General features: G+C 35.7%; 1 protein-coding gene and 1 non-coding gene across 5 annotated transcripts; one reads left to right on the forward strand and one right to left on the reverse strand.

The window, feature by feature from the left end:
- Window positions 1-15,924: 15,924 nt before the first annotated feature.
- On the reverse strand, window positions 15,925-15,998 carry TRNAI-GAU (transfer RNA isoleucine (anticodon GAU)). The gene has a single exon. It is a non-coding gene; the product is annotated as a tRNA-Ile (tRNA).
- A 2,836-nt stretch (window positions 15,999-18,834) lies between these two features.
- YTHDC1 (YTH N6-methyladenosine RNA binding protein C1) lies at window positions 18,835-55,439 on the forward strand. Of its 4 annotated transcripts, none has more exons than XM_063108172.1 (17): window positions 18,835-19,209; window positions 29,021-29,122; window positions 30,781-31,109; window positions 31,227-31,656; window positions 34,759-34,848; window positions 35,309-35,362; window positions 35,929-36,023; window positions 37,824-37,932; window positions 38,015-38,132; window positions 45,175-45,259; window positions 46,276-46,442; window positions 48,993-49,075; window positions 50,345-50,381; window positions 50,454-50,517; window positions 50,623-50,685; window positions 52,201-52,335; window positions 54,445-55,439. In XM_063108172.1, the coding sequence occupies exons 1-17, from the start codon at window positions 19,182-19,184 to the stop codon at window positions 54,667-54,669; spliced, it is 2,214 nt and encodes a 737-aa protein (XP_062964242.1). In that variant the 5' UTR covers window positions 18,835-19,181; the 3' UTR covers window positions 54,670-55,439. The 4 variants fall into 4 exon arrangements, with proteins under 4 accessions (XP_062964242.1, XP_062964244.1, XP_062964245.1 ...); XM_063108174.1 differs by having other exon boundaries at window positions 50,478-50,517; XM_063108175.1 differs by lacking the exon at window positions 35,309-35,362.
- Window positions 55,440-72,089: the final 16,650 nt, after the last annotated feature.

A 72,089-nucleotide genomic window follows, 5' to 3' on the forward strand; every position in this document is an offset into this window, starting at 1 on the left:
ATTGTATACATGTATCTAAATATCACTCTGTATGCCATAAATACATATGATTATTACATGTCAATTAAAAACATATATATGTTTTTTAATACTGGATTCAAGTTTGAGTTCTTCCACATACTTTGTTTATCTAAATAAGTTAGGGCTGGCCAGTTGGTTCAGTTGGTTAGAGCGTGATGCTGATGATGCCAAGGTCCAGGGTTTGATCCCTGTACCAGCCAGCTGCCAAAAATAAGTTAACCTAAGTTTCATTTTTAAAGATGAAAACATCTTTAAAAATGGGATTATAATAGTACCTTCCTTATAGGGTTATTATGAAGATTCAATGAGATAATACATACATTTAAATTTTAGCATGTAAAAGTATGAATTACCCTAGGTGCATGGAGGTGATGAAGAAATTTACCCAAACAACTCCTTATCTTTACAGTCCTAATTTTTCTTCTCTATTCCTTATCTCTATTAACGACATCTTTTACTTGCTTGTCAAAGGTAGATGTTATTTCCTTCTCTGGCCTAGATATAATTTTGGTTCTTTTAAAATAGTTATAAGAAGAAATTGTTAGAACAGCAATAATAGTAGTACCTACTACTCAGAGATTTAATAAGTTAATACATAGAAAGTGTAAAAAAAGATTATTATTACTAATATAATAATTTCTGCCTCAAAGGGGCCTATATAAGCAGTCAGAATATGTCTTCCTTTTGAAGCTATCATCTAGTCATATTCCTAGAGCCTGACCACTTCCTGTGGCCAAAATTTTATCTCCTATCTCTCTTCCCTCTAAAGAATGGGGACATGGTAAACCTACTACCAGTATTAGTAATCATAGTAATAACAACAGTAATAACTGTTATTATTATAACTACCATTTTTTGATCACTTACTGTTATGTGCCAGATAACACATGCTTTACTTGCTAAATCTGAACAGTAAATCTTTTTAAAAATTTTTAAATATTTTTTATTTTTGAAACATAATTGATTGTACATATCTGTAGGGTACAGTGTTGAATATCAACACCTGTGTGCTCACATCGGGATAATTAGTAGATTGAATATTATACAATGTAATGATTTTTTGTGGCCCTTTACCAATTTCTCACTAACCCTCCTTGCCCGTCTCCCTTAGCCACCTCTGGTGGCTTCAATTCTGTTCTGTCCTTTTGAAAGTTCAAGATATTATTGTGATTGTTGTATTTTTCTTTTTTTATTTATTTGTGGTTTTTTTTTAGCTCCCACTTATGAATGAGGACAATGTGGTATTTATCTTTCTGTGCCTGGCTTATTTCATTTAACATAATTTTCTCTAAGTTCATCTGTGTTGCTGTGAATGGCAGAATTTCCTTCTTTTTTACAGCAGAGTAGTATTCCATTGTGTATCTCATACCACATTTTCCTTATCCAGTTGTCTGTTGATGGACATCCTTGAATTATTCTTGTTCTTAAGGGAAAAGCGGAAAGCATTCAGGATGATATTGGTGGTGGGTTTGCCACATATGGGTTTTACTGTGTTGAGATATTTTCCTTCTATGCCTAATTGCTGAGAGTCTTTATCATGTTGGGATGTTGAATTCTGTCAAGTGCTTTTTCTATGTCTGTTGAGATATTTATATGGTTTTTGTCCTTGACTTTGTTGATGTGGTGTATCACATTTATTGACTTGCATATGTTGAACCATCCGTGCATCCCTGGGATGAATCTCACTGGATTGTGGTATTTAATTTTTTGGATGTGTTGCTTTATTATATTTACTGATATTTTATTGAGGATTTTTGCATCAATGTTCATCAAAGACGTTGGCCTGTAGTTTTCTCTTTTTTTTTTTTGTCTCTTTGTCTGGTTTTAGTATCAGGGTGATGATGGCCTGATAGAATGAGTTTGGGAGAATGGCCTCTGTTTCAATTTTATGGAATAGTTTGAGGAGAATTGGTATTAATTTCTCTTTAAAGTTTCGGTAGAATTCAGCAGTAAAGCCATTTGGTCCTAGGCTTTTCTTTGTTGGGACACTGTTGACTACTGCTTTGATCTCATTGATTGTTACCAGTCTGTTCAGGTTTTGTATTTCTTTTTGGTTCATTCTTAGTAGTTTGAATGTGTCCAGACATTTATCTATTTCCTCCAGGTTTTTATATTTGTTGGTGTATAGTTGTTTATAATATTCCCTAATGATTCTTCATATTTCTGCACAGTAACTGTCAAAGTAGATATTCTGATTTCCATATACCCTCACAGATGAAGACACAGACAGAGTACAAAGAAGTATTTGACCAGTACAATCAACTGAATATCTCCTAAGTGGCAGAGTCTGGATTTGAACTGAGAGCCTGATTTCAGAGTTCTTTTGGGGCAGCTGGCTTGTACAGGGATCTGAACACTTGATCTGGGTGTTATCAGCACCAAGTTCTAACCTAGTGAGCTAACTGGCCTGCCCTGATTTCAGAGTTCTTAAAGAGAGACAGATATTTTGCAGTTGGGCTTCCCATGAATCCAATCACTAGGTAGTCTATTAATTTCATAGAGGTTGATTGAGTCATCATTTAAAAATGCAGATCCAATTATGTTATTTTCTTTAAGCACTTGAGATGCTTGCTTGCTAAATGGCAGATCCCTGGGACTACAGCCTCCAAATCTGATCTCCAGGGTTAAGACCAGGGATCTGCATTTTCATCAAATTTTCCTTGTAAATCTTGTGCACAGTGTAGTTTGAAAATTTCTGATCAAGAGAATCAAGTTCAAACTCCTTATTTTGGCAAAAAAACAATTTCTTGGGCAGTACCTGCAGTGTAATAGGTGTTCAACAAATACTTAAGGGAAAAAAAACCAGTGAGGCAGGGAGGGAAGGAAATGTAGATGGTCAGTCAGGACACTTATGTTTTGGATAAAATTAAGTCTGGAAATGGAGGAAAGGAAGATAGACTTGTTCCTCTGCGGAATCCCTGCATTAATTAATTAAAATCCTAATTAATTAAATCACTTTAAATTTCAGTCAGCTTTCTGCCTTGTTTTTCTTTCTCCAAAACAAATGCAATAATTAAGTGTAAATTTAACTACTCAGCTTTTAAATGCCTTTCACTCTTTCCCTCTTTTTATTACACCCTTCTCCACTTGCACTGGCATGTGAACTGGTTGTGCTGGTCAAATGAGTCAATTTAGATGACAGCATTAATTTATAGGAACATACTTGTGGTGAAATCTTTCAGAGGCAGGCACAGTCACACATGCATGAAAGTAGTGGCTGCACATAGTAGTGGCTTCCAGTTAGCTAAAACAATTTCTAAAATATTCCTGCAAATTTGTCCTGGAAGCTGGCACAATTTAAGATTAAATTTATCCCAATGAGAAGTCTCCTACTGATTTTTCAAACACTTCTCACCCCTTATCTCACCATCACTTAAAAAGAGGAAAAAAAAAAAACCCAAACAAACAGTGATGAATAGTTCTACCACATACCATAGATTAGAATGAAAGAAAATTAGAGCTAGGAAGGACCTTAAAATACTTAAAATACTTTAAATTTTTATAGCATTTTATACATATAATGTACTTTCACATACGTAGCTCGTTTGATCTTCACAATACCTGTATGTGGTTGATATTGTCTTCATTTTGTAGATGAGGAAACTGACGCTATGTAACTTGCCTAAGATCAGAGAAGTTTGAGTCCAATTTCATATTGGACAAATGAGAAAATGAAGGCACAGAATAATTTCTAGAATTGGTTGAATGCTGGTCACTGGCAGAATCCAGATTTCCTCTTTCCCTCTATTTATTCCTTTTTTCTTTTCTTCACTGAATACTTATTTGGTACCTCTTATGCACTAAACATTTTGCAGGGTCTCCACAGTAGGTTATAATTTATCTATAATTATAATTGTTTTAATGGAGACATGCATTAATGCAGTAGGATCACAAAAGGGACACCTAATTCTGTTAGGGAAATGTTGTCAAGGAAGAATCCCTAGGTGAGATGCAGAATGAAATGAAACCTGTAATTTAAAATGGTGTCTTTCAGGCACTAAGTACCAAGAGAAAATTCTGGAAAGAAGGAGCACTTGAATAATTTCATGCAATTATTGCCTTATTGGGTGTCAGTGTAGTACTATATGTTATTTCTGTTGTAACACCTGCCACCCAGAGGTATACCTTAGCTACTGTCTGTATCTTAGCTCCCTTTCCCCTTCATCCCCATTCCCCCACCCTACTGCAAGTGCTGGAGGTGGTGGATGAGGGAGAAGGATGATTGCCAGACCCCTAGCTTGACTAAATTGGTGTGCAAGGGGGCAAAGGGGTGGTAATAGATCAAGGGAGTACTGTTGAGCTTTTTAAGATTGAGCTACCCAGGCCAGCCCGTGGCTCACTCGGTAGAGTGCGGTGCTGATAACACCAAGGCCACGGGTTCGGATCCTATATAGGGATGGCTGGTTTGCTCACTGGCTGAGCGTGGTGCTGACAACACCAAGCCAAGGGTTGAGATCCCCTTACCGGTCATCTTTTAAAAAAAAAAAAAAAAAAAAAAAAAAAAAAAAAAAAAAGATTGAGCTACCCATAAAATATCCACAAAAGATGTCAAGAAGACAGTAAACATCAGGTGAGAAGTGTGGCTGAAGTACAATTATTGCTATATAGATGGTATAGATGGTAAGCCATGTAGCCATGGAACTTGCCAAAAGAGAGCTATTTAATTTTCAGCTACCTCATAACAATCTTGTTTAAGGTGGGAAGCAGTTAAATCTGAACACACATTACAGAAGGTAATAAGGAGAAAGGTAGCTCTGTTTAGATTGTGGTTTTATCAGAGCTCAAACATTTATCCTAATGTTTGTTATCTACTAAGAGAGGGCAAAGTTCTATATTTTAGTCTGTAAGCTAAGGAGCAATTGAACATTTCTTACCTTGTACTGTGCTATTATTATGATGCTAATTTTGGTATTTCATTTTTCCTCTTTGTGCTTGCAAATAACAAACAATTCAAGTTATTTTAAAGGAAAGGGAAAATTATTATGAGAAGGTTAAGTTAATTTGCACATGTCTAAGGGTGGAATGCAGTCAGGCCTCAGGAAGAACTGCAATTGAAAACTAGAATGCTTTAAGATAACCAAAATGCGTGTTTCCTCATTTCTGCTTTCCCTTTGCATCTCTTTACTGGAAGATCAATCTTATCTGCTACTTACTTCACATGATGGTCAAAAATTGACTGCCTGTAGTTTCAAATATTCATGAGTTATTGTTTTAGCATACAGAGAGAATGATTCCTGGTCTGATTCCATTTCCAAATTCTGTGTGAAGTGATTTGGGACCTGTTCCTATCCCTACTTACTCTCATCAGCTATGGCCAGGATATACTATAACATCATACAAATATGCCTATTGGGAGATGTGTATCTGAGGGGCAGTTAAAGGCAGTGTTGTGCTGGAATCTGCTTATAACAGCTTAAAAGAACCGGTCGTTAAATTTTCAGAAATTTTGCAGACTGGTTATTAAATACAGGGATTATTAAAAATTACTGTACTGGTCAGCCACCAAAAAACAAACAAAACAAGACCAAAACACAGAAAAAAATTAAATTATGTAAAGTTATAGTTAAGAAAATTATATAAAATACCAAAGTAGTAAATATTCAAAACTCACTACTTCCTGATTCTTTCAACTAAAATTTAATATTATCTGTTCTTGAAATTATTCACATTTACATCTATTGCATCTGTATGGACGAAATACTGTGAAATGGTGTGTTACTGCACGATTCTTTCCAACTTTGTGTTCAATGATGTGATGTCATGTTGGTATTTCGAAATTGGCCGTGGAAGGAGTATTTACACCATAGAAATTGCCGAACACTATAAATAAAGTTTTTTCCTTAGAGAGCTGATTGTTAAATATTTACCAGCTCACCACTAGTAAAGGAGTCATTCTCAGAAAATAGCCTTTACCCTACTCTCTACTACTTCTAGTGTACTTTCTAGATAACTCCCTTCAAACTAGCAATAACAATTGATTCCAATACAATTGTTTCTTCTACAATTTTTGACATTCTAATTAAGTTATAAGAAATCTGAGTATGTACCTTTATTACCATGATTAGAATTTAATTGTGTATAAAACTTCAAAGACACCAGCTGTGGTCTGAATTTTTAGGTTCCCCCTCCCGCCCCCCCAAATCCATAGGATGAAATCCAAGACTCCAAGGTGATGGTATCAAGAGGTGAGGCTCTTGGGATGTGATTATATCATGAGGGCAGAGCACTCATGTGACGACGCAGATTGAAGGCACAGGCTATGATATTTTGTTAACAGCAGCCCAAACAGACTAAGACACACCCACGTACAAATGTATTCCTTCTGGTAGAATTTGTTCTTCAAATGACTCATATTACATTTTCCTAATCTTGCTGTCAGTGGCAGTAAAGGATAGAAGTTAAGTGCCTAGACTCCAGAATCAGAAAAGCTAGGTTCAAACTCCAGTTCTATAATATTCTAGCTGTGAAATTCTATCTAGCCATCTGTAAAATAAGGTTAAATGAGAATATATATAAAGCACTTTTCACAGTGCTTGGCACTTAAAAACTTGGTAAATATTGACTAGTTACCTTAGAACCTAATTGCCCGTGTATCTGTTTTCTTCACCTCTCCTTTCTCTAATTCTCCCAACACACATATACATATATAAAACCCTTACCCATATATTACCTATAGTCCTAATGTAATAGGCCAGTACTCTCTCTACATATATTTTATATATATATATATACACACACACACTTTTATATATATATATATATATATATAGTGGTTGGTCAGTACAGGGATCAAATTCTGGGCCTTGGTGTTATCAGAACCATGCTTTAACCAACTGAGCTAACTGGCCAGCCCACAATTTAGATTTTGAAGTTAGAATCTCAAGCATTTATGTACCAAAAAAATTCATTTTTGATTTAGTTTTTATGTTTGCATTCTACAAATATTTGTTGAGTAGCTATCACCTTGCTTAGAGATAAAACCATACATAGTATAAGGATCATGCATTTCTTTTTCTTTTTTTTTTTTTTTTTTAAAGGTGACCAGTAAGGGGATCCTAACCCTTGACTTGGTGGTGTCAGCACCACGCTCAGCCAGTGAGTGAACCGGCCATCCCCATATGGGATCCAAACCCACGGCCTTGGTGTTATCAGCACCGCACTTTCCCGAGTGAGCCACGGGCCAGTCCCGGATCATGCATTTCTAATATTGCAAAGGACTTTAACATTTTTTTACCATTTCTTCTGATAAACACTTTATAGGGAATTATATCTTTTTGGCACTCAAATTATAGATTGAATTTTGGTTCAAAAAGTAGAATGGCAGTTTAAAGTGTTAGTTATTGTCTACCAGAAGATGACCGTGAGTTTTGTGTGATAGATACCAGTTTGAATAGCCATATATACAAGTAGCCACAGGAAAATGATCTCTTGAGAAGAGGAGACAGAAAATGTCATAGGACTGCAGAGTGGGCAATGGCCACTTGTAGGAGCCTGGGTGATATCTTCAAAGAAAGAAATATAAAAATAAAAACGTAGTTTTCTTTTATTCGAGGTTTATATACTTATTATAGAAAATTGATTAAAATTAAAGTCAATTAAAGAAAAGTAAAAGAAAATATCAGAGTTACAAAGCATGGTGGGCTCTTTTATGAGGAACAGTGAGGTACTTGATTCACAGCCTTTTAGTCAACTGCCACAGAAAAATAAACAACAGGAAGATAATTTAGGATGTAAAAAAGTAGCTCTGATTACTTCACAAAAGTTTTGCTGACTTAATATCAACCCTAGCAAATATCTCTTAGAAGAGGGCATCTCTTATTTCATTCTTCTGGAATCAACCCATCATTGTCGTGAATTACCTTTGAATATTACTTTGTCTACCCTTTATGCTACTAATACCACTTTGGTTTTCTGCTCTTCACCCTATGACTTCTTTTTATTCATGGCCTCTGTTTTCTCTTTCTGTTTCTCTTTATTTCAAAGTGTTTTTTAACTCACCCACAAGAGAAGGCATCTAATGTGGTTGGTCAATAACCATCTAATACAGGTATTTCTGCTGAACAGAACTTTCATTGTAAGCCAAGTCGTAGACTTCTGAGACAGGAGTCTGACCTTAATCCAGTCAGCTATGGGCAGGATAGCCATGTCATATGATAAGAGACCTGGAAACATGCATATGGTACAATGGGAACTTTGAGCACATTATGTGGACTACTCAGTAGAGATGACAGGTGATAGAAACAGGAGAAATGAGATGTAGGCAGAAGTAACATGAGCAAATCTGTAAATCTGGAAAATAGAAATACGGTGTATTTCACAGAGAGCAGGAAGACATGTTTAATTCAACCAGATCATTTGAGTATAAGTGAGAGAAGAATAAAAAGTTAGATGGTGCCAAAATATGGCAAGTTTGTTTAAGGCTTAATAATTTATCCGGAAAACTAAGGAGCTATGTTATACATATTGAACAGAGAAGTAACATGATTACAATATTTTAGGAAGATTATTCTGGTGGTTTTAGGCATGATAACATGAATCAAGTAGGAAGTAGAGCAGCCAGTTGGGAGGCAATCAATTTGAGGAAATAGGAAAGGACGAATGAAGGACAAGGAACTAATAACTGGTTCTATTTCAGAGAAGGTAAACATGTCTTATCAGAAGTTGTGATAAGTACCAGGTAATTCTGGTTTGGAGGGTCTTTTAGAACCTGTCAGTGTTAGGGTGACTTCCATCTCTGGGCTTTGATTCTTCAATTGAAGGAGACTAAAGTTTCACAGTAGTCAGAGACCTGTCCACAGATTTTTACTATCTTTCATTACCTATAAAAAGCAGTAAGCATTATCAGTATTTCCTCCACTAACTCTAGCCCCTTGCACAAAGTGGAGTTTTTGAGTTCAAGCACTCCAGGACCTGTACCTGGCATGACCTGTAGTTTCCAGGTCAGACACAGAACACTATGATTGTAAATCTGCCTATTCTGTGGACATGACCAGCTGGCTTCTTTAAGGGTGTGGAAAGGCATTCTATCCCCTATCGTAGGGAAGAAACTACAATCCTGAGTGATAGCCTATGTTTATTCTCTGACTTCGTTGGAATAGTAGAGGGCCCAGTTTGTCTCTATTCTCTGCATCTATTTGCATAAAGCAAAAAAGAAGAATCTTTTTTGAACAAAAAAGGACTTTTTGACAGGAAATGTGCAGGCATTTTATGTTGCAATCTTTGTTGAAACGTCGTTTATCTTGATAGGCAAAGAAATCGTTGAAAGGAGGCAAAGCATGTAACTTGCTTAAGAACAAGGATCACGGTTTTCCATGAGAAAGAGGAAAAAAATCACGGTAATGATCAAGTCAGAGGGTCCTGGGATTTTCTCAACTGAGTTGGGGGGCGGGTGGAAAAGGTGAAAAGTATGCTTTCTCAAACTATCTGGCAACCTAGGAAGAAACTTGTGCTTAAGAGTAAAGTGAGTTCTCTCATAGTGATAATAATAATAATTAGTTATTGAATTTATTTATTTTTTTCAGAGAAGTGCTCCAAAGTTTATTACAAATAACAAACCCTTCATAGACAAAAAAGGCTCAGTTGTTGAATGTTGATTGTACAGATTAGTGCTAAGAGCTTCACATAGATCCCTTAATGAAGTAAATACTATTGTATTAGCTTCCCTAGTTAAAGAAAGGAAATGAAATTGGGAGGAGTAAATAATTTTCTCTGGGTGACAGCACTGGGATTCAAGCCACCTTTTTGACTTTAGAACCAGGGCTCTTCACCTCTATGCTACGCTTCTGCAAGGTCACATAGCTTCTGAGTAGTACATACGTACAAATCTGACTCCCAAGTCCATGCTCCTAAGCAATGGAGAGATGCATGACAGACTATAATATTTTGTAGTGTATTTTGGGAAATCACAGGGTTATAATCCAGCCAGATTTTTTTCAGGCCTGAACTGACTCATGAGAATTTCTTCTCTTCTTAGCAACAAGTCCTGAAGACTGCAGTTTACTTGCCTCTTTCTTTGGAGTGGTCATCCTGGATCTCATTTCTTAGAATTCTTTTCTTCTTAAGATTGATTACTGAAAATGCCACTGTCCCATCAGCTGTTTCCTTCTTTCACTCAGTATATCTGTGAGATTCATCCTTGTTGTTGTGTGTATTGTTTGTTTGTTTTGTTTTATTGCTGAGCAGTATTTCGATAGATGACTATGCCACAATTAGTTTTTTCATTCACCTGCAGATGGACATTGGGGTGGTTTTCAGTTTGGGGCTATTATGAATAAAGCTGCTAAGAGCATTCATATAAAATCTTTTTATGGACATAAGTTTTCATTTCTCTTGTATAAGTACTTAGGAAGGGAAATGCTCAGTCCTATGATACGTGCATGTTTAGACTCATAATAAATAATAAATTGCCACTGTTTTCTGAGCTGGTTGCACCATTTATATTCCTATTAGCAAAGCATTAATATTCCAATTGGTCCAATACTTGCTATTTCCAGCCATACTAATTTTAACGGTTCTACTGAGATTAAAGTGGTTTCTCATTATGGTTTATTTTTCTGATCACAATAATGTGCTAATTGCCTATTCATATATCTACAATGGTGAAGTCTTTGGTATATATATTTTTTTAATTGGGACATTTGTCTTCCTGTTATTGAGTTGTGAAACTTCTCTCTGCATGTATTCTACAAGTCTTTTGTCAGGCAAATGCTTTGTGAATATTTTCTCCCAGTCCCTGACTTGCATTTGTTTATTTATATGGTGTATATTAATTTGTTTCTGTTGCTTATAACAGAATACGTGAAACTGGGTAATGTATAAAGAAATGAGATTAATTTCTTACAGTTTTGGGGGCTGGGAAGTCCATGGTCCAGGGAGCACATCTGGTGAGGGCTTTCTTCTGCTTTCTCCACAGCAATGCAGGGTATTACATGGCAAATGGACTGGGCAAGGGAGCTAACCTTCTCACTCACTCTCCTTATAAAGTCATCAGAACCACATCCACAACCACCCATGAAACCATCAATCCATTACTCCATGAATGGATGAATTCATTCAGAAGGTTATGGTACTTGAGGTCCAATCACCTCTTTAAGGCTCCACATTTCAAATACCATAATTGGATTTCTCACCCTCTTAACACGTTACAATGGAGATCAAGTTTCCAATACATGAACTTTTGGGGGACACATTTGACCCATAGCATGATGTCTTTTAAAGAGCAGAAGATTTTAATTTTAATGAGGTGCAATTTTATCAATTTTGAAAAATTTTATTGTTAGTTAGTGCTCCCCCACCCCACCCCTTTTTCTGAGGCTGGCCAGTATAGGGATCCAAACTCTTGACCTTGGTGTTATAACACCACGCTCTAACCAACGGAGCCCTGACAACCTGACAGCTCTGTTTTATCTTATATAAGAAATATTTACCAAGGTCCAGGTTTCAATCCCTGTACTGGCTACCTGTCAGGAAAAAAAAAAAGAGAAATCTTTGCCTACTTCAATAGTAGGAGTATCTTTAATCGTTTTATCTTCTTTTTACTCCCATAGTGGGCAAAGATTTCCTTTTTTTTTTTTTTTTTTCGCAGATGGCTGGTAAAAATTTCTTCCATTTCTTTTTAGAAGATTTATATCAACATTTATGTTTCGATTTATGATTCATTTTGGGTTAATTTTTGTGATTGTGTGAGGTAGGGGTCATAATCATTTATTTCCATATGTACAAGTATATCTAATTATCCTATCACTATTTGTTGAAAAGACTATATTTTTCAACATTTCAATTATGTAAATACCTTTGTCAAGTTCAATTCTCCCTAATATGTGTGACTCTATTTTTGGACTCTTTGTTCTGATCCATTGACTATTTGTCCTACTTTATTCAAGTATCACACTGTCTTGATTGCTAGAGCTTTAAAAAAAAGTTTTGAAATCAGGTACTGCTTGTCTTTCAAAATTGTTCTTGTTTTACCAAATTGTTTTGTCTATCCTAGGTCCTTTGCATTTCCCTACAAATTTAAATTCATAATGTTAATTTTTACAAGAGAAAGCTCATTGGAGTTTTGATTGAGATTGCTTTGAATCTGTAGATCGGTTTAGGTAGACTCAACATCAATATTGAATCCTTCAATGCATGATGAAAATATTTATTTAGGTCTTCTTTAGTTTTTCTCAACATTGTTTTGTAGTTTTTAGTATCACTAAGTATTTTATGTTTTAATGCTATTATAAATATTTTTATATGTCATTTTTCAATCATTTGTTGTTATATTTAGAAATACAATTGATTTTTATATATTGATCTTGTGTATTAGTTATCTATTGTCATATAACAAAACACCTCAAAATTTAATGGCATAAAACCAACTTTATTATCTTTCACAGCTTTTGAGGGTCAGGAATTTTGGAACCACTTAGTTGAGTAGTTCTAGCTCATGAAGTTGCAGTTAGGTGTTGATTAGGACTGCAGTCATATAAAGGCTGATCACCTTGAATTTGTGTAATCTTAATTTTTATGCTTTATAGTTGCAGTTGGAAAGCTCAGATTGGTTCTTAACCCTTTATAACATGTAAAGCTCAACTAATAAATATTGATTCCGCTGCTCTTTTCCTACTTTTGCTTGTCCTTTAGCAACTCTGTTCTGATGTCAACCCTATAGTAACTGAAATCTGGCAATTTTTGTGTGGTATTTCTCTGCACATGTATAGCTCTGGGCACTTTTTATGCTGAGTAGTTCTGCGAATCTCAATTCATAATTCATTACCAATACAGTGTAAAACTGTATTGTCTTTTTTTTTTACTGCATATTGAAATAATTTTTTAAATAATGATTGAGGCTCTTTTTATGTTAGTATAAGAACACAACATGAGACAACATCAGATCTACCCTCTCAACCGATTTTTTTTTTTTTTTTTTTTGGTGTTTGGCTGGTATGGTAATCCAAATCCTTGACCTCAGTGTTGTTATCAGCATCACACTGTAGCCAATTGCATTTTGAACTACAATGTATTAATGGACTTAAACATATTTCATATGTTTCAATCCAATGCAGTTTTATCTTTATAGATGCTTAAAATGTCTCATATTTTTCCACTAGGAGCCACTTTAGCTAGCTCCTCTCCTGCAGCATTTTGACTGGATCCTGGCATTCTTTAATTACCTTCTTCCTGGTGTGACAAGACCTGTTTTCTGTTGTTTATAACAGAGTACTTGAAACTGGGTAATTTATAAAGAAAATAAATTTATTTCTTACAGATTTGGAGGGTGGGAATTCCAAAGTCAAAGGGCTTTCTTCTTGGTGGGGACCCTCTGCAGAGTTGTGAGACTATGCAGGGCATCACATGGTGAAAGAGCTGAGCATGTTAACAGACTTACTTGCTCTCTTTATAAAACCATAATGGCAGTCCTTTGATAACCCATTTATCCATTAACCTATTAATCCATGAATGGATTAATCCACAATGAGTTAATTCATTAGTGAGGGCAGAGCACTCATGATCCAATCATCTCTTAAAAGCCCTTCTTTCAAATGCCATAGTTGGATTTCCCGCCCTCTTCACACTGCTACAATGGGGATCAAGTTTGACTGTGAGTTTCAGGGAGACATTCAAACTATAGCACAAGATACTCTACATTAACATTGTGGATTTGCCTTCCCTTTAAATATTGATGTTCTCTAAGACTCTGCTCTGAATCTCTTTTACTCCTGACTCTACATAACCTTCCCAGGGCAATAGAATTCAACCACCATTTTTTCTTTGAATCCACACATTTGAAAGATGTACACTTCAATCAGTAACGTTGGCCAGGGGTAAGTACATTGAGAAGGGGTGTTAGAGGCTGAGTCTTATTGAAAAATGGATGCCCTGATTAAAGACTTCTTTAATAAAAGTACACAAACACTGTGCTGACTTAGCAAACGTCTTAGGTTAGTTATCAGACACCAGTTTGGAATCTGTGGTATATGATCTGGCCCTTGCCTTATTTAATAATAAATATTATGAATAATATGTTTCAGAGACTCTAGACTTTGTAATTGTCTTTGTCCACTTTCTGCTGCTATAACAGAATACCACAGACTGGGTAATTTATTTAAAAAAAGAGATTTATCTGGCTCACTCTTCTGGAGGCTAGGAAGTCCGAGATCAAGGAGCTGCATCTGGTGAGGGCCTTCTTGCTTCATCATAACATAGAAGAAGGTTGGGCTGGCCCGTGGCTCACTTGGGAGAGTGCAGTGCTGATAACACCAAGGCCATGGGTTCAGTTCCTATATAGGGATGGCCGGTTGGCTCACTTGGGAGAGCGTGGTGCTGACAACACCAAGGCAAGGGTTGAGATCCCCTTATCAGTCATCTTTAAAAAAAAAAAATAATAATAACATAGAAGAAGGGCCAGCAAGCACATGACACAGAGGAAAAGGGACCAAACTCCTGCGATAACTAACCACTCCTGTGATAATGGCATTAATCCATTCATGAGGGTGGAAATTTCATGACCCAGTCACTTCCCAAAGGCCCCACATCTTAACACTGACATGATGGCAACCAAGTTTCCCACACATGAACTTTTCTTTTTTGATTTTTTTTTTTTGGTTTCTTTTTTTTTTTTTTAACTTTTATTTTGTCGATATACATTGTGTTTGATTATTGTTGCCCCTTACCAAAACCTCCCTCCTTACTCCCTCTCCTCCCTCCCCCGCAACAATGTCCTTTCTGTTTGCTTGTCGTATCAACTTCAAGTAATTGTGGTTGTTATATCTTTTTCCCCCCGCCCCCGGTTTTTTTTTTGTGTGTGTGTGTGTGTGTGAATTTATATATTAATTTTTAGCTCCCACCAATAAGTGAGAACATGTGGTATTTCTCTTTCTGTGCCTGACTTGTTTCACTTAATATAATTCTCTCAAGGTCCATCCATGTTGTTGCAAATGGCAGTATTTCATTCGCTTTTATAGCTGAGTAGTATTCCATTGTGTAGATGTACCACGTTTTCCGTATCCACTCATCCGATGATGGACATTTGGGCTGGTTCCAACTCTTGGCTATTGTAAAGAGTGCTGCAATGAACACTGGGGAACAGAAATACCTTCGACTTGATGATTTCCATTCCTCTGGGTATACTCCCAGCAGTGGGATACCTGGGTCATATGGTAGATCTAGCTGCAATTGTTTGAGGAACCTCCATACCATTTTCCATAGAGGCTGCACCATTTTGCAGTCCCACCAACAATGTATGAGAGTTCCTTTTTCTCCACAACCTCGCCAGCATTTATCGTTCATAGTCTTTTGGATTTTAGCCATCCTAACTGGGGTTAGGTGGTATCTCAGTGTAGTTTTGATTTGCATTTCCCAGATACTGAGTGATGTTGAGCATTTTTTCATATGTCTGTTGGCCATTTGTATATCTTCCTTAGAGAAATGCCTACTTAGCTCTTTTGCCCATTTTTTAATTGGGTTGCTTGTTTTTTTCTTGTAAAGTTGTTTGAGTTACTTATATATTCTGGATATTAATCCTTTGTCAGATGTATATTTTGCAAATATTTTCTCCCACTCTGTTGGTTGTCTTTTAACTCTGTTAATTGTTTCTTTTGCTGTGCAGAAGCTTTTCAGTTTGATATAATCCCATTTGTTTATTTTTCCTTTGGTTGCCCGTGATTTTGGGGTCGTATTCATGAAGTCTGCCCACACATGAACTTTTGAGGAACACATTCGAATTATAGGAGTTGTCCTTCTCTGAAAAGTACTGAACTCCTTGAACTTGTATAGGCTTGGTTGTACATTTTATAAGTGTGAATCTATGGAAAGTCCAAGGTGTTTTCTATTCACCCCCTTCAGTGGGCTCAACTTTTAAATTCTGTCTTCCTGAAGATTTATTTTTTATTTTTTATTTAAAAAAATGTTTTGGGTGGCTGGCCAGTGCAGGTATTGAACCCTGGACCTTGGTGTTATCAGCACCATGCTCTAACCAACTGAGCTAACCAGCCAGCCTTCCTGAAGGTCTTGTATTGCTTTTGTTTTAGGCTGGTTCCTAATTGGATCCTTACTCCTATTGTATAGTTTGTCTCTCAAATATTACCTTCACCACTTGCTCTCTTGCTCATTTTCTGTGTTTCAGCTCACTGGTGTTTTCCTTAGATCCTTGACCATATCAAGATCTATTTCTCCCTCAGATCCTTTGTATGTAGTGCTCTCTGTCTGGAAAACTTTTATCTTCACTATTTGCTAGGTAGCTCCTTTTTGCCCTTTAGGTATCACTCTCAACTTCATCTCCACAGAAAGGCCTTTGCTATATATATATATACATATATTAACCCCAGAGCCTACGGCCATATTTGGGACTAACTAGAAACTTAATAAATAGTAGTTGACTGAATTAATGGACGAGTAGAACATCATAAAATGCTCTTCTTGATTCAGGCTCTTCTTACCTAACCATTCAATATCAACCTGAATTGAACCATGGACAGCTCTGCCCCCTAATACCTTTTCATTTGAAAACCATCCTTCTGCCTATTCCTCTTACCTTTTCTCCCTTTCACCTAGGTTAATTCTTTAAGTTCCCAACTAGGCTTTATTTTCCCTTCTCCAGAAATCCTTCCTTGACTCTACCCTTTACCCTTCACAAGTCTGAGTGACATGACCCTCTGGGTTCAGCTAATACCTTGAGCTTACTCTATAGGAGACAATATTTTCACGTGGGTGGGGGCTGGAGCCAAATTGCCTGAATTTAAATCATGCCATGTTGCTTACTACTAGCCCCGTGACCTTGGGGGCATTAATTTCATATTACATCACTTTCCCTTTATATAAAATATAGCTACTAATATAATCTAATAGTATTTTTGGAAGATGTACCAAGATTGTGTAGGTCTAGTGCTCAGAACAGTACCTGACAGAGTAACAACACACAATTTTTAGCTATTATTCTTACACAATAATTTCCTGTTAACTTGTCTCTTCCCTGTATTATACTGAAAATTCCTTAACAGCAGAGATACTGTTCTGTTCACCCTTCATTCCCCAGTATCTGACACTTAGCTGGATTTTACAGTCATTGAGTTTTTCTTTTTCTCACTCTTTTCTCTCAGAAGCATCCTCCGGGTGGCTCCAAACAAAGTTCTATCTGTGTTTCTCCAATGCTTACAATCTTCCTACTGTCTTCAGCTTGGTCTCAGATCTTTACAATGACCATCAAGGACCAAAACACTCTACACTTTGTCATCTTTCTGTAAACATGCCATTAGTTTCTTTATGTTATGATGTACAATGTTGCCTTTTTCCAAATTTACTTTGGAGATAGGAAGTGCTCAGTTTCCATAGGTTTGAGTGACAAGACACACCTCTGGGTTTCAAGCCACTCCCTAAGGTCTCAGGCCTCTCCACTAGGTCCTCGCCTGGAAGAGAGTTACTGTTGCTTATTGGACCTATTTTTGGCACCAACAGGAAATTCAGACCTCAGGGGGCTGACTTATGCAAATCTAGTGGCTGGTCATGCTAAGTAGAAAGGGGTTATATAACCTTGATAGCTGAGCATGCTCAGTAGAGTAGAATTTACATTCATTAAAGAATACGCATATGTATTAGATAGTGAAAACCATAAAAGTGGAATCCTGGCAGAAGATGGGGCTGTTGCTCACTATCCCAAACCCAACCTGCACTTTGTCTGAAGTGTGTATTTCTTTCTTTTTGTATCAAACTTGCCTTTAGCAGGCTGCTGTTCACCCTGAGGCCAGCCTACTCTTTGTAAATGTGTATTTCCTACTTTTGTATTAAACTCACTCTGGTTGTTTCTCACTTTTCTGGGGCCAACCCACACTTCGCTGGACTTACTTTCAGTAAGTGGTTGCTCACTCTCTTGAACCAACCTGCCACTTGGTGCTAAACTTATGTATTTCTTACTTTTGTATTAAACTTAGTGTGGGCCCTGCCTTGTCTCTGGAGCTAGGCTGCCCTTTCTCTGTGAAATCTGTTTCTCTTGTTAACATTAAACCTGTTCTCACTTTCTAGTGCGATTCTGCCCTTGAATTTTTTCCTGTGGCAGAGTCAACAACCTGGTAAGAGGACAGGGTAGGTTGAGGCCTGCTATTGGGCCCTTCCAGACCCTCTCTTCCCACATCACTTTCTCTCGTAACTCAGTTATGTGCAGTGAAGCAAATTAACATTTTCATTCCTTTGTACAATGAACTTTATATTTGTTCTGCCTACAGATTTTACCACATTATGTAGTTATGTAATTGTTGGTCACTTCTGTAGTTTCAATTCCTCAAGGGTCTGTTTAAATAGACAGGCCTGGATAAATGTTTGAATCAAATTGGTTATGTGAATTATAAAGCCATATTAAAATACAATTCTTTTCCCCACTTAAAAGCAAAACAAACCTAATAGGCTTTTGTGACCACAAGGGAATCAGTTGCATGCTGCACTGCCTTTAAGTAACGCCGGGGCCCCAACTAAGAATGTTTATCTGGTACACTTAAGGGATTGGCCCAGACTTGTCCTAAGTAAGAACCTGATTTCAAGAACTGAATCAGGAGTCTTGTGAAGACACAAGAAGTACTTTTGACTCTAGGTAAGAAGGCTTAATGCGTCTCAGGTGGGAAAACCGCGCCACCTAGGTGTATACAGCACACTACGCTGCCCCGGCTGGAAAACAACCTGAGCAATCTAACCACGGTAAAGAGTCCTTCTGGGGACATCCGGGCTACGGGACGGGGCGACGTACTGACGTCACGTGACGTCTCCTTGCCCGTCCCGCCTCCCCGCTCTTCTGCGCAGCGTGACGCTCCGAGAGAGAAACGAGGCGTAAACAGCGCAGGGCATTTCGGGAGCGGGATTGTTTCACGCAGGAAGCAGGCTCCATTTTAGCGCCGCCCGCCGTCGCCATCTGTTTTTCTTCCCTCCCCTGACTCCCGCCCGTATCTGAGCTCCAACGGGAAGGCAGGGCCTAGGTTGTCAGAACCCGGAGTGAAAGGAGGGAAAGAGGAAAAGGAGGAGGGGAAGCAGCGAGAAAAAAGAGGGTGAGTCGAGAAGAGTGAGTGGTAGAGGCCAGTGTGAAGCGCGCAGCCGGGGCGGACGGACTGACGGACGGGCCCGTGCTACTGCTGCCGCGGCGCCCGCGCGAGTCGCGTACAGGCGGCGGCGGCAGCAGCGGAAACCGGAGGGGAGCAATGGCGGCCGACAGCCGGGAGGAGAAAGGTTAGTGCGTAGAAAGGTGACGGGCGGAGGTGGGGCTCGGGAGTGGGGAGATGGAACGGTGGTCGTCGTTGCGGAGTGGGGAGATGGAACGGTGGTCGTCGTTGCGGAGTGGGGGGTGGGGAGGTTACCCTACGTCGCGCGGAGCTGGTCGCCTTCGCCGAGCCCGGACTCATTGGCAGAGGCCAGGCCTGCCCTTTCGTCCTCGATTTCTGTATGGCCCAACAATTAGTTTTTTTTTTTTTTTTTTTTTTTTTCCTTTTTTAAAAATCTGGCTTGAATTTCCGTTTAGCTCTCCTGGGCGCGGCTGAGAACGGGCCTGTTTGCGTTGCAGGCCCCTCGGTTTATTTCCTGGTAGTATTATATGTTTGAGTGTTTTCAGAACAACCTTATTATCTTTTAGTCTAATTTCGAAAACCTTTAGTGCCGCGAACAGCACTGTTAGTCTGGTTAGTGAGCATGTTTGGTAAGTGGTACTGTTGGATAATTAATTTCGTGGAGTATCTACTCGTAATTTTTTATTGTTCTTTGAAATAGACAAAGGGGCACGAATAGCCCGTTTTGTTCTTCGAATACTTATTTTAGAGAACATGATGTTTGAAACGATAATGATGTGGTTTAGGCCTGGCAAAAAAATCCTGGCTACTATTCTGCTATAAACACGCTGTGCTTAGCTCTCGAGGTACATCCAGGAGCGAATGGGTGCAAAGTTATAGAGAGTTGGAGGGATAAAATTTCAGTGAAATATAGGAAGAACTAAGGTTGGTAGAATGGAATGTCATGTCCTTTGAAATACTGAGCTCCCTGGCCCTAGAAATGGTTAATGTAGATCTTGTATCAGTAGCTGTCTGGAGAGTGGTGTAGATTAGATGCTGTTTTAAGATCTTTAACCCTGAAATTATCATGATAGTCTTGTAAAGGGTTATAGGCGATGAAAATATAGCACAATTGCTGCCTTGTAACTCACAGATCTCTTCTGTGTGGCTAATTAATTTGAAATGGGAATTTGTTGAGTGGGCCCTTGACTTAAGAGTCAAGTTGCATTAGGCCTATGATCCTCTCTTGTATATTTCTGGTTTCTACACCAGGAGAGTCTTCATGCTTCCGTGAACTTCTCTAGGATAGGAACAAGCTTGGGAAGTGAAGTGGGTGGGAATATGTTTAAAATATTGCCATTATCCTAAAGCATTTCGTCGATTAGGTTATAGCTACTGTATTTTCCATTCTTACCTAATCCATCCATTCCCATTTTTCTTTTTCTTTTTTGGAGAAATCTAGAAGGAATGCGAAGATAGGATTGTGTGGTGTTAGTGAATAGGAAACTGCTTTTGACTAGTAGTAAAGTCGGTTATTAAAATGAATTTTAATCAGTAGAAATACAATCAACATTTGGATTGTCAGTGTGTTATTTATGAGCAATGTGTATGGGAGTCTTTAGTGGTTGTGGTAGGCAAGATGAACCAAATGCAAAATTGAGTAAAATTCATTACTTCTCAAACATTCGTTGTCTGTTAAGGTGAATGCACTTATTAAGACAGTAATAGGGTAGACACAGTAATGCACTTTGAAGAAGAAAAATAGATGATGATTTAAAAGTTTTGTTTTAAAAACGGATTTAGTGATGATAATGCAGTCTGAATACATAATAAGCTTTATAACTTATCGGGAAGAAGTGATGCCACCTATTAGCAATGCTTAGGATGAATTTTTCAACTTTTGACAGGGTTCTTGGCCTTACATTTGTGTAGTTTTTTAAAAAACTTAATTTTCATAACTGACCTCTATTTAAAAAATTCTGATATAAGTGCTTCTGATATAATTCTTTAAATAAGAATTATAGCCAGAATTAAAATCAATACTTGACTCTGTCTTATACTTGATAACAAAGGAAAATGGGAATCTGAGTTCTTTATTTCCATCAGTTATCTTATAGGAAACATTAGGCAATTATAAAGATAAACCCTTTAAGAATCTTAGTCATGTCACAAACCCTAAATTTTTTATATGATTCCGTAAATGGTGTAAGATTTTGATAAGGAATGAGTCTGAGTTGCAGAAATTTGTAATTATATTAATCACAGAACAGTTAAATAGTCTTGGTAGTAGAGTTCTTGAATTATTGGTCTTTGCACATGAGCTGTATAATAGACATTAATTTCTATACTGCTTCTACAGTACTCATACGTAGAAGCTGAAGCCTATTATAACTGCCAGATTGGCAACTCCTTGTGATTTTTGTGATTATTTGTCCAAGTGGATTGAAAGATGTTGGGATGTTGGTGTTAACAATGCTTGAATGCCATTTTTCTATATATATAAGGAGGAAATACACACCTTTTCTATTATTATGAACCTTATTTTATAATTTTTAAAAAATATAAATATAAATAAATGTACTTAAAATAAATATTTATATAAATTTTATTTCTTAAGCTCTTACAAAATTCTCTACAAATAACAGTTATAAAAGTTTAATCTATCCAAATGTGTATAATGAATTACCACTTTCATAAGTAACGTGGTTTCTGCATTATCACACGGGAAGGAAGCTCCATGAGGGCCAGAAGTATGTCTGTACTGTTTAGCAAATTCCTGGTGTACAGTAGTTACGTCTCAATGTCTTAAATATTTACAAGGTTGAACTACATTAATTACTGACTAGTTATATGACATGTACGATATGATATCCAAAGCTAAGAATTTCTCAGTTTTTAAGTTATATGGCAGTCACCCCTTATCCATGGGGGTATGTTCCAAGACCCTCAGTAGATGCCTGAACTCAGGGATAGCACTGAATCCTCTGTATACTTTGGTTTTTTCTTATTATGTACACACCTGTGATAAAGTTTAATTTATAAATTAGGCACAGTAAGAGATTAACAACAATAATAAAATAGTACAATTATAGCAATATGCCAGCATCACTACTCTCATCTTTTGGGGCCATTGTTAAGTAAAATAAGGTTTACTGGAACGCAAGCACTGCAATATGGTGACAGTTGATCTGATAACCTAGTCAGCTACTAAGTGACTGAGAGGTGGGTAACTTATACAACATGGATATGCTGGACAAAGAGTTGATTTGCTTTCTCAGTGAAATGGAGTGGGACAGTGTGAAAGTTCATTACACTATTCAGAATGGTGCACAATTTTTAAAAATTTATGAATTGTTTATTTCTGGAATTTTCCACTTAATATTTTTGGACTGTGGTTGATGTCAGATAACTGAAACCTTGAATACTGGGGGGACTCTGTATATATACATCGCATGAGTATGTACGTATGTATACAATTATATATGCACAGGCACATACATACATACCATGGCCCTCACTGTAGTAAGTCCATAGGGTAAAACTGTCTTTTCTAGTTCACTTTAGTTAGGACTTTATAAAGCATAGTGTATGTAATTGATAGTTCAGTGTATTTCTTTTACCTATAATAGAAGTGAGGTAGAAAATTAAAAATACTAACCTTAGGTCTCTGTTGTATATTTTTTGGAAGACAGGTAATTTGGATGGGGTGGGAAATCCAAATCTTAACTTCATTTAGAGGAATGACAGTTTTGAATGACAAAAAGTAGCCGAGAAACTGGTCTAATGTAAAATGTTGTTTGCAAGGTAACAGAAGGAAAGGTTCCAGGAAATCTTGCTCCATTGCCAAAGCCCACTAAAACTACATTAAGTGAATTAAGATGAAAAGGAATGATGTATGTAGGTGCACTGTGTCAGAAAACAAAATGTGTAGTATATTTGACCTTTTTTTCTTTCTTAAAATACTAAGTCTTAGTCTTATGCCGGACACTGAAGTAAATAGTACTTTGCATCTTCTGATCCAGAAGCTTCTGGGGTCAAAAAATGACTTTGTCCCAGATAAAGGTTAATTTTCTACACCGTTTTTCCTGTAGTTCAGGTTTGTAACTTTCCTGGGCTGGAAATTTCAAGATTAAGTTTATATTCTGGCATAATGGAAAGAGCACTGAATTTGATTCAGGGTTGTGAGATTTTAGTTAAGTCACTTAATTTCTGTGGGCTTCATTTTTTTTTTTTTTTTTGTCTTTTTCGTGACCGGCGCTCACACCGGCCATTCCTATATAGGATCCGAACCCGCGGCGGGAGCGTCGTCGCACTCCCAGTGCCGCACTCTCCCTAGTGCGCCACGGGCTTGGCCCTGTGGGCTTCATTTTGGAATTCTTGTTACAGACATAACCTCGTGAGGTTAAACTACTTTGAAAGCCAGTTAAATATTTTAGTTCTTACAGTTACCAAAAAACCAAACAAAATTCCCCCAATCAGGCAACAAAGAACTAGCGTCGTTAACTTCTAGCATTTTGTCAGTTATGGAACAGGCTACTTTAAAAAAATTTTTTTTTTTTTTTTTTTAAATTTTGGCAACCTTTAAAAGTCAAGCAGTTTCAATTAAAAGCCTGGGTTTGGGGATCCTCTTGAAAATTTGGAAGATCTGATGACACTGCTTTAGTTTTGTCAAGGCATGTAATCCACTGTAGTTGAGTAAGATTGACCTCTTTATTGGTCCTACTCTTTTACAAAGTATTGTACTCTTATGTTGAATACAAAATTGGAGTTTGGTGTTCCTACCTCAGTGTCATTTGAACTAAACCTTGAGTTTATTTGAGTTTGTTTAACATCGCTGTTACTCAGGAGTTTCAGACGTCCATGTGTACTAGGGTAAGGCAGAGAGAGTACTTGTTTAATATGATAGGTAATAGTATTATGTTAAAAAGAAAAAAGAAAAAAGAACAGGCATGGTCTATGTTCAGGCTGTTCTAGTTAATACACTGATTAATCAGGCGTAAACCCAGACTGTCTCATACAAAAACCTTGACATATGTTACCTTCTGTATGTCTTAGTAGGAGACTATTAGGGCTTCACCAGCTGGTTGTTTTCAGGTGAGAATCTGGGCTTCTATTGATCAAATAGTCCTTTTAAAAAAAAGTGGGTTCTTATGTTAAATTCTTGGGAGTTTTCAGATATGAAGTACTCAAGAGTTGGATTTATCCTGTAGGCTGCTAGTATATAACTTTTGGGTGGTTTTGAATTTTAGCTCTGAGTAGAAATACTGTTTAATCAAGCATTGTTTCATTGAGCTAATTTGTTGCACTGGCTTATTATGAAAAAACCCATCTTGTGGCATCTTGATTTTGAAACACAATCTTAGAGATTTTAAAATGATTTTTAAAGTCTATGGCTTTCTATATGGACATCAAAAAAACTTTTAATGTGAAGTGTTTTATCCCATAGAAATTAGGAGTATTTTTACAGTAGATGAATTGTGTGTTTACAGAACTTGTCTTAACTTGGTATTTTCTAACCTTTGTTTATTTTACTGCTGATAATTCTTAGGTTGAGGTGCTGCTGACAAACCACTAAGAAGTATATAAACATCTCTATTTATATAGACTATCAATTATGTTAAATTTCAGGATAAAGAAAGTGATTTAAAACATTTATCAAGGTAGATTAAAGAAAGGCATCCTAGAACTAGTGAAGGTTACTTTATTTCTTGAAGAGCTATTTTTTTTTTTTTTTTTCCAGAAAGGACATGCCAGTGCTGGTTATAGTCTTTAACAGCAGTAGCTTGTGAGAGTATTAAAGCAATGTTTTTCTGCGTAACCAATTCATTTTAAATTGAAAAAAAAAATGAATTAAAATGTATGCAAAGTGTACCTTTTCTAGCTAATGAAGGAAGTGGCCAGAGGAATCAGCTTAAGTTAGCTCAGCCTAAGTTAGCCTTATATCCCAATGCGATAAGCTCTAACATTGACCATTTTAAACCAGTTTTTGGTTTTTAAAAATACACCTTCCATTTATAATTAAAATCTGTACAGTTAAAACTAAGTGTATGTGGTAGTTTCGAAAACATCTACCATGTATTTGACATTTCTCCCAACAGTAAGTGGAATATACGTCCCTTCTCTTTGAACCTGGGTATGCTTTTGTGATTGCCTCTGTGAGTAAAGTACTGTGGTAATGTTGCTGGGTTTCTGCCCGGTCCTTTCTCTGTTGGGACGTACACTTTTAGAGCCCCAAACAACCATGTAAGAGGTTTGCTTACCCTGAAACTGCCATAGTGGAGAGTGATCACAGAGAGGGATGCAGGAGTCCCAGCTGCTTGACTCTTACTAGGCTAGGTGCCGGCCAGGCATGTGAGTTGAACAAGCCTTCGAATGATTCCAGCCACAGCTACCCTCTGACTGCAACCACATGAGAGACGCTAGTTGAGCCCCAGAACTGTGAGCAATAATGAAAAATGATTGTTACTGCTTTAAGCCACCAAGTTTTGGGGTCTATCTTGTGAAGCAGTAGATAATTGGGACATGTATATACTTGTTTTATTGAAGAAAATATTTTGTTTTGTGTTCTGGACCAGATTTTATATGTCATGTAGTCTAGTCATTAGCAAAAGGGTTGTGGCAGGTAGGTCATATTAGAATTTGGTAGTGATAAGGAAAGACTGATAGGTTGAAAAACTCTTCAGGAGACTCAAATAATTGTCGTCCTTTTCTTCCCCAAACGCTGGTCTTTTATTCTAAATGCCTATTATGGAGCTCAGAAAGACTTGAACTTTCCTCATACCTAGCTTTTAAGTGATAAACCTGGATTTCCTTACCTCTAAATCTCTTTCCCTTATATATCATATTTTGGTAAAAAATATAAATGGAGTCAGTGATGGAGAAAAGTAACTTAAAATGTGGTCATTAATATCAGGGATCGGGAAAACTTTTTGTAAAGGGTCAGATAGGCTTTGCGGGCCATGTGAGTTTTCTGTCTCCTATATATATTCTTGGTGCTTTTTTTTTTTTTTTTCTTTTCCTTTTAACACCTTAAAAATGTAAAAAACCATTCTAATCTTGCAGGTACAAAACAGGCCATGGGCCAAATTTGTTATGCAGATCTTAGTTTGCCAATTGGTGATAAAACCATACAGTTAGCATAGTGATGTCATAAACTATAATATAGATGAAAATGTGTGCACCATCAAGTGAGGATGTTACGGTTGATATTAAACATAAAATGTTGTAATGTTGGAGGTACAGAGCTTTCTGGTGCACTAATTTGAAATTAATCTACTAGGCATGTGACCTTTTACTATTTTGCATTTGTTTTGTGTTCTTTATACTTAATGGCGCTTTTAAACCCGTCTAATTTAATTATAGATTTAGAAAGCCTGACCTCCAGACTCTTACCCATTACCAGACAAGTGCATTTGGTAAGCTTGAACTTCTGAGCTTCTGTTTCTTTATCTGCAAAATAATGGATGATAAAACATGCCTATTTCATATTATATGTACATATGACATATGCAAAAGTGATAAAATGTTCAAAGTGACAAATTTTTATTAAATAAGCATTGGTTAATATTTGTTGTCTTGAAAAAATTTGTAGACACTTTCTAAAACTGCAAGTAATGTTCAAATTTGTTAAAACTTTTAAACAATAATACCTTTTTTTAAAATAGGGAAGCCATGATTTAGGCCTGTCTTTGAAATTTAGGTTGATTTAAATTAACCTCCTGCATAATTCTTTCATCCTGTATTTATTAGATTTAGAACATATAAAGTGTCTAATTTCATGTCAGTGTTCAGGCTTCGGGGATAATATTTCTAATCAAGATTTAGTGATTTCATAGATGATTTGTGTAGGACTCTACTTAATTACCTATTTTGTAGTGATAGTTTTAAATTTTTTCTTTTTGTCCTCTACAAATATATTGAACATTTTGTTACTAATAGAGAGCTTTGTCCCAATAATCATTAAAGATCTGCAAAACTTGGATTACTTCTATCAAACTATTTAATTTGTTTTTATTTTTTATAATATAGAATCTGAAATGGTATTTACCACCATTCACACCTTGAGGGAATTTTGTCTTCTTGAAAACTTGAATCTAAAGGATGAGAGAAGCCTTTTTGGTTGACATATCTTGATTTTTTTTAAATAACATTTTAAATTAAGTAAACAAAAATAAAAACAGTCCATATAGTGTATATTCATTTTAGAAAAGCAGTAAAGTACAGATCAGCATTCGTGCCACTCAGAGGAAACAATTGTTATGCGATTCCAAACATAGTAATTTTCAAATATCTTTCTTAAATAGAAACTGTGTCTCCAAGTATAGAGGAAAATGTTTTCTATTTTCTGTGTAACCTTGCTTGTATTCTTATTGCCTGTATTAACTGTTTGGGTTCTCTTCAGTCATTGATTTCTTTCCTGCATTGGGGAAATTTGAAACCTGTCTAACCTGTTTATATACCCTAGATAATAAACCTTGCTATACTTTGAGTGGGCTTTGCTTTTTGCTTGGAGCCCTAAATATAATTTTTCTGTCTCATCAGTTTTCATGACTTTATACTTCCCTTTGCCACATCTTCAATTTGGAAAGATATTTTTGAGACCTGAATACATAGCATTTAAAACATTTATCATTAGCTTTAGTGCATTATTTAAAAATATCAGTTTAAAGTGGTATTTGCATATATTTCTAAGCTTTATTTTGTTTTGTTGGATAGGGTGGGCATTGGAGGACAAAACTGAGTTCTAAGTTTTCGTGATCATTGAATATGTTAAATAGTCATGGTTGCCTTCTTTGAACAAGTTATGCTTTTATGATCCATACCAGCAAGCGCCTAACTTTTGATTGTGCAGCACATCAAGAATTTTTTTAACTTTTTAATTTGACATAATTTCAGATAAACAGAATAGCTACAAGAATAGTACAAAGAATTTTTTCTTAGTTTCCAACCACATTCTGCAAATGATACCATTTTATCACATTTGTGTTTCTCTCATTCTCTCCTGTGAATATGTGTGGATATACACATACTTCCATTTTTCCTGAACTGTCAGTCAGTTGCAAACATTTACCCCTAAATACTTAATTATGTACTTTCTAAAAATAAGGACTTTTCTTTTACTTAACCTTACAAGTCTTATTCAGATTTCATCAATTTTCCCAATTATGTGTCAAGTCATGAGCTGTATTTATCATGTCTCTTTAGTCTCCTTTAATATGGAGTAAATAGTTTCTTAGTGTTTGTGTTTCATGGTAGTGGCATATTTAAATGCCCTTTAATTTGGGTTTGTCTGATGTTTTCTTATGTATAGGTTCACGTTTTGCATAAAAATATCACAGAATTGTTCTATTCTTCCCAATGCGTCAAACCAGGAGGTCCATGATGTCGATTTGTACCATTACTCCTGATGCTTGCTTGGTAACTTGGTTAAGCTTGCATCTCCTAGATTTCTCCACTGTAAAGTTACTAGTTTTCCCTTTGTAATCTTGTGGGGAGTACCCATCCTTGATAACTGTATATTTATGAATTATACACATTATTTCTGTACTAATTTATTTCACACATTTTAAAACCATTACAAAAATTAGAAAGTAAAGCTTGAGATAAGAACACAGATGTTCTGACATTTTCTTTTTGTACCCCAGTGTATCTTTTCATACCTTGCCACGTGTATACTGCTGGCTTTGTAGACCAGACCTCTTTGCGTATCTTTTACCTTGTATTGTTTTATAGGAATTAATTTTGTGTCTTTTAATTTCTTGTTTATTTTATTTTATTTTATTTTATTTTTTTCGTGGCTGGCAGGTTGGGGGATCTGAACCTGTGACCTTGGTGTTACTGGCACCACACTTTCCCAAATGAGCCAACAGCACAGCCCCAATTTTGTGCCTTGATTCTGAAACTAAAGCTCCTTGAGGCTATGGCCTCAAACTCAGTAAGTACTCAGAAATGAATACTTAATGATACTGTCTTTTTCCTATTTTTAATTTTGTTTGCAGATGGAGAACTTAATGTTCTAGATGATATTTTGACTGAAGTACCAGAACAGGATGATGAACTGTATAATCCAGAGAGTGAACAAGATAAAAATGAGAAAAAGGGTATGTAACATTTCCGTTATTTTTGTTAAACGTAACAGTGTAAATAGAGGAGGTTCACTTTCTTAAGGAAATGACTGTGCTTTTGAACTTGTTCCTTGAGGTACTTAACACCAAAAGCACATAACAAACTTTGGTACCCTATTTCGTATGAATAAGAAGAATCTTTTTTTTAAATACATGAAATTTCATAAATATATGTATTTATTCCAATAGTGAAAAACAATGTTTTAGGTTAACTCTAGAGTATAAATATTTCAGAAGACATTTTAAAGAAATGAGGCTGTTTTTCTCCCTGAATATGCAAGGGGATTTCAAAAAGTTTGTGGAAAAATGGAATTAAAAGATAAAAATAAAAAATATAAACTTTTTTTTGATCTTCATCAAGTTCAAGACACTTTTGTAAGGGATGGTACCAACCATTTAGTTCCTTCCTAAAGAACTGAGGGTCCTGAGAATTTAACCATGTCAATGCAGTCTTTTTACGTTATTAATTGAAGAAAAATAGGTGCCCTTCAAAGATTTTTTTAAGGTTAGGAAGCAAAGAGAAGTCAGAAAGAGCCAAATCAGGACTGTATGGTGGATGTCTAATGGTTTCCCATCAAAACTCTCACAAAATTGCCCTTGTTTGATGAGAGGAATGAGCAGGAGCATTGTCATTGTGAAGGACTCTCTGGTGAAGCTTTTTGTGGTGTTTGTCTGCTAAAGTTTTGACTAACTTTCTCAAAGTATTCTAATAATAGCAGATGTTATTCTTTGGCCCTCAAGAGAGTCAACAAGTAAAATGCCTTGAGCATCCCAAAAAACTGTTCCCATGACCTTTGCTGTTGACTGGTCCGCTTTTGTTTGGACTGGATCAATCCCACCTCTTGGTAGTCATTGCTTTGGTTGTGCATTGTCTTTAGAATCATACTGTTAAAGCTGTGTTTCATCTCCTGTTCCGATTCCTCTAAACAGTGCTTCAGGATCTTGATACCACTTTTTTATAGTTTCCATTGAAAGCTTTTATCTGCAGCTGTTTGGGGCACAACAGTTTTGGCAGCCATTGAGCAAAAAGTTTGCTTAACTTTTATTTTTGAGTCAGAATTGTGTAAGCTAGGCCATTTGAGATGTTTATGGTGTTGGCTGTTGTTTCTGCTGTTAATTATCAGTCCTTTTCAATTTGGGCGCGAACAAGATTAATTTTTTCTTCGCAAATGGGGATGGTCTGCCACTCGTGCATCATCTTCAACATTGTCTTGTCCATTCTTAAAACGAGTCATTCATTTGTAAACTGCTGATTTCTTTGGGGGATTGGTCCCATAAACTTTTTGTAAAGCATCAGTGATTTTACCATTCTTACACAAGCTTCACTGTCAATTTGATGCGTTTTTTTTTGCTTTAATTTTACCAGGATTCATGTTGCTCTGATATAGGGGCTTTTTTGAAACTGATGTTTTGTCCTTCTTAGTGCCTCAAAATAGGTCCTGTTCAGACATGTTATAACAAGTTACTATGAGTTTATTTTGGTGTAGAAAAATTTTGCAACCCATGATAGTTTTTTCATAATATGCATAATCCATAAACTTTATGAAGACCCCTCTTATTATCTGTTAATCTTTGGTGAAATAAATGGAATACTACAAATACTTTTATATGTCTTTTTAAATTGTATTTTAAAGGATCAAAAAGGAAAAGTGACCGAATGGAATCTACTGATACCAAGCGGCAGAAGCCTTCTGTCCATTCCAGACAATTGATTTCTAAGCCCCTAAGCTCGTCTGTTAGCAATAACAAAAGAATAGTTAGTACAAAAGGAAAGTCAGTCACAGAGTATAAAAATGAGGACTATCAAAGATCTGACAGAAATAAGCGTCTAGATGCTGATCGGAAAATTCGTCTATCAAGCAGTGCCTCGAGAGAATCTTATAAGGGTCAACCTGAAAAAACTTGTCTCCGGAAAAGGGATCCTGAAAGAAGGGCCAAATCCCCTACACCAGATGGTTCTGAGGTAGTATATTGCAGATAATAAAAGAGAAAGTAATTATTTTTGAGGCTTTAGAACTATTTATTCACCTTGACCTTGTCTGTTATGTGACTGTTGATTTCCTTTTTCTTTAAACATCAGAGAATTGGACTTGAAGTCGATAGACGTGCAAGCAGATCCAGCCAGTCTTCTAAGGAAGAAATGAACTCTGAAGAATATGGTTCTGACCATGAAACTGGTAGCAGTGGTTCTTCTGATGAGCAAGGCAACAACACTGAGAATGAGGAGGAAGGAGTGGAAGAAGATGCAGAGGAAGATGAAGAGGTAGAAGAAGATGCGGAGGAAGATGAAGAGGTAGATGAAGATGGAGAGGAGGAGGAGGAAGAAGAGGAGGAGGAGGAGGAAGAAGAAGAGGAGGAAGAAGAAGAAGAAGAATATGAACAGGATGAGAGAGACCAGAAGGAGGAGGGAAATGATTATGACACTCGAAGTGAGGCCAGTGACTCTGGTTCTGAATCTGTTTCATTCACAGATGGGTCTGTCAGATCTGGTTCAGGCACAGATGGGTCAGGTACTACTTTTTATATGTGAAGTTTTGTCTCTTTTTTTTAAAAGAAAAAAATGATTTGGTTTTATTCTTGAGCATGTTTAAGTGGAATTATAAAATTTTTGAGGAGATGGGGATATTAATAGTATTGTCTTGTGATTTTTTTTGTAGTTAATTACATGCTGTTGAATGTTATGAATACATTTGAATGATACTGAATAAAATTTGCATGTTTTTGAAAAGGCATTTCCTAGCTACCAATTGTTTGTGTTATAATGAACACAAGTCTAATTTTTTCTTTATAAGGAAATGCATTTTAGATTTTAATATTGCAAGTTCTTAGATTTCCATACCAACCGGCAGCAGCTTATTCAAACACTGTGGTGGACTTGAAGCGTATTCATATGAGAACTGTCTGCTAGGTATTAACGATATCTCTGTGATAAAAATTCCCCTACATTTCCATCATTTGGCGACAGAATCAAAACAACTTTTCTTTCTTTCTTTTTTCCTGGGGAATACAAACTTCTAATTTCATACTTGTGAGTTTGATTGATTAAGATAGGGTCTGTAGAGGGCTGGGGTATAAAAGTACAAGATGAAAGAATATAAATAAAATTCTTGTTGAAAGAGTGGGTAATAACCATCTTTGGTCATTTATTCAATGCTACATGTCCTGCTTCTTTATCCCTGTCTGATCCATGAGACCAGAATGTCGGACTAGTAGGTAGTTGAAGTCACTAGGCTAAAGGGCCTCTGTTTTGGGGAGAAATTCAGAGGGTAGATAAGGAGAGGTCAGGGTACTTATATACGCTGGCTAGTATATAAAGATTTTATATGAATGTATGAAACCACCCACAGGGGTAGGGAACATTTTGGTATAGCAATCTTCTTTTTGGTATCTCTTTTAAGAACACTATTTCTTAGACTTGATTGTTTGTGTTGCTTAAGTCAAAAAAGGAGGACTTATTTAAATGGGTAGGGCCTGAAATAATTTGCATTTTCAACAATCTAGATGGTGCCAGCACTGTAATGAGGTACTTTATTTTTGTGGAGAGGCCATTTCAAATTGAATGGTAGCATGTAGTTATATAATAAATCTTGATATCAAAACTCTGTTAAGAAGAGGTTTATTGTTTTAAAAGAGAAACCTGGAACCCTTATTTTCTTTTTTAAAGGAAAATCCCTTAGGTGGAAAACATGCTTGAGATACTATATTTAGTATGCAGGAAATTTTTTTTCCATGGAGTAGTTGCTCTTTATAATGCACGGAAAAAAAAAATGGGGTGGATTTGGAACTCCTTGATTAGGAGATGTCAGTTTCTAAATACAAGGGATTATAGTTTAGTTTCCATATTACAAGTTTTCTAGACTTCAGTTTATTTTACCTTTTTTTTCCCCTCAGAATTTTCAGTAATTTCCTTATAAAAGCAACACATTGTTGACAAGCCTTTATTTGTTAGATCACTTTCATTGTTCTATTAACCTGAGAATAATAGTTGGGGGAAGGGACCATAAACTTAAGAGTAGTGAAAATTATTCATACAAACAAAAGATGAAAATTCTTGGAGATTTCTCATCCTAAAGCTAGGGTTAACATTGTATAAAGAACAGTTTGGCAAACTCTTTTGTTTCTGATATTGCGTTATCTTGGTGAGAGATTCTTCTAATACTTTGAACCATCAGGTGTTCTTTTTAAACAGCACCAAGAGATGTATTACTTTCAGTTTCATCAATTCATAATGCTTAGACTCCTGAAAGGAAATATCCACAAAGGAAAAATTAAAAGAAACGTGTTAGGACTTCTTAAAGAAATAATGGGAAAAAACCCCAAAACTATTTAGACCTATAATCTCCATTCAAGAATAGTAGTAAAATATCTTTTCCATTCACTCAGTGAGAATAGAGCTCGGGGCTTGTACTTTGAAGCCAGAGGACCTGCCTTTGAGTCTAGCTTCTGCCACCCAGAAACTGTCGTACCCTGGCCTTGTTGCCTAACCACCCCTTTAATTGGGATCCTAATCTGTAATGAGAATATCTCATGAGCTTGTTTGTGAGGATTTAAGGAGATAATTTATCTAAAGGTTTTTAAATAGTTGTCATTATATAATCAGCTTTCCAGTGTTTTTATAGAAATAAGTATATGCATTTTCTCTCTTCATATTCCTTTGTACTTCCCACCTGAGGAATGAAGGAGTTTATCGTATATAGTTAAGATAATAAGAAACAGAGACAGGAGAGCCTAATTCTGTTTTATGTCATCATATGGAAGGGTACATCAAAAAGTTCGTGGAATAATAGATTAAAAGATAATGTGAATCTTGCCATGAACTTTCTGAAGTACCGTTTGTATGCTTATAAAGTTCTAAATTAAGCTTGAAATGATTCTTAAGTGGTTCTTGAGCTATTTTCTGTGTACTGAAAATCCCCATCTGTCTTGTAGAAATTCATAGGTTATTAAAATTTTAGGGATAAATTTTAAATGGAATTTAAAACTAAGAGCAATAATTCAGGGAGGAAATTGTTAATAAGAAATGTAATTGAAGACACAAAAGCTTGCAATGGCTGGCAGTGAGAAGGGAACCACTAATTTATTATGGTATATATTTTTTTCCAGTTGAAAAGCTTTGTTTTGGGTTTTGGGGTTCAAACATCTTGAGATAGAATCAGAATTGAAATTGTGATGAAGAATGACAATGTAATTTAAAAAAAAAAACAAAAGGATTGAGAACAGTGTTACCTGATGCATGGAAAGGATACAGTAAATATCATTGAAGGAAAAATTGTATTTTTGTGTTGCAGAATTTTTTACTCCTCTTTGAAAATGTTATTCATGGTCTCCTTTATATAGAGGGTAATTGGGTAACTGATTTTCCAGTTACATCCATGTGTTTTTATTTGATTGAAATTGGTGGGAAAAACAAAAAATGTCCATAGTTTTTGAACAGCATCTTTAAAATGGAGTGCCTTTTTCTGAGGGAACTGAGGGATCAGAAGAGAGTTAAGCAGTGATTAATACTTAAGGGCTATCCCAACCCAGGCACATAATAATACATTCTTGTTTCATTACCTGTGTTAGTTTCTGTATTAATATATTTTAAAAACTCTTGTTTGGATTCTTTTTAGATGAGAAAAAGAAGGAAAGGAAGAGAGCTAGAGGCATATCTCCAATTGTTTTTGATAGAAGTGGAAGCTCTGCATCAGAGTCATATGCAGGTATTCTTATTTTTCTTTTATTTGTCATCAGATTTGATTCTAATGTAATCTGCTTTAGAAAGTGTGTGGAGGCTGTAGCTTAGCGTGAACTTGATGTCCATTAGTACTGATTTTTGGCATGTTCAGTGTAATAATTCTAGAGGAAACTAAGCTTTTTCCTATTATTTTAATCCTGTTCTGTTACTGCTTAAGTGGAATTTTCACTTTTTTTTTCTTGGAAGATGATGATTCAGTGACTAGTTTTCTGAGTGGGAAACTGTTCAAATATAATTTTTAACAAAAATCCAAACAACCCAAAAAGCAAAACACTCGTACACATTGAGAAGTATTTTTTGTGTGTGTGGGTGAGCCAGGAAGAATAATTTGTCTTGAATGAGAATTTTATGTGACAAGACTGTAGAAATTTTGTCTTATCTCTATTAAAGCTCAATCTGAACAAATGTACTTTGGCTAAATACAGGTTCAGAAAAGAAGCATGAGAAATTATCATCTTCCGTTCGTGCTGTCCGAAAAGGTATCATTTAAATTTGAAATTGTTTTCATTGCATGCTGCATAAAATTCTTATTTTGCCTTATTGGTTCTCCATTAATAGTTCGTTTTAATGTAGTAATGTTCCGATATATGATGTTAAGGAAAAAACCTATCTTAAGTAGATAGCCCCATGTCCACTTTTTAGTGCATATCTTTCAGAACAATACCGGACATTTCAGGCTTTTTTTTCTTTCTTTTTTTAAACACAGTGGGATGGTATATATATTTTTAATAGCATAATGGTCTGTTATCAATCATTAAACGAATCTGTTAAAATCTGTAAAACTTGATGCCATTTTCATACTTAAATTTGGATCTGATATATCGGAACATCACTAGATTAGATTTACTTTTTTGCAGAATACGACCTGTTTTTTCTTAGCTTTGCTTTATTACATGTTGTGGCTTAGCTTTCCTGGTTGAATGGGTGATTGTTGAGTTTTAAACATTTAGCTGGGTTGTGGAGGGCTAATTTTAGTTAGTACAGTTTACACCCTCTTTGTGTGATAATGGCCTAAGGTTAATCAATTTGGATTTCTTTTTTTCAGATCAAACCAGTAAACTCAAATATGTCCTTCAGGATGCAAGATTTTTCCTCATAAAGAGTAACAACCATGAGAATGTCTCTCTTGCCAAAGCTAAGGTATTAGCATCACTTCTGTTGAAACTTATTCTAATCTTGAAATTTTCAAGTGGGGAGGTGGACTTGAGTTATTTTGAGTAGCATAGGATACTGACATTCATTAAAGCTTTAAAGGTCCATAGTCCAGTTGCCACTTAGCTAGTTTGGCCACTTAATAGTAATATGAGTTTTCTTTTAAATATTTTAAAGATGATTTTAGGAGTTAGAATATTCAGAGGTAAATACTATGTATTTTAATATTATACTGCAAAAGATCTGTTTCTGTTGATTTTTGTGCTTACTGTGCTAACATTTTCTTTAGTTAACCAATTTTTGTGTTATGTTGATGCTAATTTTACACCTTGAGATCCTTTTGAAAGGAAATCATTCCTTTATGGAGCATTTCTTTTATCTTTTAAAAGTAAGATCACTTGGATATAGAAGAAAAGGGAAGTTAGCCTAAAGGCCCGCCCCAGACTTTATGAAAAGGCTATTGCTCAGTTGCTGTAGGATGTTAGATACTAATTTTCTTTATGTTTTTGCTACAAAAATACAGTTATGTGTTACACCAGCTATTACAATGTCTTGTTTTTCTTGGTTTAAATTGAGAAATGCACCATTTCAACTGATTTTTCAGACAGTTAAAACTAAATTTAAACTTCTTTTTAACCATTTTTCTGTCAATATTAATATTCTATATTGCTAACTTTAGAATTACCAATAAAATTGTATAAACAGAGGAAGACAATATGCCAGGTAGCCTATCTAGTGGTAGCTTATTCTGTTCCTCAGCTGAACTAGATTTAGGCAGAAGTACAGTCGCCCTGTGTTTTCACAGGTTCTGCATCCTCAGATTCAAGCAACTGCAGATGGAAAATATTCAAGAAAAAAACAATAAAAAATAACAACACAGCCATAAAAAATAATATAAATAGATGCGGTATAATAGCTGTTTATATAGCACTTACATTGTATTAGGTATGATAAGTAATCTAGAGATAATCTAAAGTTAGATTATATGCAAATAGTATGCCATTTTATTTAAGGTACTTGAGCATCTGAGGATTTTGGTATTCACAGGAGTCCTGGTACCAATTCCCAGAGGGTTCTGAGGGAGGACTGTAATTAAGAACTTAGTATAAATGAGAAGAGGTGGTTCATGTGAGCATATTGGTGTAAGCTAAATTAGAACTTCTGCCTTACCTTATCATTTTGTACCTTTTTATCTTTTATGAATGAAGAATGGGTTAAAATACTTCAGAATTAATAAACTGTGTTCTAGCTCTAGGTAGTGTTCAGGCCTCTTCAGCCAAACTATTGACATGTAACATTTTAAACTTAAATAGAAAAACTGAGAAATGCCAGAATTTAAAGAAATTCTTCACTTATGCATTTATTAATACAGTAATTTTAATTATCTGTTAAGCATGGTTTTTCAGGAAGACAGATATACAAGTTTTGATTTACCTTCAAACAGCATGTATTTACTACCAAAAATAGTTGTGATTTTTAAAATAATGGAAGTGATTGGTTTTACTATAAAGAATTCTAGCCCTTAAGATTTAAATTTCCCCCAATGTGTTTATTAGTTGCTTTAATGATTTTGTAAAGTTGCTCATTTTCTTCATATTTTCCCCAAGTTTTAAAAATAAATTATTATTACATTATTTTGACAGCTGATGAATAAAATCTTTCTTCATTATATCTTACTTTAATTTAAAGCACACTGAAATCCATAGCCTTGCTTTTTTGCAAATATAACTGGAAACACAAAAGGTTTGTAGTTAATTTCCACTTGTGGACTTTATGTTATTTGTATAGGGTGTATGGTCCACGCTGCCTGTAAATGAGAAGAAATTAAATCTTGCATTCAGATCTGCACGGAGTGTTATCTTAATATTTTCTGTCAGAGAGAGTGGAAAATTTCAAGGTAAGGATAAAAATTATTTGGACATATAAAAACATTAATTATGTTAGAATTTACATATTATATTATGATATGATTCCCTTAGGGTTTGCAAGACTTTCTTCAGAATCACATCATGGAGGATCTCCTATACACTGGGTGCTTCCGGCAGGAATGAGTGCTAAAATGCTGGGAGGTGTCTTTAAAATTGACTGGATTTGCAGGTAAATTTATACTTTGGTATAGATAATTAAAGTTGCCCTTGTTTTGGATGGGCTGCCAGTGGGTATAATGTTAAAACTCCACAATTTAATTTATTATTCTCTTTGATTATTATACTCTCCCTTTTTTTGTTTTATTCCTAGACTGATTTGAGTCCATAAAATTTAGCATTTTAATAGGGTTAAAATTAAAAGAACATCAATCATATGCTTGCCTTATCTTATTCACTGTCTTTATAATCTAATATGGGATGCAAAAGGCAAAGGCTTATTTAGTCAAGAGTTTTATATATTTCATTTTTTTCTGTGTATTAGTACTTTAGCAGTAAATGAATTGGACAATCGATTGGAATATTGTCTTGTAATCTGTGTAATATTAGTGGTTGAGTATATCATTTAGTTACTGTGGAATGGGAACATACTACTCTTTGATGACTAAAACTTTTCTTTCCTTTATATTTTTAAATTTTGACATTTAATTGTACATGTTTGTGGAGTATAGTTTGTTGTTTCAATACAAGCATACACTGTATATTGATTTACTAAAGATAGATAGCATAGCTTTGTACCTTTTAGTTCCCCATTTCTCCTGGCCTCTGGTAACCATTATTCTACACTCTAATTCTATTTTTTTGTTTGTTTGTTTGATTACACACATGAGATCATGCAGTATTTGTTTTTCTGTGGCTGGTTTGCTTCACTTAACGTGATGTGTCCAATTCCTTCCATGTTGCTGCAAAAGACAGGATTTCGTTTTTTAAATATGTGTGTGTGTATATATATACACCATAGTTTTTTAATCCATCCATCTTTTGAATAGCCATTTAAGTTTGCTCCATCTCTTGGTTATTGTGAATAGTGTTTGAATGAACGTGGGAGTGCAGGTGTCTCTGCAGTACATTGATTTCATTTCCCTTGGGTATATATCCAGTAGTGGGATTGCTGGGTCATAAGGTAGTTCCACTTTTAGTTCTCTGAGGAATCTCCATATTGTTTTCCACAATGGCTGTTTCAGTTTACATTTCCACCAGCAATGTAGGAGAGTTTCCTTTTCTCTGCATCCTCACCTGCCTTTGGCTCATGATTTTGGAGGCAACTTAGTTGTGGTCAGTAACTTAGTTGAGGACAGTTAGTGCTTTATGAGGAAGTTAGCAAACCATGTTTAGTTGGCTTTGTGATCTTTCGAAGCTAGATGAATTATGATTCACTATGTTTCTTAGGAAAATAATCACTTTTTGAATACTGAGTGAGTTATAACTACTATTTTTAGTTCCTTACCAAATTGTTTTACATAAAAAGATAATTATATAAGTGAACTTTACGTGGCATGCACAAATCTTACCTGTAAAGTTAATGTTAGATAGATAAATAACTATCTGAGAGGATATGGATTCTTTGTGAGTTATAAGTTGGCTTAGGGTGTTGGATTTAGAAGGGCAGGGAGGAATAGGTTAAGAATATAGAAGGAAAAATGCTGTTCATATTCAGGGGAGCAGACTAGCACAAGAAAGAACATGGAAACAGAGACTATTGTGGGGTGTATGGATATGTATGGGTTGGGGAGGATGCCATCTTTTTTTTTTTTTTTTTTTATGAAGCACTTGGTTAGTAAAAGAGAAGAACAAAAGGCAAAGATGAACAGTAATGTGGCCAGCCTAAACTTTTACTGTAGGATAGCGAGGAACTATGAAGATATGTGGGCAATGATATAGTGGAAATAGTGTATTTGGTTGATTGTTAATAGAGTAGCAAAAAGTTATATGCAAAAAAATATTCATCCCATCATTACTTTCTGTAGGGAAAAATTGGAAGCCATCTAAATTCTCCCAAATAGAAAATTGGTTAGGTAAATTATGGTTCGTCTCTTGGATATAATATGCTGGAATAATAATCCATGTAACAACATGGAAACATATAACAAATGAAAAAATATGTAATTATAATGTTGGAATACAGAGTTAGGGTGATGAAACTGTTGGTGATATTCTTCCCACTGTTGCCCCCAGGGTTTTTAGGTAGGAATTTATAGTTTTTTAGAAATTAAAATTGTAACTATAAATCAAAGTTTAAAAATCTGGTGACAAGTTAAAGGGAAAAACAAGGTGGTGATTATTTTTTAGCAGAGAGTTAGACATTTTAATTATTAATTTTTTAAAATTTATTTTTGTTTGTGTGTGTGACTGATTATAAAGGCCAAAGAAAATATTATTGGTGTCATTGGAAAATATTTGGAGATAATGCTTTCTTGGGAACAGGAGAGAAAATAATTGCCCAGTTTTAGACAGGTTGCAGCAAGTTTTGTCTTGAATGTTATTTGTTATGTTAACTTTTATTGTCACATTATTGATGAGTTTAATTTATTCATAGATTATTAAGTCTTCATGATTGTCTTCATTGACTTTCTGTTTTCCTAATTTGTTTGAAGTGTAAGTAGCAACAGAAGAGGTAAATAAAGATTCAAATAATCCATCCTGCTAACAGGTGTAAAATTTGAGGCAGTAAAGTGCTTTTATTGTTTTAAAGTAAGTTTTAGGTTTACCTAGAAATAATATTTTTAAATAAAATCCTAATTTTAATACTCATAAGTTCTGTTTGAGAATAATTTTGTAATACTTAACAGTTCTGAAGGGCATGTACTTTATTACATTGATATTTTCTTGGATAAGTCACTTGAACCTCAGTGAGTTTGTTTTCTAGATAAAATGAAATTGCATTTGACTCATAATTAGAAGGATTAAGCTTTAATAAATATAAATGCTAAGGGCTTTGCTATCAATAACAGTAACTGCTATTAATATTTTTTTCTTTTCAAATATGATAGTCATTATACTTTTATTTATGTATCTTTTGGATTTAATAATGCCTAGACTTAAGTTTCTTTAAATATGGTCCCTAGATCACTTGGATCAGTAGACTCTGAATGTTAAAATACAGAATCCTGAGACCCATCACAAACCTGTTGAGTTCCTGATGGCTCAGGTACTTTGTGGGCACATGGAAGTTTGAAACTACATAGATAAACGTTGGCAGATAAGAGGGAGGCATAAAAAGTGACTAAGTTGCTGCTGGAATTAGCTCAAAACAAGAGCTAAACTTACTGAGTATATTTTATACCGTCTACTTTAACATCCATTCCAAATCTTTTCTTTCAGAGTTTCTTCATTATTTCTACTTTAAATAACCAAACCGTTTTCTCACATGTAAGAGCCTCTGCACAATTTTATGTTCTTTTGTTAAATTTGTCTCATTTGCTGAGCAGCTTAGATTAGAGTCTCTCATATGTTCTCTTTCACATTCAAGATAGTCATATCATAAGCTGCTTCATAACACATCTGCTCAAAAGGTAACTGTTAGGATACCTGTTTTGTAATTGTGATCTTGAGCAAAAAGGATAAAATAAGGATGATGCACAGACCACAGACCCGGCAATTTCTCTTAACTTACCTTGAGCCATGTTCTGCCTATGGCTTTACAGTTCTCTGAGATGTCCTGACTGAGATTAATTTATTGAAACAGTCAGCAAATATCTCTTGAATCTAGTTAGAGCCAGTGCCACCAAAGAATCTCAACCCCAAATGATGCATCTAGCTTGGCGTACACCTTTACTTTGGATCTTGGGTATTCCATTGCTGATATTTAAATTACACTTGATATTTGAACAATATGGAGTTGAGGGGGACTGACACCCTGCACAGTCAGTAATCTGTGTATAGCTTTTGACTACCGAAAGACTTTACTAATAGCCTAATGCTGACTGGAAGCCTTCCTGATAACATAAAATTAATGTAAAGTTGTATGTATGTTATATATATTATCTGCTGTGTTCTTATAATAAAGTAAGCTAGAGAAAAATGTTACGAAGAAAATCAGAAAGAAAATACGTTCACAGTACTGGATGTGTATTTATTGAAAAAAACCCACGTATAAGTGAGCGTACCCATGCAGTTCAAACCTGTGTTGTTCAAGGGTCAACTGTGAAGTGATAACTTCATTCAGAAATAATCTATAATCTACCTATATTTTGGTGGCTGTAGGTTTTTATTATTCACTTTTAAGAAAATTCATGTAAGGCTAGAATAAATGGGTATGTAAGCTTGTCCACTATACGAAGCTATTTATGTTTTTCCTCCTCCATTATGCCTTTACTCAAACCCTTTTCTGTTTCACATGTAATACTGCTTTACCTCTCTGCGTGGGGCTTTACCTGAGTCACTTTTTTTTCAAACTTATCTCATATATGCCACTTGTTTCATGAAGCGTTTTCCAGTTACTTTTCTTTCAAAATATAAATGACCACCCCCATTAAAAACAAAACAGAGCTTCTGTATTTTGCATATAATTGTTCCTTACAAAATAATTTTGTGTGCTTGTTTATTCTTCTTTGACTGATGGCTGTGTAAGAAAGGTTGGGGATTCAAGTGCTATTTATCTTATTCATCTTTGTATGTTCTTTGGCTGGAGAGTTTCATTGTAGTTAGAGTGAATAGTTCTTCAGTTAAAGCTTTTATTTAATTTGGCATTACTTGTTTTATGCACAAGTAGATAAAACCTTATTAAATGCTGTTAATTTCTGATTATTCCTTGGCAACTAACAACTGTTTATTACGTGTCATCTTTGAGTTTAGCATTGTGCTAGGTTGATAAAGAAAACAATACGGAATATCTTTTTAAGTTTGGTGAGACCATTTTGCTTTATGACTCAGAGATCTTAAAGTCTGGTCAATTATTATTTATTTATTTTATTTTATTTTTTATTTTTATTGAATCAAAATTGATTATACATATTTTTGGGGTTCAGCATTGAGATATGTTGATCAAATCAATATTACTAGCATATATTGCCTAGATGATATTTCCAATGCTGAGAGGTATGATCAGGTCCCCCAATATTGTTATCATAGAGCAGATTATTCTTCTGTCATTCTGAAATGGGCTTTGTGGAGAGAGACATCCTCCTCTTTTCTTTATCTCTGCTGGTGACTCTCCTTGTGTCACTGCACTCCAGTGGCTGGACCATATGCGTGGTGGTTGCAGCGTCTAGCTGATTTCACAGTAGCCATGGTTATAAATAGTAGTGGCTGTGGTGGGCCACCGACAGAAAGTTGATGTTTTTGGCATGCTTCTTGGCACTGGCGGTGTGCCAGGTTGTGGGAGGGGGTTCCAGTCCCCTTTTCCATGCCTCGGGCCCCCGGTGGGCCCCGAGGTGCTGGTGTCATGTGCCTGGTTGTTGGAGGGGGTTCCGGTCCCAGGCTCCAAGCCTTGGCTCCCTGGGTGGGCACCAAGGCACTGATGTAGTGTGCCTGGTTGTGGGAAGGGGGTCCGGTCCCTTCTTCATCCTTGGTTCCACGGGCGGTTCCCGAGGTGCTGGCACTATGTGCCTGGTTGTGGGAGGGGGGTCTGGTCCCCAGAGCCATGCCTCAGGTCCCGTTTTCCATGCCTTGGGTCCCTGGGTGGGGCACTGAGGTGCTGGCAGTGTGAGTGGTTGTAGGTGGGGGTCCAGTCCCTGGATCCATGCCTCATGTCCCCTGGCGGGCCCCAAGGTGCTGGTGGTGTGCCTGGGCTGTAACTAATTTTTTGTCCTTTGCTTACTTCTAAAACGGGGAAACTTCCCCGTTTGAGCTGTATGGTTGAGCTAAATTGTTGCTTTGCTGCTCTTTCCCTAGGGAAGGCTTTTTGTGCAGCTTAGGGTTTAATGGTTGACCTTATAGGTACTTTCGGCTCTCCAGAGACCAGGTGCACCTGGGTTGTGTAGAAATTCTGATCTGGGACCGAGTTTTTTCATCAAACCACACCCCATGCAATTGTATATTCCTGACCAGTCTCCTTTGAGTGGTCCTGTGCTGATTGGGGAGCGGATCGGCTGTCCTTGCTGTGTCCCAGTGTTTCCCGGTGGGCCTGTCTCCCCTACTGCCTGTGCTCCAAACACTTCCCATGGGGTGGGCCCTGTGCCCATCCCTTGCGGTGACTCACCAGCCTCTGAATGGCTCCCCTTTTTCAGCTGTTCTGGCTCCTCGCTCCTGTGTGGGTCCATGGGAACTGTATTAGTGGTCTTGCTCTCCTGGGGGCCACCAAGGCCCTCTTCTGCCCTGCCTCCAAGTAACTCTATCTGAAGGGCACACCTGCGGCTTCTGCTGGCTCCTGCTCCGTGCGCTTAGCAGCTGGAGCCTTAAAGAGGCTGCGGCCCAAAACGCTCAGAGCAGTTTTTTCTTTCTCTCATGGTGGTTTCTCCCGCCTTCATGAATTCTGTAGGTCTTTTCTCCTTTTCCCCTGAGCTCCAGTGGCCCCAGCTTGGCTGATGTTACATTTTTATAGTTGTCATTTGGTTGATTTGTGGGAGAGAGTGAAGCTGGAGACCGTCTATTCTGCCATCTTGACCGGAACTCCATTATCATTTAAATAATATAGATACTGCTCTCGAGTTTAAGTAGAGGGCATAGTTAATACACATATGTGAATTTATAAATAATTTATTGTATAATTCAAGAGCCATTTCAGTGTATGATGAGTAATTGTCTTATTGAATGGGGGAGGACGCTTGAATCTGGGAAAGCAGCCCTGAGCTAAGAATAGGGGATACTTCTGTTTTCATTTGGTTTTAACAACTGAGTAAGGTTCATTTTGTTGGTCAGTTAATAAGTACAAACTTTTGAGTACACAGAAGCAAAGGATAAGCTAAATATTTTATATGTCATTTTATTTACAACCTACTTAAAACAACTGAAGTAGATGGTGATATCCTTGTTTAAAAGATGAAGAAATTCAGGCTCAAAGAAGAGAGTGAGCTGGGGTTTAAACCCCAAATTGTCTGGGTTCTCAAGCTCGTGCTCTTAAGCATGGTATTAGCCTTTTTTGAGAAAACTGGAGAATGTAGAAAGAGTCTCTGAAGGAGCTCTCTCTGTAGGGAATAAACTATCAGTGTATGTGGTTTTTAAAATTTTAGTCACATTTAAATCACAGTTATCATAGGAGTTCACTACTGAGGTAGTAGTATACATTTTTAAAAGGATTCTGCAAAAGAATGTAATTGATATTACCTTGTATTTAGGCGTGAATTACCCTTCACTAAGTCCGCTCATCTCACCAATCCTTGGAATGAACATAAGCCTGTAAAGATCGGACGTGATGGACAGGTTTGTTTCAATTTATTCTTTAATGTACATCTAATCAACCTGTTTAGAAATCTTTGTTGAAGGACATTTTTTAACCATTTCTGAAAGAATTTGTGTGAAAGGTTAAGGGAAACTATTCTTATTTGTAGTTCATGATTACTGTGATTATGACTGATTAATAATACCTCCATTAATGTTGAAATATAGGTAGCTTTATATGGTATTTTAATTAATATAATTGAAGGAAAAATTTTTAAAGAGAATTGGCCTGATTTTGAGTAATTTTTCATTATATTATCATTGGTTAACGGATTCTGCGCTTCGTATAATACATTTTAGAGTTGCCATTTAGCATATTTGTTGGTTTTCTGAATAGAAAGAAGCCTTCTGAAAAGATTATGTATACTCAGGTTTTCAAAACTACAATGAAATTAAAAGTGTGTAGTAATTTAAAATAAACCCAAACCTTTGATCCCCACAGATCCCACACACAATTCTGAACCAGAAGTAACACTGTTTTCATTTCTCCTAAGTGAAAATGTTAGTAATTGAAAATAAGACTTAATTTTAAAAAGCCCATAGGTTAGTCTGCCTTTGTAGTTAATCTAATGTAATGGTTAGTCTGCCTTTGTAGTTAATCTAATGTATCTTAGTGCATTTAACAGCTAATTATTGTTGAAGTTGTTGACACATACACAAACTAACATTTTTTTATTCACTGTGTTAAAGATAGACAACTTTGTCCTGGTTTTTTTGTATTATGTACAAAGAAGTATTTCTTTGTTTCCAGAGGATGATTGTCACAGAGTTTTAAGCAACTGTATTTGTATATTTTATTTTAAAGATTCTACACTTTGAGTTTTTAGCCTTTATATAAATACAAGAAAGCTTTTATACGTCTGGAAGTTTATTGGAGTCCCATACGATCGTCAGCCGTGGGAAGGAAGCCTCCAAACCAGATTTTGTTCTTGAACATCAGTAAAATACAAGTCTGTTGATTTGTTTTTGTCTTATAAATTGCTGCTTTCCTTTTCTAGGAAATTGAACTTGAATGTGGAACCAAGCTTTGTCTTCTATTTCCCCCCGATGAAAGTATTGACTTGTATCAGGTCATTCATAAAATGCGTCACAAGAGAAGAATGCATTCACAACCCAGATCAAGAGGACGTCCATCCCGTCGAGAACCAGTCCGGGATGTGGGAAGGTTAGAAACGTTCTTTGGACTGATAATAGGCACATGTATCAGAATAACATGATGGAGGAATGTGATTCGTCAAAAGTTTGTCCTGCGGTAAAGAAGAAAGAGAAAATCCTCAAATCAAGCTGCATGGACTAGTTTGTGGCTTCATTGAGGATTTCACATGGTCACCTTGGTCTCAGTCATTTTTCAAGAGGAAAATGGGGATCTTTCCTTATGCAGAAAAAAATTATTTACTAAACAGTGATAACCAGTTTAGATTAGATAATATTCTGATGATACAGTGTATACAATTGAAATGAGGTAGGCATTTGTTTCTAAGAACAGGCTAGAAAGGAGGAAGAGAAGGAAGTCTTTATTTGCAAAAATTGTTAATATTTTCCAAAAAGCCTTTTCTTTCAGGTGTGTCTCTGGATAAACCTTATCAGATATGGGACTTTTATAAAGGATCACTAATATTTTTTCAGAAGATGACGCCTCATTTAGAGGATAAAATATTTTAAGTTATTTTGATATTCAAGAGGAGCATTATTGGGACTATTTCATATTTTATCACCGTGATGTGTTAACCCCTTTGCCAAATATTCTCTAACATGTACCCAGAGAATTCACACATCTTGATGAGCTTCAGAAAACAATAGGTTCTTTCCAGAGGGGATCAAGTGGCCCTGGGAGACCCGGCAACAAACCAAAAAGAAGGGCTGTTGCTGTGTCTGTTTACAACTTTTCCAGATGCTGGCAGTACCTGTGGACTTAAAGTGTTTTATAGAGGATCGCCATGGTTATTGATCACTACTTTATGAACTAAACAGCATTTTCCAGGAAAAGGGGGTTTAACTTGTTACAGAATTGGAGAAGTCTTTGCAAAGGACTGATTTAAGCCCTTCCACCCAACACCTTTCCCTGTATAGATTTGCATACAGCTAAATCTAAAATATTCTGCTAAAGACTTGGATGTGTGGTTGATGGGATGAAACCTTTGGTTAAGTTTCCTTTTGGTGGAGACATCCTGTGGTAGGTACAGATAATCCAACAAGAGTCCCCATTTCTTTGAGCTTAAAAAGGACATTGTCGAGTAGGTAGGAGGAAACCTGGCAGAGCCCCTTATTTTTGGCCTAAAAGGACTGAGCACCGAGATGTCTTTTGAAGTTTTAAGCTAACAGGTTTCCAGTGCAATACGGTATATACAAGTGAAGTTTTTACCTCAGTTTTGCAATGGACTGCAAACTATACTTATTACACCACTACACCTTCTCTCAAGCCTGCCAGGGCCTCCATTTATGTATGTGGCTTACAGCTTAAAGTCAGTAGTTGGACTACTATATGAACTGTTACTATCATGTTTTATACCGGTCGTAAATGCACTCCCCAAACTACAGGAAAGCGGTATGTTTATTTTTTAAACCAGCTTTTAATTTTATTAGTATTTATTATTGTAGATGCAACTGTTTTTATTGTGTTGGGGGGCTTGGGGTTATTTATTGCACTTAACTTTGCAGTTTGACTGTACACATGTTGCAAAAGTTAATGAAAGCAGTCGGTATTCAGAGAAATAGCTGAAAAACTAGTGATGCCAGGTTATTGTAGAATTTTTATTCGACATTAAAGGTAAAAAGATAGTTATTTCTTAAATATTTTGGATTTTTTGTTTTTATTTTGTTTAGCTCTTTATTAAATGCTAAGTAAATTGAAGTGTATTTAATCATGTGTTAACATTTACTGTTAAGATTTATGGAAGATGGTAAAGAGCAGCCCTCTGCAGATAGTAAAATTTCACTTTCTAAAGAATACACTTTGACCTAGTTTTATGAACTGTTATTCTGACCCATAATTTGCCAATTTATAAAAACCAGTTTTAAGGCATTGTCTCTGGAAAAAAATTCCCTTAACTCCTAAATGTTATATGGAAAAAATAACTAAATGTTATTAAGTAGTATTAAGAATTAGTTTTTCGAAGTAATACGATTTTTAAAACTTTCCTGTAAAGTCACTTTTAATAAGTATCAAGTTTTCTGTATGATCATGTGGAAAGTATAATTTCGTGCAAAGCAGAGGAAAAAAATTTGAAAAATTCTTTATTTTGTTTAGACTTAACCTAAAATGACATTAATAAGTTTAAATATATAAATTTTAGAGTTACCTATTGTATAAATGATGGTATGGTGTTTTCCCCCCTTTCTTTTTCACCTGAATGGAGACTTTATTTGGTAAAGTGTTTTGTTATAAACTGGACATTTACTTTAGTTTGAGGATGGCTAATTTACTTTTGTTTAGACTTCAAAAAATGTGATTTACATGTTTTGATCAGATTAAGTCATAGTATGAGATTTCAGAGAATATCTACTTTCAATACACTTAAGGTTTGGCTTATGGGAATTAGTTTGAGGAATTAAAATTTAGGAATTTTAAGATAATTTTTTTCACCAAAAATTTAGATGATAATTTAAAAGAAATGATGGGCTATTCTTTGTGCTTATCTTTGCCAGAAACTCTTGCTTTACTGTTTGTTCTCCCAGCAGTTTTTGGTTTAATTTCTAATGTGTCTAATTTGTGTAGGCGTCGACCAGAAGATTATGATATTCATAACAGCAGAAAGAAACCAAGGATTGACTATCCCCCTGAGTTTCATCAGAGACCAGGTTAATATTTTATAATCCTGCAGCTATTTGATTTAAAATTTACTTGAAAAACAAAACAAAAGACTTGTAATCTTAATAGTTTTAAAAGAAAAAAAAATAGGACATGGCTGTTGTAAGCCTTGGAAATCATCAGTAGTTCTCATTAGTGATTCTTCTCTTACTTTGTATTAAGGTTATCTAATCTATTTTGGTGTGACTCATCATAATCTATTAATTACCTGAAAATTGCTAATTTTGCAAAAATGGAAACTTATCTGCACACGTGTTTAAGAGTAAATGTAGTTAGGGGAAGCAATAACCTTATACTCTATTACGCTTTTTATTCCCTGTGATACTTAGTGTTTCATGTAGTATATAGCTTTAATTGGAGAGTGAAATTATGCTATAGTTTTCAAATAAAAAACTAACTGTGTTTTTGGAGAGAATTGTGAAATATTTGGTTTGTAATCTAAATGCACCTTTTCAGTTAATCTGTCCCTTACTGGAATTAAAAAAGGCAAACTATATTCAAGAAGGCATATCATATATTTAGAACAGAGTCAGAGATGCACTTATAAAACTTAAGCAATTTGGAAATTGGTGTTAGTGAGCTATATTATAGCACTGTTTTATAACAAGTGGCTTGATAAGCTTCATTCTTTTCCAAAATGGGAGATCGTATTGCAGAAAGTGAAAAAAGTTTTCCCCCAATAACTTGGCCACTGAAATGTGTTTACATTGTAACTTTCTAGGTCCTTACTAAAAGGGGAGGGGAAGATACTTTTATGCCATGGTTCTTTCATTTGAAATGTATACATCTTCATTTTTGCAACTTTTGCAGTTTTGTTTCCCTTCCCCTTAAGTTTGTATTTTTTAAAACTTACTGTGGTTTACTTAGCAGGGCCTGTATATATCAAGGTAGAAGGTAAACATTTGTTTTAATGAAGTCCTGTTACAGCATCTTCAAAATAGTTCCTCTGTCCTTATTTTCCCTATGGTGCAGAATGAAGAAATTTTCTATTCAGCAAGATTCGGGCTGTGAACTTAGAAGATACAGATGAAAGCCTCTCTGGCTGTTTACAGTTCCGTGATAGCATTAAGTTATTTAGTTACTTCCTAGATTATCAAGTAATTGAGAGAAAATTTGAAAATGGAATAATGTGGTAGTAGCATCACTTAAAGTACATATTTCATGGAAAGAATTGAAACAAGTGGTAAGGAAAGTTTAATTATAATGCCATAATAAAAAAATATAAATTTGATTTACTAAAATGCTTGATGTTTGAACAGGGTATTTAAAGGATCCACGATACCAGGAAGTGGACAGGTAAGTTGGGTTCACTCTTGCTTAGCTTTGAATTACATTCTTGGAACTAGTTTATGAATTACCTGAATTTAGTTTCACAAATCTTATTCCCAACAGACGATTTTCAGGAGTTCGCCGAGATGTGTTTTTAAATGGGGTAAGCATTTCATTTTGGATATTTAATGTAGATAAAAATCAGGATCTGATTTGTAGTTCTGGGATGATTTTTATTTATTATTGACAATATCATCTTTCATTTTAGTCCTACAATGATTATGTGAGGGAATTCCATAACATGGGACCACCAACACCTTGGCAAGGAATGGTTTGTATTTTTTTTTTTTTTTTTGCAAGTTATTTAACTTCATTTGCAGTTCCTAATACTTTGGGTGTTTATTTAGAATATGATTGTGTCAGTTAGCCATGAAGAGACTTACAGTACAGATTTTTGGTGATAAATAATTGCATGTTGCTTTTAAAACTAAAGAGTAATGAATAAGCTGATTTGTGTTAATACAGGCTTAATTGAGAAGCATGTAGTGTTTTATAGTAGTAGTAGTGCGAGTTCTGCCTGGGTTCATATACATTCTCTTCCCAACTCTGTGACTTCGGGCAGGTTTCATAATACTTCTAGTTTTCCTCATCTGTGAAATTCAATGGGCATTTGTTCACTCTTTGGCTCATCAAACAGATATTTGTACTTACTCTCTGTTCAAGGCACTGTGCTTGCTGTGGGTATACAGTGGTAAATGAAATGGACATTATACCTGTTCTTGTGTACCTTAAAATAAAATGAAATGATGTTAGCCTCATAGGATATTGAGAAGATAAATACAAAGTACATGAAAGTTTAGCATGGTGCGTGATGTAATACTCAGTAAATTTAGTTTTTTGTATAAAATAAGAGTAACTAAACCCTGATTATTTCTGAGTTTTAATTATTTTGTTTCTTCAAGAAAACTGGACATTGTTCTTAGAGCATATTTTCAGATATTGAGGATAACTGAAGCATTAACTTCCAAGAAATAAAAAATTGGAAGTTTAAGTATCTGTTACTATTTCTTACCTTATTTTATTTATTTTTTTATTTTAAATACTGTCTCTTATGTGGCCTCTTCATCTGACTTTTGTTTCATTTAAAGCCTACAGCTTTATACAGATAGATGAATTATAAGATTTCTCTCCTTTAGATTTTATATTAAAAATATTGAGATATTTCATATATGATCTCAACACTATGAAAGTAATCTTTGATTTGCTTTTTGTTTATTTTATAATGGTGTTTAAACATTCACTAGCTCCTGGACTTTTGGCGTTTTTTTTAAAGAATGGATTTGTGCATAGTGATTAATCAGATCTGTACCAGGATGCTGATGTTGTATCCCTATCTCATCCCTTTACTAGCGGTGTGACTGTGAGCAGGTTATTTAACCTCTTGATGCCTCAGTTTTCCCTTTTGTAGAATAGGAGTAATAGTACTTATCTCATAGGGTTGCTGTGAGAATTAAATGAGATGTGTAAAGTGCTTAGGGCAGTGCCTGGCTCATAGTAAGCACCATGTGTATTTGTCATTTCTATGAGTATTTAAATGATATGCATAGAAAAGTATAAACACGTGAAATCTTAGAAGATGTGTAATTGGAGATTATTACACACATTTATATTCAACAAACATAAAGCATATTTTGAAGAACCTTACACCATCAAAATAAATGGCTAGAACAAATTATTTGGGGTTGGTCGTTTAGGTAGGGGGAATTCTAGTAGTGGTTTGTTTACAAGGATATTTGGTAGATTCTTATGGAAGTTTGTTTTATTGTTGTTGTTGTTGTTGTTTTAGCCCCCTTATCCTGGAATGGAACAACCTCCACACCATCCTTACTATCAGCACCATGCTCCACCTCCTCAAGCTCATCCCCCTTACTCAGGACATCATCCAGTACCACATGAAGCAAGATACAGAGATAAGCGAGTAGTAAGTGCACAAGAAAGCAAAGGTGTGAGGGAACTATTTAGAATTCTGTAGGTAATTTAAGTATGGGGATACCAGATCATGTCGAAGGATGGACTATTTCGTATTCTTACTGCAGACTGTTATAGGGTAATGCACAACTGGTTTTTATGAAAAATGGCTGATTGTGCTCCTTTGGATTATTTAGATAGACTATATATATCTTTTACTGATCAAATCAGAAAACTGCTTGAATTGAGGCAACTCTTACCTATGTATCATTCTTATATACCTAGGATATATTCTTTCAGTACTAGGATCTTAATTATAGCTATATCATTAATATTACTAATCGGTATTTCTAAGCTTTTTGTGTATTCTGACTCAATTTATATGGGCTAGATGGTGTATATTAAGTTAGTTAACAGGCATCTCCAGTCGCATTTAGTCATTTTTATTTCTACCAAATTTTGCTAAAACTGGTAACTAAGTGAATTGTTTAACCTTTCAGGTTCTTAACATCTGGTTCTTAATATCAGGTTGTAGTTTGCCTAACCAAACGTTAAGAAATGCAGCAGAAGAGTAATTGTTCTTTAGTCATTTGTTCTGCTAACTTTGATAATGATTGATGTGAAAGCTTTTTTGATCACTTCAAAACAGAATGAATGAAGGGAATCTCTAGTTTGAAGTTTCTGGGTTTTGTTATACTAATGGGACTGAGTTCATTAAATTCTATTTTTTTTTTCCCTAGTAGTACTTTTATTTCAAAAGTGGAAATTGTCATCTGTCACTAATTGGAAGCATAAGCCATATGCATATAAATTTGATAGCCCTGGAAAGGTAGTTTTGTTGTTAAAAGTAGGGTATACATGTTGGGATTTTTTCCCCCTACTTAGGATGATGAGTTTGTGTGGCGCCTAATAAACATCTTTTATCTTGCCATTAAGATGAAGAGTATGTTGATATGAGAGACTTAGAGCAGTAATTTTCTAGCCTGTCTGTGAGACATTTTTATGTGTTGTCATTTATACTTTATTCTCATAAAGATAGTAATCCTTCCAAATCAAGTCATATTAGGACCTTTAACGTTCTGTAAAATAGTTTGAGAATCCTGACTAATTAATTAATAGACTTTAAGTTAGTGTTTTTTTAAATTTTTTTTAATTTATTTTTTAAATTTTTGTTGACTAGAGGGTTGTGGTATCTTAAAAATGCTTTTTATAAATGATCACATTATTTTAAAAATAAAAAGTCTTCCTACGATTCTTTACTGAGTATACTTGTCCTTTTTAACAAGTTCTATTTCATGGACTTTTACGTAATAATATTTGGTTAGTATATGTATTCCATGCTTACTTATATAATACTCACATATTTATTACATATGAAAGGTTGTGTGGAATTGTTTTTGAACCTTGTGTTCTGTACATTTAACCTTACTTTTGGAAGGGACTAAAATCAGTAAATAAAGATGAGCTGAGAACAGAGCTTAATTTAAACTAGAGTTAAAATCAGCCACAGTGTTCTTGCATCGCATTTAGATAGTTGCTCATCTTACCTTTTCTTGTCCTCTTCAGCCTTTAGTGAGTTGTTAACTCTGTGTCAGATACACTTCACAGTCTTAATGAAATACATACTTTCTTATAATTGCATCAAATTCTCTAAATTATTTGTTACTAACAGTTTAGTTTGAAAAGAAAAACTGGAACATAAGACTTTCCTAATTTCACCTTAAGAGGGCAGAGTTGGTTCAGGTTACTTTGTAGAATTGAAAGAGGGAAAGAAGTAGGGTTAGCCTGTTTCAGAAAAACATTGATAACATTTAGCATAATTGGCAGTATATATGCATAATGACTAGGTGATTACTTTGACCTAAATCTTATTAAAGGGATCAGATGGAAAAGTAATTAAAATTAAACAAGAAACTGCATGAAGAGATTTGAATAATCTTCTGTTATAATCTAATCAGTGAGACATCAAAATCCTTTTTCTAAACAATGTCAAAATTAGTCTGTGAATGAATTTATGATTATTTTCCTCTATATCCTTTCTCTACCAGACAATTATAACATATCGACTCATAAATTCCATTTGAGTTTATGACATGCCTCACTTATATCTTCCCTTTCTTAGCATGATTATGATATGAGGGTGGATGATTTCCTTCGTCGCACACAAGCTGTTGTCAGTGGTCGGAGAAGTAGACCCCGTGAAAGAGATCGGGAGCGAGAGCGAGACCGTCCTAGGGATAACAGAAGAGACAGAGAACGAGAAAGAGGACGTGATAGAGAAAGAGAAAGAGAGCGAATATGTGATCGGGACAGAGACCGAGGGGAGAGAGGTCGATATCGAAGATAATGCGCTTTTGAAAGCACTGATTGTTTAAAGATAAAAAAAAAAATCTTGTATTTTTTTTTGTGTGTGTTTACAAGTAGTAAATTTATTTTCAGCTGTCTACTTAAAGTTCATTGTGTAGAAGGATTTATTATGATCCCCTTTGTTCCAAGCATGCAGTATAATAAGAACTGGAAAAACTCAAATCCGCCAAAAATGCACAGTTGACAGTTGAGTTCACACTTCTATTGGGGGCAGAATGGAACAGTCCAAGAATGTAGATATTGATCATTCTTCTTAAATGTTCATCTTACAGTGTGTTCATCCTAGAGTTATTTTTTGTTTGTTTTCTTTCTTTTGGATCTTGATTGATAACTGCCATCTTTTGCGTTCATGCGTTTCTACATGTAGTTGCACACGGTTCAGTAAAAATAGTGCTGCTATCAAGTATGCAAATATTGAAGTATGATGGTTTGACTGTATGGCAGTGTTATAGCAGCCTCTTGGTTTTTTCCCCTATCCCTCTTTTTTTTAAACTTATAAAATCACTTTTTATTTTTCTTCAGTCTTCAATGATGAGAGCAATATTAAGACATTGCTATCTAATTTTTAATCTTTTTAAATAAATTCCTATGTTCAGTAGCATGGTTGATGCTATTGTTTAGCCTTCCCTTCCAAACTGTATACATTGGCTTGGAATGTTCACAACTTGCGTGTGTGGCAGCAGAAGATAATTCCCATATTCTACATTGCTACTGTTTTGTATAAAATAAATTGGTAAAGATTAACACTTATCTGTTGTATTTTCTTTCTTATCTGATTACAAGTTTGTTAATTATTGGACATAAAAGAATGCTTTCTGTTTAGAAATTTTAGGAGTTACATTTGCTTTTTTGTTTGTTCGTTTTTGTTTTTGTTTTAAAGCAGAAATGATTGACCTAGGCCAATTATATTAAAAGCTTACTTCTAATATAAGAACTGATAGTGCACAGTAGAATTATGTTGATATTTTGATTAAGTATTTATACATCTGTTAACATTTTGGGGTCAACTCTGTTCACAGAATTTTCTTACTCATTTTAGGTTTTCTTTCTGTTGTTTTTATCTTCTATAAGAGAACTATTTTGTAGATGTCTTATATTTTACTTCTTAGATGAACTTTTAAGTTTAACCCCCCTATATATAGTTCCATGTTTTAAGTTAGTTGTCAATCCCTCTCAACAATAACAAGCTATAACATAGAAGTAGACACATGAGAAAGGCTTATGTATGAAGTAATCTTTTGCATTTCTTGATTTATACCTGAAATTTTGGTTTTTATAAAGTTGAATACCTAAACATTAGGGATATTTGAATGTTTCACTACTTTTTTTTTCAGTTTTCAGTGTCATACTTAAACAGTTGCACCCTGTACAATATCACAATGCACAGTTTTACATTTAATCTACGTTTTTTGGCCTGAAAAGAACACAGTAGCTTCAATATAGAAGGATATTTAAAACTATAATTTTACTGCCTTCATATTCATACTGGAATATAGGATATTTTCCCATGCATTCACAATGAATAGTTTTATTTACCTAATTCAAAAATAAAACCGAAAAGATTTAAAATAAATCTGTGCAGTGTGGTAGAGAGGAAAGAACAATTGACTCTGTTTAGGAAACCTGCGTTCTAGTTTTGACATTGCCTTAAATTGAACTAAACCAGTTGGTAATATAAGGTTAGTCATTTCACTGACATTTTGGTTGTGTATATCAGTGAGTTAAGACAATTTATAGGTTTTTTTTTTCCAAATTCTTAAATGGAGAATTTCTAAGATTTAGAGGAATCATCAGAAATGTTATTTTATGAGATAACCAGTTATATAAAACTTTGGTATATTAAAGGTATTTTCCTGAAATGATAATAGTAGTAATAATAAATTATAAATTTATTTATAATCTATTTGAGCACTTAGTATGCCACAGATACTTTCCTGCTTTTGTGTGCTGCTTTAATTCATCCTCATTAACATCCCAACCCCTATTTTATAGATGGGGAACCAGGCCCGGAGAGGCTCGTAAACTCATCCAAGATTACAAAGGTACTAATGTGGTGTTTCCAAAGAAGCCACGTCGTTGCTTTTGGAAAAAATAGAATATAAATTAAATAAATGTCTAAAATGATGGTTCTAGGTTCTACTGATGATTTTAAACATTACATTTCCTTTAGGTTTCATTAAGCAGAGAGTTTTCCTAAAGCATCCATCCACTTATATGTTAGTTTTGTGTTCTGGGCATTACAGAATTTAGTATTGAGTTATTCTGTTCTAAAAAGCTAACGTGTTGTGTACTTACTAAGTATCAAGCATTGTGTTAGCTCACTTAATCTTCACAGTAACTTATCTCCTCCTGATTTTTTTTGGAGGGAGGGATGAAAATACAGTAACATGTGTAAAAGATTGCAAGACAATTTTTTTTTCCATACAGGGAAACTGGGAATTTTTGATTGAATATTTAAACACATTTTGACAGTTTCTGTGACTGAAAGGCATGTTTTTGTTTTGTTTTGTTTTTGTGCTCTGCAATGCTGTGATTCTAAAAATGTATATACATTAGCATCCTATGTTCAGGTGGAAAACAGAAAATCCAATCATTCAGTTTAGAAATCCAGTGAGGGATTTTATTGGCTAGAGTAAAAGTTCCAGTGAGTGGGATTGAATTTAGGCATGAGATTAATCTTTTGGATTTGCTTTCCTCTTGAGATAGCTTTGTCTCAGGCATGATCTGAATATTCCAAAAAGCTTCCAAGCTTCCATTATCCCTATAGTTCTCCACGCTTCCATTATCTGTATAGTTCTCAGTGTCACCATCTGCAAGTTTCCATTATTCATATAGTTCTCAGTGTCAGAAGGAGAGAGACTGTTTTTCCACTCAGTGTCCATATCAATTCCACGAAAGGGTGGAATAGCCACGCTAGTTAAGTGAACCAGCCCTAATCTTATCTGTGCAGGGAAATGGGGTTCCTTGACTAGCCAACTTGGGAGGCGAGAGAGGCAGAGGATGTTATAGTCTCCTCTGTAAGAATTACATCAGGAAGGACAGTTCCTAAAATGAGTTTTCACTTAGTGTTTTGTGATCATAGATGTGGCCTGCTCTTAGGTATCTCTATGCTGCTGTAGAATGTCTTGGTCACTCTTCTGAAGGGTGTTTAGATCCAGCTTTGACTTAATGTTAAAAATCATGAGTCCTCATGGGTGTATGGAATAAAAATAGGAAGAAGGAAATGGAATTATTACCAGCATTTCACTGACTGTACTAGACCCAAGAAAAGGGTGGCTGTGATACACGAGTCATTTTATTCTGATTTTTTTTTTTTTTTTTTTTTTGGACAAGTCACCTCATACATATATCTTGACTTCTAAAATTTTGTTGATTTGCATAGAAAACATTCCTAAAGCAGTTTGATAGACACATTAAAAATTGAGGCATGTGGAATAGAAATGGCCCAAACTCTTAGACCCCAAGTTCCTTATAGTAGGAATAAGAATCTTAAAGAGCATAAACAAGTCATAGTAATCTATCATTTGTCATAGAGTCATTTCATCTCTAATTTTCTTGATTCTCCTTTCCTTTGTTCCTAAATCTTACATTTTTTGTTTCTGTCTAAATTTCTTCTATGTCCTAAACTTGTCTGTGGCATCTGAAAGATCTATTCAGTCTTACTAATGATATTCAGGGTATAACAGGTCAGTAAACTGTTCCAGGTTTTAGGTCCCACTGAAGTTGTCACTCCAAGGGAGTTTGTCTTTAAATTATGTGGTTAGAAGACAGGAGGCTACAGTTAGCCTGTTTCCAAGGGGCTCTTAGTGTTCTGGAATGTGAGCTAAGTTTAATCAAGCATACCTGTGATTTGACTAGAAATATGAAGTTGGCAAACCGCTGGTTTATGCAATGTAAAAAATCCTGCTTCCCACTGCATTTATAATGGTATTCAGGAGGTGATGAGAAGTTTGGCACAAAATTAAGAATCAAGTGGTTTTTATGGAGGCATCCTATTCTGGTTAAAGAAGTATTTCCTTTATTGTGGAAGTAATCATGCATTTTTCCTCTTTGTAACTTGAGTCTTTAACTGTAATCTATGGAGAAAGTCTGTTATTGGGATTAATTTTAAGCTCAGAACACTCAGTTATTTTTAGTTTTAATTAAGCCATTTAAATATGCATAAAATATTTTAGGTATACAAACTTCCTTTTTGGAATTTTGGATAAGGTTAAATCCCCATTGGTGTCATTTCTGATTTCAAAGTCAAAAAGTCATATTCCCTGCTGTAGAAAATCTCATATAAGAACTGGAGCTCTTCTCATACTTCAAGTAGACCTCTTTAGAAATTAACATTATCTTTACTACAGTAGCTGCCTATCATCATTGCCAAGAGATCACACAGTTTGAGATAATTTGAGAACAGACTCCACTGACAACTCATTTTATAAATATATTGTAAATAATGGTTACATCAAATATTATTGATTTTCCATAGTGTAGTCTCCATTCTTTTATTCTTCCTAACCGTACTGCAGTTAATCACTCGAGTATCTATTCCATAATGCTTGAACCCATGTGATTCAAGAATAGCTGGCCTCATTCTCAGACGGGGGACTTGATTGCCTGGGTAATCCCATTCCCTTAGGAGCTAATCAACCAGAGTATTGCAGTCCTTTTGCTAGGACTTGGTTTGGACTAGGCAGTTTATGATACTTAGGCCAATGAGATACTAGGTGAGTCTTTAGTAGGATATCTGGAAAAGAGTTTTACTGGCTCTTGGAGAGAGCCAGTAAAACAGCTGCCTTTTTGCCTCAGGGCAATAAATTATGTGAATATGAAAACAGAACTGGTTTAAACATAAATGCAACAGAAGAAGACAAAGCTATAAGTTATATTGCATGATGGGATAGGGTAGAACTTGTAATCTTTAAGGTGCTTTTCTACTTCATTGGGCACAAAGGCCCTTTAAGTGCAGTCAAGGATGTATAGAAACAGGAGAAATCATGGGGAAGAGGTCACAGATCTGAATCAAACACAGGGTGCAAAAGATTAATAGGGACAAACAGGTCTTGCAAAACAAATAGTACCCTTCGGTCACACAGGGATGTGTTTTTCAACTGAACTCATCTGATCTTAAGTTGATGTGGGGAAAAGGTTCTCAAAATCTGGTAAGGGAGGAGAAGAGAAATGGAGAAATCTTTTATGCTGTCACATTTAATCTTCATCTCTCTGGTAGGTACTTATGGACTTAACATGCTAGCATGCAGTCAACATCCTACAATCTTATGAGAGGAGAAAGAGTTGTTCTGTTTGGGAATGTTTCCTGGTGCAATCTGGCAAAATAAGCAGTCCAGATGGGATGTTGATTGGGAAGGAAGGAAAACACCAAAATATTTTTTAAAAATTTATACCCAGCCTTTTTAGAATTTCCAATTAAAAAGAGGAAATATGAATAATAAAGATTTTGAAAGTATGTTCAATATAGCATGTCAATAAATTTACATCAATTAAATTCAGCAAACATGTAATAAGACTTACCAATGGGATGCTTTGGAAATTGTATAGATATAAAAAAGAATCTCTGCTTTCAAAGAGACTAAATCTTGAGGCTTGGATCCCGGGGAAGCCAAACCCAGCCACAACTAGGCAAGCTGCTGCCACTGCCCCAAGGCGCCTTCGGGGTCATGAGGCATGGAGTTGGGGAAGCTAAACCCGGCTGCAGCCAGGTAAAAGAGCACACCAAAATCACCATTTCTATGGTAGCCCACCATAGCCACCAGAATTGCTATGGCTGCGGCAAAAACGACTAGTCTCTATAGCAGCAGTCACAGACACCATGAAGATGGTGTGCCAGACTCTCAACTGCATTAACACAAGGAGAGGCACCAGCGGAGACCACAAAAACAAAAAGAAAAATAACAAAAATACAAGAGTTCCTCTCTCTCCACAAAGCACACTCCAGAGTAATAGAGGAAGCATCTGATTTATGATAATAGGGGAGGACTGATCACACCTGTCTCATTACTGGACAGATCATCTTGGCAACAAACCAACAGAGGAACTGTTAATCAGATGAGAACAAATCTATGGTTATTAGAGGTGGGAGGGGGAAGAGGGAGGTGTTGGATAAGGGGCATAAAGAATATGATTTATAACAACATGCTAATTAGAAAAAGACAATCTTATATGGAGATAAAATATGTATTCAAGAAGAAGGTGAGCATGACTTCAGATGGTGAAGCAGGACCGGGGAAATGGATGAGATTTAGATGCTGTAGATAAGAGATGATGAAACATGGGAGAAGAGTATAGTTGAAGTTAAAATGCAATGTTAGGCTGGCCGGTTAGCTCAGCTAGTTAGAGAGCTGTGTTATAACACCAAGGTCAAGGGTTCAGATCCCCATACAGGCCAGCTGCCAAAAATAAGTTTTACAAAGTTATGTTAGAGCAAGATTGCCTGGGATGATTATTTGCTGTGGTTTGATTTCTTCTTTATATAAAGTGATACCTTGGAAAAGTTCAAAGGTACTGTAATTACTGAAATTTCAACAATACATGCTCCCTTGAACAAATATTAAAAAGTACATAAAATGTAAGTCTGACTTTTTAAATAATTTCTGTAGGTAGCCAATTTGATCATTTTTATTCCAGACTTTTTTCTATGTTTATGTAATCATATTGTATACATTGTTTTAAAAAATGGGGATGTATATACATATTTCTGCAAATAGTTTTTCTCCACAGAATCCTGTATAATGAACATTCTTCTGAGTTGGTGCATATTAACTGCTTATTTTCTTTTTAATGGCTTCATCTTTTCTAATGTATGGATGTGCCAAAATGTCTTTGTCCATTCACGTATTCTTAGGCAATCAAAGAATTCCTAAATTTTGCTACTACAATCATGCTATAATGAATATTTTTGTTCATATATTTATATACTGTTTTTCGTAAGATGAGGACAGATCTAGAAATAGCATGGCTTAGTCATTTTACATTTTGATAGGTGTTGTCAAATTGCCAAATAGTTGTAAAATTTACTCTTTTACCAACAGTCTACGAGACTTGCCAGTTTATTCTTAACAGGACTGGAAATTATAAATCGCTCAAATTCCTTCAAATCTGACAAAACATTTTCTTCTATTTAATTTCCATTTTTTTAATTTGTAAATTTGAACATCTTTTTATAAATTTATTCAACCATTTATATATTTTTTCCTGGTAATTACCTTTTTCTATCCTTTGTTCATTTTCTGATTCTACCTTTTAATTATATTTTACACACATGAATAATACACACATAAATATTATTGGTTTATGATATGTGTTGGCAATATTCTCTACTAATGTATATAGGTTTTCTTTTTGTTTATGGCATCTTCTTCCATATAAAAGTTTAAATCTTTTATACAATTAAATATGTAAACTATGGATTCTTGGTTCTGTAGTGTTATTTCTAGATTCTGAAAAACTTTTTTTTAAAATTTAAAGTTTAATTTTTACATTTAAATCTATAACCCAGTCTGAAATTTGTTTTTGTGGGGATATGGCAGGGGATTTTATAGTGTAATTAACATTTTATATTCAAGTACAGGCATACCTCACAGATTTTGGTTTCAGTTCCAGACCACTCAGAAGAAAGTGTTACACAAATATTTTGTTTTCCAAGTGAATATGAAAGTTATGTTTACACTATACTGTAGTTTAAGTGTGCAATAGCATTATGTCTAAAAAACAAAGTACATACCTTAATTTAAAAGTACCTTATTGCTAAAAAAAATGCTAACACTCATCTGAGCCTTCAGCAAGTAATCATCTTTTTGCTGGTGTAGGGTCTTGCCTTGATGTTGATGGCTGCTGACTGATCAGGGTAATAGTTGCTGAAGATTAGGGTGACTGTGGCAATTTCTTAAAATAACACAACAGTGAAGTTTGCCACATCCGTTGACTCTTCCTTTCCTGAAATATTTCTCTGAAGCATGTGATTCTGTTTAATAGCATTTTATCCATAGTAGTACTACTTTCAAAATTGGAGTCAGTCCTCTAAAACCCTTCCTCTGTTTCAACTAAGTTTATATAATATTCAAGATCCTTTGTTGTCATTTTAATAAGGTTTACAGCATCTTTACCAGTAGATTCTATCTCAAGAAACCACTCTTTGCTCATGCATAAGAAGCAACTTCTCATCTGTTAAAGTTTTGTCATGAGATTGTAGCAATTCAGTCACATCTTCAGGCTCCACTTCTAATTCTACTTCTCTTGCTATTTCTACCATATCTGCAGCTATTTCCCTCAATGAAGTTTTAAACCTAAGTCATCCATAAGGTTTGGAATCAACTTTTTCCAGACTCCTGGTAATGTTGATATTTTGTTCTTTTTTTTTTTATTTGATTTTATTTTATCAATATACAATGTGGTTGATTATTGTGGCCCATTACTGAAACTGCCCTCCCTCCTCCCACACCCCCCTCCCTCCCAACAATGTCCTTTCTGTATGCTTGTCATATCAATTTCGAGGAATTGTAATTGATATGTCTTCTTCCCTCCCTACCGTTTTTTTGTGTATTAATTTATTTTTAGCTCCCACAAATAAGTGAGAACATGTGGTATTTCTCTTTCTGTGCCTGACTTGTTTCACTTAATATAATTCTCTCTAGGTCCTTCAATGTTGTTGCAAATGGCAGTATTTCATTCTTTTTTATAGCTGAGTAGTATTCGATTGTGTAGATATACCACATTTTCCATATCCACTCATCTGATGATGGACATTTGGGCTGGTTCCAACTCTTAGCTATTGTAAAGAGTGCTGTGATGAACATTGGGGAACAGGTATACCTTCAACTTGATGATTTCTATTCCTCTGGGTATATTCCCAGCAGTGGGATAGCTGGGTCATATGGCAGATATATCTGCAATTGTTTGAAGAACCTGCATACCATTTTCCATAGAGGCTGCACCATTTTGCAGTCCCACCAACAATGTATGAGTTCCTTTTCCCCCGCAACCTTGCAAGCATTTATCGTTCACAGTCTTTTGGATTTTAGACTTCCTAACTGGGGTGAGATGATATCTCAGTGTGGTTTTGATTTGCATTTCCAGAATGCTGAGTGATGTTGAGCATTTTTTCATGTGTCTGTTGGCTGTTCGTATATCTTCCTTTGATAAATGCCTATTTAGCTCTTTGGCTCATTTTTTAATTGGGTTGCTTGTTTTTTTGCTATGAAGTTGTTTGAGTTCCTTGTATATTCTGGATATTAATCCTTTGTCAGATGTATATTTTGCAAATAACCATGCTGTTTTGGTTATTATAGCTTTGTAGTATAGTTTAAAGTCAGATAGTGTTATGCCTTCAGCTTTTTTTTTTTTTTACTCAACATTGTTTGGCTATGTGTGGTCTTTTATTATTCCATATAAATGTCTGCATAGTTCTTTTCTGATAAAAATGTCATTGGAATTTTGATGGGGATTGCATTGAATTTGTATATCACTTTGGGTAGTATGGACATTTTCACTATGTTGATTCTTCCAATCCAAGAGCATGGGATATCTTTCCATCTTCTTGTATCCTCTCTAATTTCTCTCAGCAGTGGTTTGTAATTCTCATTATAGAGATTTTTCACATCCTTTGTTAACTCAATTCCTAAGTATTTTATTTTTTTGGTCGCTCTTGTAAATGGGCAAGCTTTCTTGATTTCTTTTTCTGTTTGTTCACTGTTGGAATATAGAAATGCTACTGATTTTTGTTTGTTGATTTTGTATCCTGCTACTTTCCTGAAATTATTTATCATCTCCAAGAGTTATTTTGTAGAGGCTTTAGGCTGTTCGATATATAGGATCATGTCATCTGCAAACAGGTACAGTTTGACTTCATCTTTTCCAATCTGGATGCCCTTTATTTCCTTCTCTTCTCTGATTGCTCTGACTAGTACTTCCAACACTATGTTGTATAGTGTTGGGTGGCACAGATGGTTGCTACACCTAATGACGACTGCTTGTTCCCTTCTTTGTTTTTCACACATGTTCAGGATGGCGCCTGGAGGATGTAAAGGGGGAGTGACTATGGTGTCAGGTAAAACCTCACCCCATTTGCGGTGCTTAACATCATTGGTGCCAGAGCCTTCCAGGCTCATGGACACTTCATCATCTTTAATATAAGCGTAGGCAGGAGCCATGCATGCACGCATGACCTATAGGGTGATTGGCTTGTTGGTGGAGACCCCCGCCAGAATACCGTGCCTGTTTAGCCCATTTATGCATAAATATGTAGGCTTTGAGTTGAATAAATGGAACTGTTGACAGAACCCCCACCACGTCTGAGCGTTCCTTTGTAAGCCGGGTTGGGGCTGGTGGCTGCACTTGCCTATCTCCTGGGCTCTCCTGCCCCGCTTTCTCTTGCACGGGGAGGAGGAGGCAGGGAGTAATCTTCAGCCTCGTTCCCTTGAGCTGAGCACGGTTTAGCTGGTTGTCAAGGGGCTGGCGTGGGCACTGACTCCCCCCCTCCCCAACAGTATAGGAGTGGTGAGAGTGGGCATCCTGGTCTAGTTCCTGTTCTTAAAGGAAAAGCTTTCAGCTTTTCCCCATTCAGGATGATATTGGCAGTGGGTTTATCATATATAGCTTTAATTATGTTGAGATGATTTCCATCCATACCTAACTTATAGAGGGTCTTTGTCATGAATGAATGTTGAATTTTATCAAATGCTTTTTCAGTATCTATAGAGATGACCATATGGTCCTTGTGTTTGATTTAATTAATATGGTGTATCACATTTATTGATTTGCTTATGTTGAAACAACCTTGCATCCCTGGGATGAATCCCACTTGATCGTGGTGAATAATTTTACGTATGTGTTGCTGTATTCTGTTAGCTAGTATTTTATTGAGGATTTTTGCATCTATGTGCATCAAGAATATCGGCCTGCAGTTTTCTTTTTCAGTTGTATCTTTACCTGGTTTTGGTAACAGGATGATGTTTGCTTCATAGAATGAGTTTGGGAAATTTGCCTCTGTTTCAATCTTTTGTAATAGTTTGTAAAGAATTGGTGTCAACTCTTCTTTGAATGTTTGGTAAAATTCTGCTGTGAATCCATCTGGTCCTGGGCTTTTCTTTGTTGGGAGCTTTCTGATAACAGCTTCAATTTCCTTTATTGTTATTGGTCTGTTCAGATTTTCTATGTATTCTTGGCTCAGTTTTGGGAGCTTGTGTGTGTCCAGAAATTTGTCCATGTCCTCCAGATTTTCAAATTTGTTGGCATGTAGTTGTTTATAGTAGTCTTGAATGATTCCTTGTATTTAAGATGTATCAGTTGTAATATCACCTTTTTCATTTCTAATTTGTGATATTTGGATCTTCTCTCTTGTTTTTTTAGTTAGCCATGCTAATGTTTTGTCAATTTTATTTATCTTTTCAAAAAACCAACTTTTTGATTCATTGATCTTTTGTTTTGTTTTTTTGGTTTCAATTTCATTAAGTTCTGCTCTGATCTTAATGATTTCTTTCCATCTGCTAACTTTGGGTTTGTATTGTTCTTGTTTTTCTAGTTCTTTAAGGTGAAGTGTTAGGTTGTTCACTTGCCATCTTTCCATTCTTCTGAGGTGAGCATTTAATGCAATAAATTTCCCCCTTTATACTGCTGTTGCAGTATCCCACAGGTTTTGGTATGATGTATTATTATTTTCATCAGTTTCAATACATTTTTTGATTTCCTGCTTGATTTCTTCTTGGACCCATATGTCATTAAGTAGAATGCTGTTTAATTTCCATGTGTTTGTATAGTTTCCAGAATTTCGTTTGTTATTAATTTCTAGTTTTAATCCATTGTGGTCTGAGAAGATACATGGGATAGTTCCAATTTTTTTGAATTTATTGAGACTTGATTTGTGACCTAATATGTGATCTATCCTGGAAAATGATCCATGGGCTGATGAGAAGAATGAATATTCTGAAGTTCTTGGATGGAATGTTCTGTAGATATCTGCCAGGTCCAATTGGTCTAGTATGTTGTTTAGATCTTATGTTTCTCTGCTGATTCTTTGCCTAGGTGATCTGTCCAGTATTGACAGTGGGGTGTTCAGGTCTCCTGCTATTATGGTATTAGTGTCTATTTCCTTCTTTAGGTCTAATAGAGTTTGTTTTATAAATCTGGCTGCTCCAACATTTGGTGCATACATATTTATGATTGTTATGTCTTCTTGATGGATCAATCCTTTTATCATTATGTAGTGTCCTTCATTATCTCTTTTTTGTAGTGTTTAAAGTCTATTTTATCAGATAAAAGAATAGCTCCTCCAGCTCGTTTTTCATTTCTGTTTGCATGATAAATCTTTTTACCTCCTTTCACTCTTAGTCTATGTGAGTGTTTATGGGTTAGGCGTGTCTCTTGAAGGCAGCATATAGTTGGGTACTCCTTTTTAATCTAGTCAGCCAGTCTGTGTCTTTTGATTGTGGAATTTAAGCCTTTTACATTAAGAGTTGTTATTGAAAAGTGTTGATTTATTCCTTGCATTTTATTGATTATTGTTTGGATATCTTAGGTGTCTTTTGTTCCTTTCTTTCTGATTTACTGTTTGTTTTCTGTATTTGTTGGTTCCTTGGGTTGTACATAGTCTTTTGTTTGTTTGTTTTCTCTTCACGATTGCTGTTTTTTGTTTTGTTTTGTTTTTCTAAAAGATGACCGGTAAGGGGATCTTAACCCTTGACCACCAAGCTCACCCAGTGAGCAAACCAGCCATCCCTATATGGGATCCAAACCCGTGGCCTTGGTGTTATCAGCACCACACTCTCCCGAGTGAGCCACAGGCCGGCCCACGATTGCCATTTTTATCATACTAGTGGTTTTTGATTTTTCTCGGGTTTTTATGGCAGTGGTAGTTATTTTTCAGGTACCAAACCCAGTACTCCCTTGGGAATTTCTTGTAAGAGTGGTCGTGTGGTAGTGAACTCCTGCAGTTTTTGTTTGAGAAATATACTATTTGCCCTTCATTTCAGAAGGACACCCTTGTGGGGCAGAGTATTCTTGGCTGGCAATCTCTGTCTTTTAGTATTTTGAATATATCATCCCATTCCTTTCTGGCTTTTAGAGTTTGTGATGAAAAGCCTGATGTTAGTCTGATCGGGCCTCCCTTATAGGTGATTTGACGCTTCCTATTGCAGCTTTTAAGATTCTCTCTTTGTCTCTGAGTTTTGCCAATTTGACTATAACATGTCTTGGAGAAGACCTTTTTGGGTTGAATACGTTTGAGGTTCTTTGAGCTTCCTGAATCTGAAGATCTGTGACTTTTCCTATACCTGGGAAGTTTTCTGCCACTATTTTGTTCAATATGTTTTCAATGCAATCTCCTTTTTCCTCCCCTTCTGGAATACCCATCACTTGGATATTGGAGCACTTAAGGTTGTCTTATATCTCTCTCAGATTTTCTTCAATGCCTTTAATTCTTTTTTCTTGTTTTTTTTTTTTTTTTTCTTTTTGGCCAGCCTGTGTTATTTCAAATAGCCCATCTTCAAGGTCAGAAGTTCTCTCTTCTACTTCTGCAAGCCTGCTGGTTAAACGCTCTGTTGTGTTTTTTATGTCGTTAAATGAATTCTTCAGTTCAGCAAGCTCTGCTACATTCTTTTCCAAGACATTGATTTCCTTGTATATTTCTTCTTTCAGTTCCTGTATACTTTTCCTCCTTTCATCATGTTGTCTAGCTGAGTTTTCTTGTATCTCATTCAGTTTCCTTAGAATCATCACTCAAAATTCCTTGTTGGACATTTCAAGGGCTTCTTGTTCTATAGGATCTAGAGCTTAAGAGTTATTACCCTTTGGTGGTATACTGTCTTGATTTTTCATATTTCTGGTATCTTTCCTTTGATGTTCAGTCATTGTGGCAGGGGGTTTCACAGTCCACAAGTTTTACACTATTGTCTGGCTAGGATGTTGCTGGCATTGCCAATTTGGTATGGCGACCTCAGTGTCTGCTCTGTTGGCCACTAGTGCCTTGTGTGTGTGGTTGCCTCGGGTCTTGGGCCTCTCTGGGGAGCCACCTCTCTGGTCAGCATGCACTCGGCCAGACTGCTGGGTCACATGGTCACACCGCAGGGTGTGTGGCCTCTGCTGAGCTTCCACCTCCCCTGCTGGATGTCTCCCTGCTCTGCGCGCACTGGGCTGGGCTGCTGGGTCGCACAGCAGCAGCACAGAGTGTGCAGTCTCTGTGGAGCTTCCGTCTCCCCTGCTGGACTTCTTCCTTCTCCGTGTGCACTGTAATGTTGATATTTTGACCTCCTGTGAATCATGAACGTTCTTAATAACATCTAGAATAGTGAATCCTTTCTAGAAGGCTTTCAACCTTTTGCCCAGATCCATCAAGTGAATCACTATCTATAGCAGTTACAGCTTTACAGAAAGTATTTTTTCAATAATAAGACTCAAAAGTCTGAATTAGTCCTTGATCCACAGGCTACAGAATAGATCTTGTGTTAACAGGTATGAAAACATTAATTTCCTTGTTCATCAGAGAACCTGCATGACCAGGTGCATTGTCAGTAATCAGTAATATATACACACACGCGTAGATATATTTCTTAGCAGTAGGTCTCAACAGTGAGGATATTAGTCCATTTTCTCTCGCTAATAACAGAATACCTGAAATTGGATATTGTATAAAGAAATGAAATTTATTTCTTAAAGTGTTGGAGACTGGGAAGTTTATGGTCCAGGGAGTGTATCTGGTGAGGGCTTTCTTCTGGGAGGGAACTCTCTGCCAGGTCCCATGGTGAGAATGGCAAGAACAAGCAAGGTCTTTCATGTGCTCTCCTTATAAAACCATGAGTCCACACTCATGATAATTCATTACTCTGTGAATGGATTAATCCATTCATGATCCTAGCCCTCACAATCCAATCACCTCTTAAAGGCCCCATCTCTATAATATCATAATTGGATTTCCCATCCTGTTATGATTACAATGAAGATCAAGTTTCCAGCACATGAACTTCTGGTGGGCACATTCAACTGATAGCAGTAGGCTTAAAATATTCAGCAAACCACTATAAACAGAGGTGCTGTCATCCAGGCTTTGTTCCATTTTTTAGAGCAAAAGCAGAGTAGATTTAGCGTAACTCTCAAGGGCTCTAGGATCTTCAGAATGGTAAATAAGCATTGGCTTCAACTTAAAAGTCACAAGCTGCATTAGCCCCTAACAAGAGAGTCAGCCCAATTTTTAAAACTTTGAAGCTAGGCACTAACTTCTCTCTAGCTTTGAAAATCATAGATGGCACCTTCTTCCAATATAAGGGTATTTTGTTTACATTGAAAGTCTGTTGTTTAGTGTAGCCAGCTTAATCAATTTTCTTAGCTACATCTTCTGGATAATTTGCTGCAGCTTCTACGTCAGCACTTGCTGCTTCACCTTGCACTTTTATGTTATGTAGCTTAGCTTCTTTCCTTAAACCTCATGAACCAACTTCTGTTAACTTCAAACTTTTCTTCTGCAACTTTCTCACCTCTCTCCCACCTTCACAGAATTTAAAAGAGTTAAGGCCTTCCTCTGTATTAATTAGGTTTTGGCTTAAGAGATGTTAAGAGAATGTTGTGGCTGGTTTGATCTTCTATCAAGACTAGTAAAACTTCATATCAGCAAAAGATTTGGTTTACTTTCTTACTAATCATGTTTGCTGGAGTTTTAGTTTCCTTCAAGAACTTTTCCTTTGCCCATGACTGCTGCAGCAATTGCAGCATTAGAGGGCGCCCCAAGCTGGATTCTACTGACTGAGGGTTCCTGCCTGGTGCTAGGTCAGATCTGGGGACTTAGTCTGTGGGTATCAGCTTGGATTCAGGGGCCATAGGAGTCTTCCGGGTCTGTGTTTTATTGTGACAAGTCTGATGTTTTGGACCAAGACAAAGTCCTACACTCCCCTGTTTTTCCCCCAAGCAGACAATCTCCTCATCTCTGAGCTTCTTGAGGTTGGGGGAGGGGTGACGCAGGTGGTATAAAACTATCTTTCCTACTCTTTTCAGTGTGTCTGTTTTTATTATGCTAAATTCAGATACTGTGATCTCTCACCAGGTTTCCTTAGATCTTGTGAAGGTATTTTTGTGAATTGATATTTTGCAGGGAGCAATTGCTGGAGAAAGTTCTATTCTGCCGTTTTGCTCTGCCCTCTTCTGCCAGTGTTTTAATAACTATGGTCCACTGTAGTGTGTGTTCTCCATTTTCAGTTTTTTTTCTTTTTTGTGTGCATTTGCTATTCCATAATAGCTTAGTATAATATTTTTTTGCCTTTAAAAAATATTTCCTGGATTTTGAAACAAACGCATTGAGCTCGGAGAATTCTTTGGAGAGAATAATTTAAATGTCAACGTTACCCATGCAGGTATATGGTAGATCTTTTTATTTTGTCATGTCTTTGTTCATGTTCTTAGGTAAACCTTTATATTTTCTTTCTATACAACTTACAAATTTCTTCTTAGGATTATTTTTATTTATTTTTAGTTTCTGTCATTATTGTGAATTTTAAAATATTTTATGATTGGTTTTTTGCTTGCACTTAGGAAATCTATTGGTTTTTTTATTGTATACATTTAAGGTTTGTAACATAATGTTTTGATATACATATACATAGTGAAATGATTACTAAAGACAATTAACATATACATCGTTATAACTAGTTACCATTTTCATGTGTGTGTGGTAATAGCACCTAAATTCTCCTCTCTTAGAATATTTCCAGTATACAATACAATATTATTAATTATAGTCCTCATGGTGTACTTTAGATCTGTAGATTTATTAATTCTACTTCAACTTTCACCCTTTAATCTACATCTCCTTATTCCTTATTACTGTCCCAACCCCACCCCCACTCTGGTAACCACACTCTTTTATTTGAGGTGTCTATGTATTAGACTCTTTTTTAAGAGTTCACATATAAAGGAGAACATGAAGTATTTCTCTTTCTCTGTCTGGCGTATTTCACTTAGTATAATCTCTGTGTTCATCCATGTCACAAATAGCAGGATTGCCTTCTTTTTTAAAGCTGAAAAATGTTTCATTGTTATATATACAATTCCTTTATCCAGTAATCTATTAACAAACATTAAGGTTGTTTGTATACCTTGGCTATTATGAATAATGCTGCAGTGAACATGGGAGTGAAGTCGTCTCTGTGAGTGCTGATTTCATTTTCTTTGAGTATATATCCAGAAGAGGAATTGCTGGATCATATGGTAATTTTATTTTTAACTTTTTGATGAACCTCCATGTTGTTTTCTGTACTGGCTCTGAACATTTATATCCCAGCAGTGTACAAGTGTTCCCTTTGTTCTGCACCCTCTCAAGCCCTTTTGATCTCTTCTATTTTTGTAACGGCCATCCTAACAAATGTGAGGTAATATCTCGTGGTTTTTGATTTGTCTGATAATTAGTGATGTTGAACA

The sequence above is a fragment of the Cynocephalus volans genome, chromosome 9 (genome assembly GCF_027409185.1).
Source record: "Cynocephalus volans isolate mCynVol1 chromosome 9, mCynVol1.pri, whole genome shotgun sequence".
Lineage (NCBI taxonomy): Eukaryota > Metazoa > Chordata > Mammalia > Dermoptera > Cynocephalidae > Cynocephalus > Cynocephalus volans.

Coding starts and splice junctions, on each gene's coding strand:
- YTHDC1 (XM_063108172.1), top strand. CDS start 19,182: ATGGCGGCCGACAGCCGGGAGGAGAAAG. Junction 31,657..34,758: donor TTCAGGCACAGATGGGTCAG/GTACTACTTTTT, acceptor GATTCTTTTTAG/ATGAGAAAAAGAAGGAAAGG. Junction 34,849..35,308: donor TGCATCAGAGTCATATGCAG/GTATTCTTATTT, acceptor GGCTAAATACAG/GTTCAGAAAAGAAGCATGAG.